At 43.7% G+C, this 68,792-nt stretch overlaps 1 protein-coding gene and 1 long non-coding RNA gene across 6 annotated transcripts; one reads left to right on the forward strand and one right to left on the reverse strand.

Moving 5' to 3' along the window:
• The first annotated feature begins 4,118 nt into the window (after nt 1–4,118).
• LOC118153814 (nuclear pore-associated protein 1-like) lies at nt 4,119–33,909 on the forward strand. Of its 5 annotated transcripts, XR_013532710.1 has the most exons (6): nt 4,119–4,643; nt 6,069–6,219; nt 25,885–25,957; nt 27,037–27,185; nt 27,668–28,701; nt 30,854–33,908. XR_013532710.1 is itself a non-coding variant. In XM_035301059.3 (3 exons), the coding sequence occupies exons 1-3, from the start codon at nt 4,206–4,208 to the stop codon at nt 30,976–30,978; spliced, it is 714 nt and encodes a 237-aa protein (XP_035156950.2). In that variant the 5' UTR covers nt 4,119–4,205; the 3' UTR covers nt 30,979–33,906. The 5 variants fall into 5 exon arrangements, 2 of the variants coding, with proteins under 2 accessions (XP_035156950.2, XP_078222068.1); XR_013532708.1 differs by having other exon boundaries at nt 27,037–28,701; XR_013532705.1 differs by having other exon boundaries at nt 25,885–28,701; nt 30,854–33,909.
• LOC118153825 (uncharacterized) lies at nt 6,696–13,696 on the reverse strand. The gene is made up of 3 exons (XR_004743444.3): nt 13,517–13,696; nt 12,899–13,039; nt 6,696–7,369 (listed from the first exon to the last, which is right to left on the reverse strand). It is a non-coding gene; the product is annotated as an uncharacterized LOC118153825 (long non-coding RNA).
• Nucleotides 33,910–68,792: the final 34,883 nt, after the last annotated feature.

The following is a 68,792-nucleotide window of genomic DNA, read 5'->3' on the forward strand; positions in this document are numbered from 1 at the left end:
TGGTAAAATTCCACCAAGCTCAAAAATCATTACACAAAATAACATCCACTTAAGAGTCTCTGGAAATTGTCCTAACAGAAAATATTTTTGAAATGGCATCATATTCTGTTGGACCTAATTAAATCCTTTTCTCTCTTAGCAGAGTAAGGTCCCATAGTCCTTCCCTGGTGATACTTCTACTTAGCTTTCCCTTGTTCTCAGTTTTAGGTGCATCCTAAGAAGGTGCATCTCAGTTTTAGGTGCACCGTCAAGTTCTTACTGCTTCTGATCATGGGACTATAAGAAGCACCACTTCTTTTGCCTCAATAGGATATCACAGCCCATTGCTTCCATGCATCCCAGGAGCTGGGAGACACTTGGGCTTCTTTTGTCTGCCATTTTTTAAAAAAATTGCTAATCCCAGGCTATGGTCTGAGAATCAAGCAGCAAACATTTTTGCACTTCTATTTTCTTTTTTTTTTTTTAATTTTTTGTTGCATTTTAGGTTTGGGGGTACATGTGCAGAACATGCAAGACAGTTGCATAGGTACACACATGGCAGTGTGTTTTGCTTCCTTTCTCCCCTTCACCCACATTTGGTTGCACTTCTATTTTCTAATAAACTCTCTGCATTCCTCCGGAAAGTTGGAAGTGAGGTAGAGTTGAAATCTAATTTCACATAGGCGTGCTGATAAAAATAAAGCAAATCTTTACAGTATTTCAATATGTATAATTCCAAGTCACAATAAGCAAGGTATAACAATATGTCCCCTGTGTCTAGCTGTTTCTCCAGGATGCTCCAAAATGATGGAAGAAAATGTCAAATGTCTACTGGGGAAGACAACAGGAAAACGACGTGAAGTGCTTGACATGATGAGGGATGCAGAGTGTTCAGCACTTATCTACTGAGCAGCTCATCACTTGATTGGATGGTGTACAATGTGTGAGAATTTATAGAACAGGGAGCATATAAACACATAGAACAAGTAAACACATACAACGAATGAACACCCAGGTTTTTAACATTTATTACATGATAGAACATATGATAATTTATAGAGCAGTGAAAATACCACATTTTTGACATTTGTTTGGTGAAAGATTTATACATATTTGTATAAAAAATAAATAAGTGATAATTTCTGTGATCTTCCCAAAATACAGCATCCTTTTCATCTTTTGCCATTATGTAACTATAATATGGTATGATATAAATATAATATGCTGTGAAGTGATAGACATCATGATATATCAAAATGTATTATCCACATTATATATACATACATACTTATTGAAGTATAATTTATATACAAAATATACAAATTCCAAATATGAAAGTCAATGAGTTTTGACAAATGTCCACACCAATGTAACCACAGTCAATCAAGACACAGAATGTTTCCATCACTCCAGAGACTTCCCTTGTGTTCCTCTGCAGTCAACTCCCATCCTACCTCACCCCAGGTAACCACTGATGTGATGTCTATTGCTGTATCTTAGTTTTGCTTGTTCTGGAACTTCAGAACATACTCCGTACTGTCTAGATTTATTAATTCAACACAAAGTTTTTTTTTTTTTTTTTGAGACGGAGTTTCGCTCTTGTTACCTAGGCTGGAGTGCAATGGCGCGATCTCAGCTCACCGCAACCTCTGCCTCCTGGGTTCAGGCAATTCTCCTGCCTCAGCCTCCTGAGTAGCTGGGACTACAGGCACGTGCCACCATGCCCAGCTAATTTTTTGTATTTTTAGTAGAGACGGGGTTTCACCATGTTGACCAGGATAATCTCGATCTCTTGACCTCGTGATCCACCCGCCTCGACCTCCGAAAGTGCTGGGATTACAAGTGTGAACCACCGCGCCCGGCCTCTATTTTCTCTTTTTCTTAGGTAGTCCAGTTAAAAGTTTGTAACTTTGTTGGTCTTTAAAAAAATCTCATTCTTGGGCCGGGCGCGGTGGCTCACTCCCGTAATCCCAGCATTTTGGGAGGCCGAGGCAGGTGGATCACGAGGTCAAGAAATCGAGACCATCCTGGTCAACATGGTGAAACTCCGTCTCTACTAAAAATTAGCTGGGCATGGTGGCGCGTGCCTGTAATCCCAGCTACTCAGGAGGCTGAGGCAGGAGAATTGCCTGAACCCAGGAGCCGGAGGTTGCGGTGAGCCGAGATCGTGCCATTGCACTCCAGCCTGAGTAAGCAAGGGCGAAACCCCGGCTCAAGAAAAAAAAAAAAAAAAAGCTTTCTTTGGTTTTTATTTAGTTCTGAAATTGCAAGCAGCATTTTCCTCCTGGCACCAAAAGTACTTATTCCCAGCTCCTTCAGATCCTTATCTGTGCGAGCGAGGAATGTCTGAAGATCGATCCCTTGTTGCTGGAAGACATCTGTGTATTTACCCAGGCCCAGTTTGCAGAAGAGGTCAGGGAGGTCAGAGCCTTTGAAAGAGCTATTTGGGTTACAGGCATTGATTCCTGTCAGCGAGGAAATGCAGTCAATTAGTCCCTGTAATTGCTAGTCAATTACTCCGTGTAATTGCTACTGCTGAGATTCCCTGGATTTGCTTTGTTTACGCGTAGGGCTGCCAATAGAAGCTGCAAAGGTCTTTAGTTTTCTTTTCTTGTGGCTTTGGTTGTGGAATCAAGGTAATTTCGGCCTCATATGAGTTTGAGAGTGTTTCCTTTCTTTAATTCCTTGGAGACGGAGTTTCGCTCTTGTTACCTAGGCTGGAGTGCAATGGCGCGATCTCGGCTCACCGCAACCTCTGCCCCCGGGTTCAGCCTCCTGAGTAGCTGGGATTACAGGCACGCTCCACCATGCCCAGCTAATTTTTTGTATTTTTAGTAGAGACGCGGTTTCACCGTGTTGACCAGGATGGTCTTGGTCTCTTGACCTCGTGATCCACCCGCCTCGGCCTCCCAAAGTGCTGGGGTTACAGTGCCTGGCCAAAAATCTGTAACATTTCTACACACCAACAACATCCAAAGTGAAATACAAATCAAGAATGCAATCACATTTACAGTACTCACACAAAAAATCATCTAGGAATGCAGCTAACCAGGTACATGAAAAATATCTACAACAATAATTATGAAACATTGCTGCAAAATATCAGAGGACACAAATATAAAAATATTCTATGCTAATGGATAGGAAGAACCAACATTGTTAAAATGGCCATACTACCCAAGGCAATTACAGATTAAATACTATTTCTATTAAGCTTCCAAAGGCATTCTTCAGGGAACTAGAAAAAAACTTTTCTAAACTAAATTCTAAACTATTCTAAAATTCATATGGAACCAAAAGAGAGCCCAAGGCTCTTTGGCAGGAACCAAAAGAGAGCCCAAGGCTCTTTGGCAGGAACCAAAAGAGAGCCCAAGGCTCTTTGGCAAGAGTCTTGGCAAAGGCCAAGGCAATTCTAAGCAAAAAGAAAAAAGGTGGAAGAAATCACATTTCCCAACTTCAAACTATACTATGAGGCTAAAGTAATCAAAACAACTTGGTACTGGTACAGAAAAAAAACACATAGACTGATGTAGCAGAGTACAAAACCCAGAAATAAAGCAGCACATTTAAAACCATCTGATCTTCAACACAGCTGACAAAAACAAGCAATGGGGAAAATAATCCTTATTCAATAAATTGTGTTGGGATAAGTGGCTAGCCATATGCAGAAGATTGAAACTGGACTCCCCCCTTACATTATCTATATATAAAAAAAATCGGCCGAGCGCGGTGGCTCAAGCCTGTAATCCCAGCACTTTGGGAGGCCAAGGTGATCACGAGGTCAACAGATCAAGACCATCCTGGTCAACATGGTGAAACCCTGTCTCTACTAAAGATACAAAAAATTAGCTGGGTATGGTGGCACGTGCCTGTAATCCCAGCTACTCAGGAGGCTGAGGCAGGAGAATTGCCTGAACCCAGGGGGCAGAGGTTGCGGTGAGCCGAGATCGCGCCATTGCACTCCAGCCTGGGTAACAAAAGTGAAACTCGGTCTCAAAGAAAAAAAAAAAAAAAGCTACTTATTTTGTAGCATTTTGACCCCTCTGGTAGGTGCCCTGGGGTGGGGGGGCTCCCGCGCGCTTCGGGAGCCCTGGCTCGTTCACCAGCCCCTCTGGGACGTCACAAGCGCTCAGCTGCCTAGTGCGCGCGTGGCAGAAGAGAAGTTGGTGACTACCGAGCTCCGTCTCCGTTACTGACCGTTTTCTCGCCATTGTAGCTTGCTCTCAATGGGCAATTTATTAAGTATATTTCGCCCCCGGTCCCGCCGCAGGCCCCTGCCTGGCCGTGTCCCACGCGCTCCCATAGCCCGGGAGGCGTCCCAGCCTGGCCCGGCTCCCCCTGTGGCGCCCACGCTTACCCCCGGCCCTTACCGATTTCTCTTCAACGGTCAGCAGAGTCGGAAGCCTTCTCCAGGCAGCTTCTTCGGCGCCCCCAGGAGACCGCCAGACATGGGCGCCCCCGTGGCGGTCCCGCCTGCTGTGGACTGCAGGCTCCTCTTAAGGAGGAGAACCGTGTTGTCGGCTCGCAACTCCTTGGTGTTGAGACACCCCAGCTCTGTGAGGATCCCTCCTCCCAGCAGCACGTTCACCCTCCGACCACAGGAGGAGGTGGTCGGGGCTAGGAAGCGGATCCCGATCCCAGCCAGGCTCCCGAATCAGACCAAGGTGAGGATCCAAGGAAAGCCCAGAGGAGCGATAGAGGAGGAGGAGCAGGTAGTGACCCAGGGGCAGGAGGACAAGAAAAGCCCCCTCCTCTCCGCAGGATACCCACATCCAGGGCCCTGGAGGCCCGGGGAGACCTTAGTTCCGTCAGGGACAGTCCTGGGCCCCTAGAGGGAAATGTTTACCCCAATAGCCTGTGAGAAAATAACTTGACTGACAAGGCCCAGGTGTCTCCAGTGAGTTCCTGCTGGAAGGGCCATGTTGTCCCCAGCTCAGCCCTGCTGGAGAGGTCCTTTCCCTTAAGAATCCTGACCCAGGGCTGGGCGCAGTGGCTCACGCCTATAATCCAAGCACTTTGGGAGGCCGAGGCAGGTGGATCACGAGGTCAAGAGATAGAGACCATCCTGGTCAACATGGTGAAACCCCGTCTTTACTAAAAATACAAAAAAATTAGCTGGGCACGGTGGCGCGTGCCTGTAATCCCAGCTACTCAGGAGGCTGAGGCAGGAGAATTGCCTGAACCCAGGAGTCGGAGGTTGCAGTGAGCCGAGATCGTGCCGTTGCACTCCAGCCTGGGTAACAAGAGCGAAACTCCGTCTCAAAAAATAAATAAATAAAAATAAAGAATAAAAAGGAATGAAAAAACTCTGAGGAATATGGGATTATGTAAAAAGACCAAAATCTGTGACTCACTGGTGTCCCTGAAAGAGATGGAGAGAATGGAAACAATCTGGAAAACATATTTCAGGATATCACCCGTGAGAATGTCCCCAGCCCAGCTAGAGAAGCCAACAGAAAATTCAGGAAATGCAGAGAACCCTAGTAAGATACTTCACAGGAAGATCATCCCCAAGACACATAATCATCAGGTTCTCCAAGCTTGAAATGAAAGAAAAAAATGTCAAAACCAGCTAGAGAGAAGGGTCAGGTCACCTACAAAGGGAAGCCCATCAAACTAACAGTGGACCTCTCAGCAGAAACCCTACAAGCCAGAAGAGATTGGGGGCTTATGCTCAACATGCTTTTTCCCCCCATGAGTCATAGGGTATGATTAACATTCTTAAAGAAAAGAAACCCCAACCAAGACTTTCATATCTAGCCAAACTAAGCTACACTGGTAAAGGAGAATAAGATCCTTTGCAGAAAAGCTAATACGGAGGGAATTCATCACCACCAGACCCGTCATCTCTAGGAATTCTGATTTTATAGATCACATCTGGCATTGCACCAGGTGGAATTCATGAAAAATGTGAGGAAATATTACTGCTAATTAGGCAAGCCCGATGCTCTAACGATTGTCAAAAACAAAAATGAAAAAACAAAATGCTAAACCCCTGTAGCAGTGTTTCCTTATTCATTTCCTCCCTCCGTCCCCTCTGCCACGAGATTCCTGGGAACAGCCTGATACATATTCCTCTTCCCTTCCAGATGCAGAATTGGGTGTTCTTTGCCTGGGCTTTTGCCCTGCCCACACCCAGCAGGCGCACGGCTCAAAAAGTGGGAAAAGGAACGAAGGCAACCAAGGCAAAGGAGGCAGAACCTCCGCAGCCAGCAAAGAAGAGGCACTGTCTCCCAGCAGGTTAGGCAGCCCTAAGCCATGCACCCCAGTATTTGGGAGATGAAGGTTCTTCCCCACTTGCGTGTTTCTAAGCAGGGTCACGTTGTGGTTAAGGGTATGGGTTGGCAGCCAGAATGTTTGGGTTTGAATCCTGGCTCAGGCACTTACCTTGGATAAGTAATTGAACCCCTCTGTGCCTCATCTTCCCCCTCTGTACCTGCCTCCAAGAGTTGTTATGAGAAAAAAGGAATTAATGCATGTAAAGCACTTAAAACAGGGCTTACTACATATTAATCACCCAGTAAATGTTAGCTATTATTATCATCTTGAAACAGCTCCAACTCAGAATTATAATGAATATCATTATATTATACTGTCCTCTATTGCACCCCTTGAAACTACATTGCAGGCAAGAAATTACCAAGTCTTCTGGTAATTTCTTTCTTTTTTTTTTTTGTGTGAGACGGAGTTTTGCTCTTGTTACCCAGACTGAATCATCGAGAAAAGAAAATTCCATTTATTTCTGTCAGAAACGTAAATCAATATCTGGTCTTGGGAGATTAAGAGAGTCGGATCCCATTCTCACCCAAACGCCGTCATCAGAATTGATAAGCCAGTGGGTTTGGGCTGCCTTGTTAGGATCAGTTGGTGCTGCAGGAGGAAAGGGTGTAACTGGTTTGTCATCTTTTTGACAAGCAGGCATGGCTGCTCGGAAATGTTCTGCTTGACTCCCTCGATCTTCCAGTTTGACGGCTCTTGCTCTTTTCAGATTTTTCTGGCTTCCCGTCTCATTGAAGAATGTCCCAGCCACACTCTTCCTGGGGTTTCACTATTCTTCCTTGCTCACAGTCAATGTTCATCTACTTTAGGGGCTGATGGTGCTAACATTGTTGCAATCCTGGGTGACTGCTCCAGATTGCAGGTTGGATTCAAGTTGACTTCACATATGTTTCACTCTTTTTGGACCAGTGGCCAATAAGAATACATTCGTCTCCTGGTGGATTGCTGGACTTTAAACTGTCGGTTCCTCCAATCATAGTCCAGGCAGGATGCTTTCAACTTTCCTCACCCTCTGGTCTCACATCCTGATGTTCACAGTGGGGTTACTGAGAGTGAAGAAACTTACACATGGGTTTGTTTACATTTTCTTTCTTTTTTCTTCTTTTGGTGTCTTCCACATGTTACACATGAATGCACACAAGTTTATATAAAGAGAAAACATTAAGTCAGGAAACCAAAATATTTAAATACAGAATCTTTCAGAAGACACACAGTGAATTACCAGGAACTAAAGATAGAACTCACATTCCTAAACTCCTAGATTTTTAGCCCAAAATAACTCCACATAACAGAGAGAGGTGTTGCTACTCTTCAACTTACCTTTGCTCTGGAAAGAAGAGATGTGAGAAATCTCTCAGTTAAGTATAGATAGATAGATAGATAGATAGATAGATAGATAGATAGATAGGATGAAGGGATATAAGAATAAGTGGGTGGATGGATGGATGGATGGATGGGTGGATGGATAACTATAGATGGGTATAACTTGGGGGAGGAGAGCGAGGGCCTCTGAAGGTACAGGATACAATTTGGCCTTAACTAATCACAGCCATTCATTTTCACAACCTTGGGAATATGGTTGCTCCTTAGCCCACATAAGCTTATTAAGAGACTATTCTAAGAAATTTAGCTACAGTTTTAGCAGACAAAGCCCGGGAAAGCGTCACCAGAGAGTTCTCCAGCACAGCAGTGCTCTGTTAATTCCTGTCCTTAATTCAATAAACAAGGGAATTTTGCAAAGGTTTTAATGGAAAATAACTACAGCCCTGATTTGCCTCCTTCTGAATTCTTATTGTTTCCTAATATTAAAAAGAAACTTTTAAAGGGCACCCATTTTTCTTGAGCAAATAACATAAAAAAGACTGCCTTTGCAGGTTAAATTCCCAGGACCTTTAGAGTTGGACTAAATGACTGGTATATTGAGAAAAAAAAATTTGTATTTTATATTTTTATCTTTTAATTTTATTTGTTTCATGAACTCTTTGAAGTCCTCTTGTATAATTATTCCTTTGAAAAACAAATGCAACTGAGTGAGTGAATCTAGAGGTTGGGGCTTAAACAAGTGACTTCACAAAGGTTCTGGCCTGAGCTCTGAATTTTGCAAGTATGATTCCTAACTGTTTTATAGACAATTTCTCCTGGAACAACTTAAATGTAAATGTAAGTATTACCTTTAGAAGGTGCATTGCAGTGATAAAAGATACTGATTACTTATGAAAAAAGGCAGAGTCTACCGTTCTTATACTGGCCAGAGCTATGGACGGTGGCTCCAAGCTCATTCAGCAAGGCCCCCTGAAGCCACCACCAAACAGGACCTCATGGAGACAGCATTCTCCCTGCTACCCAGCTGGGCTTTCTTCACTCACCTCGGGGAATTTCTTTGTCTGCACATACACAGTGGTGGCCCTGTCAAAATACTTAGCATAGCCCTCATTCAGGCTGTAAATCTTTCTTTTCTTATTAATCTTGACAACTTTTTCCACCAGTAAAAATTCACCAAGAGTCTAGCGAGATGAAGAAAGATGCCAGGAAGAAGAGAAACGCCAGGAAACAGAAGCCCACACAATCATGAGAAGATGGGGCCTGCTGGCAGAGCTGGGGCTTGGCCGTGGTCACTCTGGAGCCTGCCCTTCCTGAGTGGTGGAAAGACAGCGATAATATGAAGCCCACACAAGAAGCTCAAGCAGTAACATAGCAAGAGGGAGGACAATTCAAAGGGAAGAGGCCCATGGTCTTCTTTCTCATTGTAACTTCTACTGTCAGGGAAGCCCCTTATTTATAAGGAACATAACTGTGTTTATCTCCCAAGTTCTCACCCCCAGATTAAAGTTTTCAGAAAGACTTAGGCCATCAACAGTTAGAGGAGAAGTTGTACTAATGTGTGAGGGATGCATTTTGGCCATTAATTTGCGGTCCAGTATTTTGTTTATGTTAATGATTCAGTCTCAGAAACCATTACAAGTTTCTGGTATCCCAACTACTCTTACCTGGGGAAAAGAGGAAGTTCTTTCAATTGGAAATTGTGTTCACCTGGCATAAGGAAAAAGTTGGTAAAATCTAAAGGAATCCTGAGACTTATTGATAAAATTGTGGTCAGTCCCTCTCTCCAGTCCCCTTATGCCCACCATAGCCCATAGCTGCAGGGCATCCCTCAGACGCCCCTTTATCTAGTTCTGGTGACAAAATGTGATCAGCTCGCAGCAGATACCACCTTAAATGCTGATGTCCCTCGAAGTCACTAGGGAGAAATCAGGGCCTGGAAACCAGATTCACTTTAATGGACATCAAATATTTTGAGAAAGTGAGAAACTCAAGAATGACAGCTCACAGCTGGCAGCTAACCCAGAGGTTCCCAAGGAACATCAGAGATATTCCCACAATACAGAGAGGAAAGGTCATGCCGTCCATGTCTGAAATAAGACAGTGACTAGGAGACTCAACAGCTATACATTCCTCTCTTCTCCTAACAAAAATGACAACTGCTTCTCTACCAACGACTTCATTTTAATCTCCCTGGCTCCTAAATAAAAATTATTAAGATAACCAATCATTAGTTGCACCCACTTCCAGGCAATATCCAATCCAGACCAGTCCTCTCTTCTTCAAACCCTCTTTAGACTGGCCAAGGACAATTCCATGGTTCCTTTGCAGTGCAATTCCCCTGCCCAATAAATTGAACTTCTTTTTCTTACAGATGTGCATGTGATTGTCTTTGTCTCATGAGCTTTAACTCGCTGTGGGCATGTGTTGCTTTGGAGCAGCCCAGCATTGAGTTCCACTTCTGAAAAGTGCCTTGACATCCCTTAAAGAGTTGGATGCCAGTCTAGAAGGATTCATATCTGGGCCTCTTCTAGTCCAAGGTCAGGCATGTGCCTTAGCTTAAAAAGTAGACACCCTCCCCGGGATTTGAAACCTGAGTGAGAGGCACAGCACCGGGTTTGGTGTCCAGGACAGACTGGCCGTGTTGCAACACCAGTGACGTGCTTCCTGCTTCCTGGTCCTCTAACCCTGCCCGGTCCTAGCCAAGGCCTCAACTTTCTCACTGAAACGGGAGAAGTTCCCTTATCCTCGTCGCAGGGCATGTGATGGGGTATGACTCGCTGTGTCCTTGCACTGTGGCTCAAACCTCTAGGGGGAGGCATGCAGTCAGGCAGTCTGTGGGGCTCCTACCCAACGGCAGCATCTAGCTGTGAATGTTTACAGCTGAAGCCCCAGTGGGTGGATGTTACAGTGTGCTCTTCCACTTTATCCGTGGGTCCACAGGCAGCCTGCATTAGAGCCCCTGCCTTATCTTCCACCATCCGCTGTTCAATGCTGGTGTGTTCTTCCATCAATATGTTCCTCTTGACATCCAGCTGCTTGTGTGTGTGGCTACCGGGGTCTCAGTGATTTTATAGGCACAGGATGGGGGTGTGGCAGGTCAAGGTGGTCTTGGGAAATACAACATTTGGGCACTGAAACAGAAATGCCTGTCCTCACCTAGGTCCGTGGACATAGGCCCAGGGGTGGAGCCCTCACCAGAGACCCTCCCAGCATTTCCCTGCCCCTCTTCTCGTATCACCATCAATGCAGTAACTCCTTTCACTTAATTGAGCCAGGTTCGATTTGTTCTTGCTTTTCAGTAGAAAGCGTGCAGATGCACAGCTGTCATCCAAACAGTGGTACTCACTCTCCACCTGAACGGAGGAGCTCATTCTGCATCAGGGTGGGTGAAAATGCCTTGGATTGATCCACTCCCGGGGCTGGGGCAGGGACTCTCAGGCCCCTGGAATGTTATTTCCATCATTTTATTAACCTGGAAAATACGTCCTTTTATTCTGATTGTGTGGTCACCAGCAACCGCTGATTTTTAATATGGGCTCTCATGCACTCTGATAAGAGGGTCCCTGATGATCAGGCACCAACTCCTTGTCACTGAGAAACAAGGGCTCCTGTTTGTCAACGAATGCCTTGACATTGAGCTTTATCCCACAAGGGGGAGTTGGTTAACAGGAGGTGGTTACTCTGTGCAGAACAATATGTGTGTTCTGACAAAATCAAATCACCAGCTCTGCAAACCCACAGATCTCACAGGCTGGGTTTGAGCCACTAAAGAATGCTGCCTCCATCACTGCTGGCTGCCCTCCATGGCATTCCTATCTGTGACAACTGCCACCAGCTACGTCCGCTGGACGTCAACATCCCAAACAGACACTAAGCTTTGTGCAGAGTCTTCGCTCAAATGTTCTTTATACTAGGGTGACTTGATCCAAAGGGATTTCAGGATAATACACGGAGATCAGGAAAGATTATGCTATGGTTCACTTCTTCCTTTTGTCATGGTGACAAGCTCTGGTGCCCACCTATGTCTGGACTGGGCCCTGCTGTCATGTTTCAGGGTAGAAAGCAGGCTCTGTCTGTGCCTGGGAATCCTCGAGTTAGTTCCCAGAGTCAAAGCACCTCCCATTGCCTTTAGAACTGCTCAGAATGTTCTTGGAAATATTTTACTTGTACTCAAGAGCATTTGTTTTTGAAATTGGGTCTGGTATACTAGTTAAAGCACAGAGTGCCAGAGTGTGACACCTGACACCACCCGTCACTAGCTTGACCTTAGGCAACTTACCTCTCTGTGCCTCCCTTTCCCCATCTGAAAATATAAATAATGGTAGGACCTACCTCACAGGGCTGCTGTCATGTTTAAATGCATTAATAGATGTGAATTCCCTAGGACAGGTACCTACATTCCTTCAACTCATTAAGAATTATGTGTTAGCTGTTATTCTATAATTGCCCGAGAGTAATATGTGTAAGCCATAGATTTCTCAGGGTTTTCTGGCTTCTTTGAAAATAAAGGGAAACTGTGGCATTGGGAAATTGGCACAGCAATGGGCCTTGGTCTAATGGGTTTATAGGTGAAAAGATTCTATTTGAAAAGTTTCTCGATTTCCATACTGTAAATGCTGTTTTGTTAGTTAACTGTTCCATTTTGAAACTTGCAATCCCCCTCTCTCCACATATATAAACTGACATGTGAACTCCACAAAGGCTGCCATGTGTCAACCCTGTATCTCCACTGCCTGAAATGGTGCTTTGGGACACAGCACCTGCCCAGTAACATCTGTACATCTAAATTAAATTTAAATACTGACCTTTCATCTAAGTGAACACAAGAGGTTTTGAAGTGGTCATTGGTCAACATTATCTGAGTTTTCACAAGACCTCAGTATACTTGGCAAAGCATTTCACAAGTGATAGACAAGGCATCCACTTTAAAAGCAAAATTCACAGAGCATTCTACTGGATGGGGCTGCTCTAAAGAATTCATGCCTCTGTCTGGAAACTCGCAGTGTGGCGATTCTTAAATCATGGAGTTCTCATAAGCCAAAGGGATTGAGTGCATTTTTGAAAAATGAACTCGAGGACACGGCCTGAGTTGAGGCAACCTGCTCTGCAGGACACTCCTACCCCCGGTGCCCTCACTAGAAAAGAGGCCCTTCATGGCTTCTGATGATGGTGCTAGCTCCCAAAACCAGGCTTCCAGGCTCTCTGACCCCCAAAACAAGTATTAGGAATGACCAGGAAATCACCCCAGGGGACTCGCACTGAAGCACAGAGGCCCATCAAGTCCCCAAGCCCAGATGCTGCCATATTCTGTACATACCGGGTCAGGCATGAAGAGGTCCACCCCTTGCCCTGTGGAGAGCGCCACCAGCGTTGTGCCACCCTCTAGGGCATAATCTGTGGCCACATTGTTGTGGCCAGGCTGCAGGGTGTCCCTTTCAGAAGGCTTATCCTCTGAGGTCTGTGGAAGAGAGGAGAGAAACATCGTATGTTATTTTCTTAGGAGAGAACCCTTAGTCAGAGGCCTGGGATTCAGATATCCTTGAACAACTGAAGGAAGTGCAGTTCTTAGAATTTTAAGCTGCCACAAATCTATCCAGAGGAAATGAGTTGCTATGTTACTGACAATTCTAGCTGAGTCATGGCAAAGGCCATTTTGGGACTTCTTCCTTCATATTTTCCAAACGCATGTGTCTGCAGCCTGCCAAGAAAAGCACTCCCAGATAAAATCACAGCCCTTCTTCGTCATAAGCCGCACTCCTAAGTCAGTATAGTCACACCTCACGTATCACTGAGCTGAGGGTGCAGCGTCTTATTCTGCACACTCAACATCCTCTGAAGTATGTAGGACTGTCACCTCCGTGGCTCAGAGGGAGAACTCTGAGAACAAAACAATCTGAAATTAGCAATCTGCAGCTGGAGCAGCTGCACAACTCACTCAGCAGCAGGAAGCCCTGACTCTGGCTTTCTCTCTGACTCTGTGGATGCTCCTCATTTGCTTCTCTTCCCCACAGCTCCTCTTCCTCTGGTTCTTTAAATCTTGGTGTTCTTCCTAGTTTTTACTGTAGCCCTTGGTGCATCCAGCCAGTGCAAATGGTTCTTCCTCGCCTCCTTATTCAAAATTAGGACTCTTGGCTGCTATGTTTATATTGAGTCATGCCACCACCCACCACACACACACACACACACACACACACACACACACACACACTCTCTCTTGATGGTGTAGGAGATAGAGTCCTGACCCAGAGTGACCCAATCAGTCTATCTCCTCCAGAAAGGTAGAATTAGAGGACATTCTGGTGATGTAGAGTTAGAAGCCTTGTAAACCGGAATGGTCTCACCCTCCATGCTCTGACCTCATGGTTTGGTCTTCCAGGTGCTTGATGCAATGAGCATCAGCGGCTTCTTTGAAGTCCCCAACACATTTTCATTCATGGGTTTAGTGTCTGACTTCCCAGCTATACTGTAAGCAACCTGAGGGAGATACCCACTCCGTCTTATTCGTAACACAATCTGGGCCATGATAGTTACATTTAATTAACACATACGCACACACAGATTCATATATATGTAAGTTTACACACACACACATAAATATATACATGCATACCTGTAGTGGTTTTCAGCATAAGAATCCTACACTTGATTTTTAGAGTTATACTATTCAATTTTTTTTTTTTTTGAGATGGAGTCGCGCTTTGTCACTCAGGCTGAAGTGGAATGGCACGATCTCTACTCACTGCAACCTCTGTCCCCTGGGTTCAAGGAATTCTCCTGCCTCAGCCTCTCAAGTAGCTGGGACTACAGGCATGTGCCACCACATCTGGCTAATTTTGTATGTTCAGTAGAGATAAAGTTTCTCCATGTTGGTCAGGCTGGTCTCAAACCCCTGATCTCAGGTGATCCACCTGCCTCAGCCTCCCAAAGTGCTGGGATTACAGGCATGAGTCACCTTGCTTGGCCCTCCAATTTTTTTTTTAACTGATTGTTAATAGTACATATTTTAAAATTTAATTATTATTATGAACGAGTTTATTGCTAATATATAGAAATCCAGTTGGTTTTGTATTTTGGTCTTGTATCCTGTGACCTTGCTGAACTCACTCGTTCTAGGGAGTGTTTTGGGTTTTTGTTTGTGACTTCGTTGGGATTTTCTACATAGATTATCACCCCATCTGCAAAGAAGGACAATGTTACTGCTTTCCAATCTGTTTCCTTTTCGTTATTTTTCTTGCTTTATTGTGCTGACTACAACTTCCAGGACTAAGTATGCTGAGTAAAAGTGTGAGGGAGGATATCCTTGCCTTGCTCCTGTTCTTAGAGGATAAGCATTCACTTTTTCACCATTAAATATAATGCTAGCTATAGATTTTTGTAGATGTACCTGATAGAGTTGAGGGGAGCTCCTCCTCTATTTCTTGTTTGCTAAGACTGTTTTTTTTTTCAGAGACAGGGTTTTACTCTGTTGCTCAGCCTGGAATGCAGTGTTGGGAACACGGCTCACTATACCCTCCAACTCCTAGGCTCAAGCTATCCTCCCATCTCAGCCTCCCAAGTAGCTGGGACCACAGGCATGTACCACCATCCATCTCTCTGACTAATTTGTTTTTTTTTTTTTTTTGAGATGGTGTCACATTATGTTGCCCAGGCCGGTCTCAAATTTCTGGCCTCAAGTGGTCCTCCCACCTCAGCGATTTTCTTTTTCAAGTCATGAGTGATTTTTGAATTTGTTCAAGTGATTTTTCTCCATCAGTTGATGTAATTATATGATTTTTCTTCTTTAGCCTGTCGATATGGTGAATTACACTGACTGATTTTGAATACTGGACCAGCCTTCCATTACCAGACTAAACTCCACTCAGTCACGGTGTATAATTTGTTTTATGCGTTGTTGAATTCTAGTTGCCAATATTTTGCTTAGGGATTTTGCATTTACTGATTTTTTTAACCATTGTTACCCAAACACCAGGGGTTTGGTCTAGGTCTTGCTGCTTATGAGACAAAAAGGTAGTCACTGAGACAGCAAGTATTGCAAAGGAAGAAGGCTTTAATCAGGTGCTGCAGCCAAGAGGATGGGAGCTCAGTTTCAAATCCATCTCCCCGACAGACTAAAACTAGGGGTTTATATAACAGAGAAGAAATGTGACAATGTGTAAGAATATAGGAACTAGAAAGTGGCAAGGAAGAGTCATGAGGAGTGAGGGCTTCAGGTTTCTCATTGTCAGGATGGGGTGATCTGGTGAGCTTCAGTTCTCTATACTCTTTTTGTGAGGTCTGAATGTCCTTTTCTGAGAAAAGAACTCAGATAAAACAAATGTAAGCTTCAAGCTTTAAGAACAAAAAGGTCGTTTTCTGTGTTTCTCCAAAAGAACCATCTATGATATTATTGGGTCAGTTTTACTATCACTGTCTGGTTTTTGCATCAGGGTAATGCTGGCTTTATAAAATGAACTGGAAAGGGTTCCTTTCTCTTCTTTTTTTCTGGAAGAGATTGAATAAACTTCGAACATTTAGTATAATTTTCTCGTGAAACATCTGGGCCTGGAGACTTCTTATTTGAATTCTGTTGTTTAATGGTTGAGCCCTGAAACTAGCCTTTCACATTATCTATTTGATACTGGGTGAGTTAGAGTACTGTGCTTTTTGAGAAGTTGGTCCATTTCATCTGAGTTGTCAAATTTATGTGTGTAGAGTTGTTTGTAATATTCCCTTCATATCCTTTTGATGGCTCCTAACTTTTTGAAAAACAAAACAACCTGAGATTTACAATCAGTGATAAGAGGGTTATTTTAATTTATCCTGACAAACACCAGATAGTATTGTCTTTCCCACTTCATTATTTGATTGGTGGGGGAAAATATGACACCTCTTTTCTTTTAATTTCTATCGTTATAAGTGAGGTAAATTTTTTATGTGTTTATTGATCATTTTTATTTTTGAACCTCCCATGTTCAAGCAATTCTCCTGCCTCTGCCTCTTGAGTATCTAGGCCTACAGCACATGCCATCATGCCTGGCTAATTTTTTGTGTTTTTAGTAGAGATGGGGTTTCACTGTGTTAGCCAGGATAATCTCTATCTCTTGACCTCGTAATCTGCCCATCTCAGCCTCCCATGAAGTGCTAGGATTACAGGCGTGAGCCACTGTGCCTGGCCTTTACTTCCAGAATTTATTCAAACCCTTCAGGCCTAAGGACTATTGTGGAAGAAATGGGCATGTGAGATTGCAAGGGCTGGTCTTGAGGAATCAAATTAATTCAGAGCCTCCAAATCCAGGAGAAGTACACAGATGGCTCAATAGCTGAACAGCATGCTTGTTTTGTACAGCTGAGTCCTACAAACCAAGCTCACAGTAGCTTAATGTATAGATTTGTAGGTAAGTCAATTTTGTAACCTTGCCTTTTGACTTTTGGTCTTTGGCTCTTACATTGCTTAAAAGGAGTTTTAAAGTTAATGAGTGCCTGCCCACTTTCATTCCCATCTAGCCGGGACCATTTAATTGGCTTTCAGTCTTTTGATTCTAAGTCCCTGGGCCATAGGGGTCCCACCAAAAGACATTATGGACCTGGGGCAGGCAGCCACAGCCTGGATGTGGGAACAAAGTAAAAGCTTGGCCATCAATATTGCTTCTGGCATACCTTGACCAAAAAAAAAAAAAAAAACACCAAGCCTTCAAGCCGACTGAATGGACCCACCTCTTAGCCAAAGGAAATCCCCACCCCAGAAACTGAAAAACTACACTTTGGGAGGCCGAGGCGGGTGGATCACAAGGTCAAGAGAGAGAGAGACCATCCTGGTCAACATGGTGAAACCCCATCTCTACTAAAAATACAAAAATTAGCTGGGCATGGTGGTGCGCACCTGTAGTCTCAGCTACTCGGGAGGCTGAGGCAGGAGAATTGCTTGAACCCAGGAGGCGGAGGTTGCAGTGAGCCGAGATCTCGCCATTGTACTCCAGCCTGTGTAACAAGAGCGAAACTCCGTCTCAAAAAAAAAAAAAAAGAAAAACTAGTTCAGGGCCTGAACTAAATGCTATGCTGTGGGGGAGGCGGGGACCCTTTTTAGTGCACCTGGGCACCTACCGCAAACCCACATACCATACCCACATCATCCTGCCCGCCGTGACTTGCTAGGCCTTCCCTCCAGGGAACCAGAGCTTCCTCTGCCGCAGGGCCATCAGGGGAGGGTCCCGCAGGGCCGTGGAGACCCTCCAGACAGGAGGTCTCACTGTGGACACTGTTCTTAGAGATGTGACTGCGCCACATCCCTCAGTTTAAGTTTGTCAAGCCCTGCCCAGCTGCGTCTGGGCATAGGATGCCGGGTCCAGTTACTCCCTAAGAGCATTTATCTGCATTTTCAAGACGAAGAAACATTTTTTCCTACGTATTGCCTTACGAAAGACCCAGACAAGCCGCTATTGAAGATGTCCGCAGCCTTCCGCAGTGCAAGCTGGGGCCCCTGAAATGTGCCGCCCCCTCTGTGGAGTCCCTCCGTGAGCCGCGGGCCCCTCTGCCTTTCCCCAAGACGGCTGCCTCCGCGGTCCTCCTGGCCCTTCCTCAGGTCCCTCCGTGTCCCTCCTCAGGTTCCTGCGAACACCTCCTCGCTCTCCCGCTTTGATGACTGATGTTCAATTTTTTTTTTTTTTTAGACAGAGTTTCGCTCTTGTTACCCAGGCTGGAGTGCAATGGCACGATCTCGGCTCACCGCAACCTCCACCTCCTGGGTTCAGGCAATTCTCCTGCCTCAGCCTCCTGAGTAGCTGGGATTACAGGCACGCGCCACCCTGCCCAGCTAATTTTTTGTATTTTTAGTAGAGACGGGGTTTCACCATGTTGACCAGGATGGTCTCGGTCTCTTGACCTCGTGATCCACCCGCCTCAGCCTTCCAAAGTGCGGGATTACAGGCTTGAGCCACCGCGCACGGCCAAAATGAAAGGTTTTTAATGAATGGCTGCAATCTGGAGTTTCTCTCCACAAGTGTTCTTACATGTGCTGATTCTAACTGGGGATAGAAAAACAAGCCCTTGACTTCCTCCCCAACCCCCTGATTTGTGCTTATCTGTTGCTTTTCTCTGTACTTATTTCCTCTGATGGTTTTTATAGCAACAATGTTAAAAGGCTGATTGGCTGGAGAAGTATGGCAGATTGAGTGAATTTTAATGGACAGAGTCAGTAACAAGACACTTTACAAGGCCGGGCGCGGTGACTCACGCCTGTAATCCCAGCACTTTGGGAGGCTGAGGCGGGTGGATCATGAGGTCAAGAAATCGAGACTATCCTGGTCAACATGGTAAAAATCCGTCTCAACTAAAAACACAAAAAATTAGCTGGGCATGGTGGCTCGTGCCTGTAATCCCAGCTACTCGGGAGGCTGAGGCAGGAAAATTGCCTGAACCCAGGAGGCTGAGGTTGCGGTGAGCTGAGATCGCACCATCGCACTCCAGCCTGGGTAACCAGAGCAAAACTCCGTCTCAAAAAAAAAAAAAAAAAAAAGATATCAAGGTAAACAAGATGTATCTAAGTTAATATATGCTTTCATCTTTTAAAATTGGATTTGGTTCATGGGAGGGGCCAAATATTTCTTACTAGCCCTGATGATTAAGCTGAGAAACCTGGTTTCAGCCACACCCATACACAAAGACCTGATGTAAGGTAGCGCAGACTAGGCTGCCCACCGCTTTTAAAATCAGGAGGAAGGGCGCAGTGAGAGAAAAGTAACTTTGTTTCCAAAGCTAGCAGCAGCGAAGCAGCTGGCTTACATCTTAGCCCTCCAGAAACCACTTCAATGGCACGATCTCGGCTCACCGCAACCTCCGCCTCCTGGGTTCAAGCAATTCTCCTGCCTCAGCTTCCCGAGTAGCTGGGAAGCCACCGCGCCTGGCCCGATGTTCAATTTTTTTTCTTATGCTTGGCCAGTTGTTTGTTTTCTCTTGAAAAATTTCGCCGGGCGCGGTGGCTCAAGCTTGTAATCCCAGCACTTTGGGAGGCCAAGGCGGGTGTATCACGAGGTCAAGATATCGAGACCATCCTGGTCAACATGGTGAAACCCCGTCTCTACTAAAAATACAAAAAATTAGCTAGGCATGGTGGTGCGTGCCTATAATCCCAGCTACTCAGGAGGCTGAGGCAGGAGAATTGCCTGAACCCAGGAGGCGGAGGTTGTGGTGAGCCGAGATAACGCCATTGCTCTCCAGCCTGGGTAAGGAGCGAAACTCTGTCTCAAAAAAAAAAAAAAAAGAAAAGAAAAGAAAAAAAGAAACAAAGATTTTTATTCATGTCCTTAGTCCACTTTTTAATGGCATGATTTGGAATGTTTTGTTGCATTTATTGTAAATTCTGGTTATTTGTCATCTGTTGAATACACAGTTTGCAAATATTTTCTCTCATTTTACAGATCGTCTGTTCACTCTAGTCAATATTTCTTTCTCTGTGCAGAAGCTTTTTAGTTTAATTAGATCTAATTTGTCTATTTTTGTTTTTGTTGTCTGTGCTTGTAAAGTGCTAGTCATGAATTCTTTGTCTATATCAATGTCTAGAAGAGTTTTCTCTAGGTTTTCTTTAAGTATTTTTGTAGTTTCATATCTTACATTTAAATCTTTAATCCATCTTGTGATTTTTGTATATGGTGAGAGATAGGGGTCCAGTTTCATTCTTCTGCATATGGATATTCAATTTTTCCAGCACCATTTATTAAAAAGGGTGTTCTTTTTCCAGCATATATTGTTATTGACTTTGTCAAAGATCAGTTGGCTGTAGATATGTGGCTTTACTTCTGGGTTCTCTATTCTGTTCACTGATTTATGTGTCTGTTTTTATACGAGTGCCATGTTGTTTTGGTTACTATAGCCTTGTAGTATAGTTTTATGTCAGGCAATGTGATACGTCTGGCTTTGTTCTTTTTGCTTAGGGTTGCTTTGCCTATTCTGATTATTTTATGCTTTCATATGAAATTTAGAATTTTGTTTTCTAATTCTGTGAAAAATGATGTTGGTATTTTGACAGAGATTGTATTGAACCTGCAGATTGCTTTGGGCAATCTGGTCATTTAATGATATTAGTTCTTCCCATCTGTGAGCACAGAATGTTTTTCCATTTGTTTGCGTCATCTAGGATATATTTCATCAGTATTTTATAGTTTTTCCTGTGGAGATTTTTCACCTCCATGGTTAAATATATTTCTAGGTATTTTATGTTTTTAGTTATTGTAAATGGGATTGCCTTTTTGATTTGGTCCTTGGCTAGATTGTCATTTGTTTTTAGAAGTGGCACTTATTTCTGTACACTAATTTTGTAACCTGAAACTTAACTGGATTCATTTATCAATAGTAAGAGTTTTTGGTGGAAACATCAAGGTTTTCAAGATAGATTATATCATATGAAGGTCATATCAGCATCACACAGGGAGAATTCAATTTCCTCTTTCCAGTTTGGATAACTTTATCTCATTTGCCTGATTGCTCTGGCAAGAACTACCAGTGTTTACAAGCTATTGAAATCGTTCCCATTCTTTGACTTCTACCGAGCTTATGACGTCTAGTATGTGCAGTGCACTCACAGCTCATCCTTACTTGCCGTGTTTCAGGCTGAGTTTCAGCCAGGGGAGGGGTTGCTACCTTCCTAGATGGTCCAGCAGCCACGCTTCTTCCCCACCTTCCCTAAGTGGTTCCATCATTCCCTCCGTCAGAACCACCCTTGACCACCAGTGCTCCCTTGCTGCCACTGTCCTGCTCTGCTCTATCTTCAGCCAGGGTGACCTGAACAAGTCTCTTCTTCCTGTCCCCCCTTTCTCCTTTTTTCTTCCCCTCTCCTGCACCCTCCGCCATCTGTCTTCCACTCCATGTTGCCTTCAGTAGAGTCCCCAGTCACCTCCTGGTAGCTTTTTTAAATAATTCCAAACTTTAAAAAAAAATTTATTTATTGTACTTTGAGTTCCGGGGTACATGTGCAGATCTTGCAGGTTCGTTACATAGGTATACATGTGCCATGCTGGTGGTTTGCTGCATTCATTGCCCTGTCATCCACATTAGATATTTCTCTTAATGCTATCCCTCCCCAGTACCCCTAACCCCCTGCTATTCCTCCCTTAGCCCCCCACCCTTCAGGCCCCGGTGTATGATGTTCCCCTCCCTGTGTCCATGTGTTATCATTGTGAGAATATATGGTGTCTTCCAAACTTTTTTATGATAAAACAAAGCAGAGATGGGAAAAAAAGCACATGAACAGGTAAAGCTTAGTGAAGTACAATGAGACAAACACTCTTGAATTCCACACAGGTCAAGAAATAGAGCTTTATAAAACCATTTAAAATAACCACAAATAAAATTAAATAGCCAGAAATTAACCAAAGAAGTGAAAGATCTCTACAATGAAAGCTATAAAAAAACTGATGAAAGACATCGAAGAGGACACAAACAAATGAAAAGACATGCTATGATCATGGAACCAAAAACCAATATTGTTAAAATGATCATACTACCCAAAGCAATCTACAGATTCAATGCAATTCCTGTCGAAATACCTATGTTAATTTGGTCACATACACATACGTTAGACATTTCCCCCCCACACACACATACATAATTTATACTTTTATTGCCTTAATTTGGAACTTTTTATATTGCGTCTTCCTTAAAAATGAATTTTAAATAAAGTTAGTGTTGATTATTTTGATTTTTACCTTTAATAGTGTTTTCCCATTGTAGTAATGAAGTATTCTCGATTTAATTATGAATTTACCTCGTCAGTAAGGTTTGAAGTTTCCTGTGTGTTCATGGTAGTAGTTACTGTCCTTTTGGTCCTGATTAAAGAACGACTTTACACTTTTCTTAGAAGGCTGATACAGGAGTGATGAATTCCCTCAGCCTATCCTTGCTTGGGAAATAATAATTCTTTATTTCTGATGAATAGTTTTGCTGTGTATAATCTTGATTGGCAGAACTTTCTTTTCTTCAGCAACTTGAATACATTCTTCCAATATCACCCAGCCTGCAAGGTTTCTGCCAAGAAATCTGTTCAGAATCTAATGGAGATTCCCTTATAGGGGACTTGACACTTTTGCTTCTTTTAGAATTCTCTCTTTGTCTTTTGATGAATCCATTATAATATGCCTCAGAAAGAAACTGTTTGGGTTGAATTTGTATGGGAAACTTTAAACTTCACGGATCTGTATCTTCACATCTTTTCCAAGAATTAGACATTTTTCGGCTATTATTTAGTTAAATAAGTTTCTGTGTCTTTTCCCATCTCTTCTTCCTTTGTAACTAACTCATATAACACCAAACCTTGTTCTCTTAATGCTGTTGCGTAGGCCCCATAGTCTTTCTTACTTTTTAAAACTCTTTTTTCTCTTTTTTTCCTTAGACTTCATTATTTCAAAAGACTTGTGTTCAACTTCAGAAATTTATTTTTCTGCTTGCATTCACCGAATTCTTCAGTTCCAAGATTTCTATTTGGTTCTCTTTATGATAGCTATCTCTCTTTTAAATTTCTCAATCAGGTCTTAGATCGTGTTTCTTACTTCATTGATTTCCCTGTGTATATTTTCTTGCATCTTGCTAAGTGGTCTCAAGATCATTATGTTGAGGCTGGGAGCGGTGGCTCACACCTGTAATCCCAGCACATTGGGAGGCCAAGGTGGGTGGATCACCTGAGGTCAGGAGTTTGAGACTAGCCTGACCAACATGGAGAGACCCCATTTCTACTAAAAATACCAAAAATTAGCCAGGCGTGGTGGTGTATGTTTGTAATCCCAGCTACTTGGGAGGCTGAGGCAGGAGAATCGCTTCAACCTGCGGGGGTAGAGCTTGCAGTGAGCCTAGATTGCTCCATAGCATGCCAGCCTAGGCAACAAGAGTGAAACTCCATCAAAAAAAAAAAATTACTATTTTGAGGGTTTTTTTTTCCAGGGAATTCATAAATTTCCATTTATTTGGTGCAAGTTTCTGAGAACTTATTCTGCATCTTTTGTGATGTCATGTTTCCCGTGTCCCTGTTTGAAATCTGTGCAACTAGTGAAATGTCCCTTTTGCAAGATGAAGTGATGAAATGAGACCTTTGCAAGGCCACCAAAAGTTTCCTTGACTTCTAACAGCCTTTTGGGCAAGTAAGAGCCTGACTTCTTCATGGAAAAACCTGGTGAGATTGATTCAATACTGAGGAGGCTACTGCTTTTCTCATAGATCTGAGAACAGTTTTCACATTTCAGATAAACTGTTCTGGGTGTTGGTGCATCTTAGTCTTAGGATATGTAGGTACTTTAAATCATCTACAAGAAATATGGAGCCAGGTTGTTTTGGTAAGTATTCCTTTGAGAGGGCCTGGACACAAACTGTGGTGACACCATCCTGTGAGCCCTGGAGTTGGGTCTCTGTGCTTCCCTCTTGGTTTGACTCTGGTTTCAGGGAAATGCTTCATAGTAGGAGACAGTGAGAGGTGGCTTCGTGGGCATGTTTTTATCCTATTGCTCTGGGAAAAAGAGGGTAGAGTAGACAAACAGGGAGATGGTGGGTGATGAGGAGTTGTCAAGGGCAAGACAAACCATTTTGATTACATCATTACCTCGTTACAGGAGAAAGAATTTGACTATTGTCAGTGTAAAAAAAATTAAGAAACCATTATTTGAAGCTAAATTTTACTTTCCCCATTTCTGAAAAAGATTTTTCTCATGATTTATTTCTAACTCAAATTTTCCAGCACCGTAATAACTTTAGTCGGTTGATCTATCATGTGAGCTATTAACAAACAACAAGAAAGAGTGAAATCCTAAAGAAGCCTCAACATGAAATATTTCTGCAAGGCACAAAGAAATTCACATTCTTGTACCAGGGAGCTGCAGCATTGTCTAGACCTCTCATGGGCACAAAGACACCAACCCTGATATTTCAGTTAACTATGAAACCAAACACTGAACTGCCATTCCACCATTATGCCTCGTCTTTTTATTTTATTTTTTTCTGAGATGGAGTCTAACACTGTCACCCAGGCTAGAGTGCAGCGGTGCAATCTTGGCTCACTGCAACTTCTGCCTCCCGGTTTCAAGTGATTCTCCTGCCTCAGCCTCCTGAGTAGCTGGGATTACAGGTGCCTGCCACCATGCCCAGCAGTTTTTATTTTTTTTGAATGGAGTTTTGCTCTTTTTGCCCAGACTGGAGTGCAATAACATGATCTTGGTTCACTTCAACCTCTGCCTTTTGGGTTCAAGTGATTCTCCTGCCTCAGCCTCCCGAATAGTTGGGATTACAGGCATGCACCACCATGTCCAGCTAATGTTGTATTTTCAGTAAAGACGCAGTTTCACCATGTTGGCCATGCTAGTCTTGAACTCCTGGCCTCAGGTGAACCTCCTGCCTCAGCCTCCCAAAGTGCTGGGATTACAGGTGTGAGCCACCGCACCTGGCCCACCTCCAATCTTTAGGTCTTAAAGAGAGATAGTATTCATTTATTCTACAAATATTTATTTAGGACCTACTATTTATTAGGTAAGTAGTGAGTACAATAGCTGACTGGAAGACACAAATAATAACTAAGTAAACAAAGTGTAATGAAAGCTGCTGATTTAGGAATTAAATAGTTTCAGATTCAAATCACAATCTGTTTCTTAACTCCCATGTAACATTGGGAAAGACACTTAAACTTGGAGACCCTCCATTTCTATAGTTGTAAAAGAAGAATTAAAAATGCCTGGCTCTGTGGTTGTTGTGAGGAATAAAGGGGTAAGTTAAGTAGTATTCAGCATGCTGGCTCCAGTGTAATACTACTGTTATTTCTCTTCAAAATGTTTTGGAACCTAAGCATGTGCTTAAATCATTGAAACACCCTTGTTAGGGTCTTATCTTAAGATGGATCAGTGAAGATATAGATAAAATTGCCAGAAAACACAGGAAAGTAACAGACCATGTTTCAAGTCCTTGAAGCCTAAGAAGGGCTGGTCACCTGAGGTTTTAGGACAAAGCAGAGATGGACAGATTAGGGACACAGTGCCATAAACATGACCTGGAGCCATGTCAATATGCTGCCTCTGCAGTGCTCTCTTCTGCGGTTTGATGCAGAGTTAAAGAACTCCTGGGCCCTTGGGATTTTTTAGTCAAATGAGCATCAATCGCCATTGCTCTTTTTCCTGTTTTTCCTGGGTTGCTCAACCCCACGTATGTGAGATAAACTAAAATAGGTCATGGTGGGTAAAATCTCTGCTTAAAATGAAATCTTGCCAGACTGCAGCACATCTGGGAAGCTTCTGTTCTTTCTCTTCTTGTAAATATTCTCAGAAACACAACAAACACATCAAAAACCACTTTCTTCACTTCTAGTGGACTGACCATTTATTGTATTTTCCCGGAAACTGGATTTGGAGCTGACATGAGTGAACACTGGACTTCAAATGTGAGTAACTGAAAGGTAGCCTTGGAGCAGTGCCGACGATCAGTAGCTGACCCTGCTTTTGTCAGTCATGAAGAATGTTTCCTTCTCTAGATAGAGGAATAGAAACCGATGTGTCCAACCCAAGTTTACCTGAACAGTCACTGGGATACTCATCACACCATCATGTCCCATCTAATCCCTTTTGTTACCTTCAAATATAGTCCCATTTCCTCAGGACCAGAACTCCCTTATGTGGGAAGCAGGACCATCCTTGAGTTACTCCTCATTGGCTGGGATACATGCCAATATTTTCAGCAAAGCATGAATCTGATAAAATTTGCCTGAACTGGTTCCTGGTTTCAGAATGAGCTACCACCACCCAGGGCCTCTATTTAGGGCAATCTGGTAGAGTCAGGAGCTGAAAGCCGTCTTGTACTGTTACACTGATAATAATATCAAAGTATTTAGTAAATATGAGTGACATTGATTCTCCTATCAGTAAATCATAGTCACATCTAAAGGTGACTGATTTTCACTGTCTTAAGTTATTTCTGACTTTCTGGCAACCCTCAGCTTCTGTGTCTTCTTTTCTCTTTTGAATTCTGTCCTTTCTCCTGAGTTGGGAGGTTGTCTGGACAGTGTCCCTTTCATCTGTGTTGCTCCTCTCCCCACCAAACCACTTGTATTTGTTCCCTCTGTTCATATAGGACATTTCCCCCAGGACACTGTGGCCAGACTGACCAGGCATCTTCACCTCTGCCACTTCCCTTTCCTCTGAATGTTAATCTGTGTTTTCGTAAACCTGTGAACTTTGAGTGAATGCTGCATACAAAGAGCTTCTCAAAATTGGGCCTCATGTTCTAAACGGGACCTAGAGTTGGGATTCCAGGGAAGGCCAGCTGGCTCCCATATCTAGAAGCACCTTGCTGTGTAAGACATTGTCTACGGAATATCAAGGTCACCTGGGACCTTGAAAACATTCAGAAAAAGATTACTACATCTGAATTTCTGAAGACAGTTTTAGTAGGGATGAATTCAATGTAATCCATGGATTGTTCATTACTTTGTAGAAAGGTTAAGTTAATTAACGTTTCTTTTAGCCCTTTGGGATAGGACCTCTGAATCAATAAGAGGCATAAATGAGAGATGTCAGGGAGGACTGAAGGATGCTGATGGAGGTGGGAACGCCTGAAGTGACCCACTTGTGCTGGACTAAAAGTGATTCGGGCTCCACCCAAATGCAGGAGGAGTGAGTATTCCAGTGACTGCTTTTGGGTAAATGTGGGCTGGCATGTGGGTTTGGGTTCCTCTATCTAGAAAGGAAATGCTCCTCATGACTGACAAAAGCAGGAATAGGTTTTATCAACAGCTCTACTCCAAGGCTCTCCAGTTACTGGAGTGATCTCTAGAAGACAGCATCATCAGAAGCTTCATTAGCAACTAACTCGCTTCTGTGGTGCTGTGTTGTTGCTAATAGTTTTAGTTACAGCAACTGCACCAGGGAACCTGATCCAAAAAAGGTACAAACCCTAGCCTGTGCTCCTAAGGAGATTATGGGAAATGAAACCACCACAACTGGCCTCTCTTTGGGAGGAAACTGGAAATGGCAAGAGGGACCGCTCATGGGCCGGACCCCAACACTTGGGTCATGACTCACCCTGGACGGGTCACGTGTGGGCCCCACTGCTTCAGGCCTGATTGTGGATCACGCCCTGGATTCTTCTCCTCCAGGTGCAGTTCAGTTGCCATGATGCCCCTTGAGTCAATGAGCTCTTTGGACTGCTCCTCTGCTCAAGCATAAGATGATCTGCGCATCACTTTTGAGAAGCTGACAAGAACACTGGCTTCTTTAGGCAGGTGGTGGAACATGGGTGTATCCTGCAAGGGCCCATAGTATTGTCCTTGCCTCAGGTGACAGAGGCTTGGAGTTTTTCAGCTCTCTACCTAAAATTCCTGAATGATTGTTTTCAAATTTCTTCACAAATACTAGGATGAACTTGCCACCCCTGTCAGGGGGAATGGGGTTCCTGAGAGCTGAGGGGCAGAGTTCAGATCCTGATCCTCTTCACTTTGTAGAGCAAAGGCGGTAACTCTCTTTCTCTGTCTCTCTCTATATCTCTCTCTCTCCCTCCCCAGCTTCCCTTTAAGGAAATCCCCAGGATTAGGTGAGATCTCAGATCTAATGGAGAATCTGAGCTGTTCCAAGGAACACCTGGGGATCCCGCAATCTGAAAAGGTAGAACCAAGGCAAAGGCAGGCGGAAATACCCAGAAGCTGGGTACTGAGCATGTTAGGGGGAATTTTTTTCGGGGGAGGGAAGTCAATAATGAAGTGTAGACAGCAGCGAGAATGAGAAGCCAAATTGTAGACTGCAAAATCAAACAGCATCTGCCCTTTCTCCCTTGTCAGGGAGAGTATGATAGGAAGTCTCCAATATAGAAAGCCTGCTGTGTCCTTCACTTTCCCCCACAGTCTCAGAACAGGCTTGATTCTGAAATGTCTGTTATCTTTAGGCTCTGGCCTGATTTTCTGGATCATAAGGCCAAGGGGAGCTGGAAAGTTCCCCAGGGCAGGACTCCTGGTGGAGAGAGAATGGTCTGGAGGATTCAGGCCTCTGCACACTGTGTCTGGGTCCCTCCTAAAAGATTGATAAAGACAAGTAAAGAGCTTGAAGCAGCCTGGAGTCCAGTCAGAAACCTTTGACAGCCTTAAAGGAGATGGTCACAACGCTTTTCAGAATATTGGCAAAGGCCTCCTGCGGCCAGGTTTGTTCTAGGATGACATAATTTAATAATGTAACCTCTTGTATCTTTGCTTTTGATATATATCTGCTTCCCCATCACAATGACATCATGGTTAATTTCACCAATTTGGTAACCTGGCTTATGGGAAATAGGAAAATCAGTCAGGGCCGGGCTGTAATCCCAGCACTGTGGGTGGCTGAGGCAGGGGGATCATTTGAGCCCAGGAGTTTAAGACCAGCCTGGGCACCATGACAAAACCCCATCTCTACAAAATATGCAAAAATCAACTAGATGTGGTAGTACATGGCTGTAATCCCAGCTACTCAGAGGTTGAGACAGGAGAATCTCTTGAGTCTAGGAGGCAGAAGTTGCTATGAGCCAAGATCATGCCACTGCACTCCAGCCTGGGCAATGAAGTGAGACCCCATCTCAAAAAAAAAAAAAAAAAAAAGAGAGAGGGAAAGAAATTGAGGGTTTCCTGTGAATCAAATCCTTGAATGAATGTTTTCTTTTTTATTTTTTGAGACAGAGTCTCACTCTGTAGCCCAGGCTGTAGTGCAGTGGCACAATCTTGGCTCGCTACAACCTCTGCCTCCCAGGTTCAAGTGTTTCTCCTGCCTCAGCCTCCCGAGTAGCTGTGACTATAGGCGTGTGCCACCATGTCCAGATAGTTTTTGTATTTTTAGTAGAGATGGGGTTTCACCATATTGGCCAGGCTGGTCTCAAACTCCTGACCTCGTGCTCTGCCTGTCTCAGCCTCCCAAAGTGCTGGGATTATAGACATGAGCCACTGTGCCCAGCCTGGATGTTTTCTTAACTAACCAAGACTTCTGTAAGAATTCTGTCTTTGATTCCACAACAAAGTGGTGTGAAATTACTATAAGCAAATGTTTACACATCTCATTTAATCTTCACAACAATCCTGTGAAGAAAGTAGAATTGTGTTCCTCATTTTCTGAGTGAAGAAACGGAGGCTCAGGGGAGGTGTGTGACCTGCCCAAGTCCCCATGGCTGGAAACCACGGAATGGCTGCCCCCTCCCAGCACTGCCTCTGCCACAGCCTCCCCTGCCTTGTCCCTGTGCTCTGGGTGCCTGCAGTGCTTAAGGGCAGATGTGAAGAGAGAGCACGGGAGAGCTTTGACAGAGATGTTTCGGGATGAAGAGGCAGGGCCATCTGCCTAGAGGTGGGGAATGATGTTTCTAAGTAGAGCAAAATCAGAGGGGCAAATTCATTATCTACAGTTACATTCTTCTTGACTTGAATGGCTATATTTGTCTAAATAGTTGAAATAGTGCTTAGCTTCCCCACTGCTGGATATGGCCCCTCCATCTTTGTCTCAAGGTGAGAAACCTCTTACAGTTGCAACTCCCACCTAGGGTCCAACAAGTCTCATTTATTATAATTTCAAATGAATATAGCTTATCGTAGACGTTTTTCAAATAATAAAAAAGCATGAAGCATGTTGTTGAATGGAGAAAAATGAAGTTCCAAGCAGGATATAATGTGCTAACTTTTGTGGAAAAGGAGAGAATGAGAATCTCTTCCTGTATTTTTTCTTAGAAGCATAAAAAATTTTTAAATGATCCAAGAAAATGGATCATAGGTGACGTGGGTGGGCTGGGGGCGGAGGAAGGTAACAAGCTTTCACTGGACTCCTTGCTGTATTTGAGAGAGAGATGTTTGAATATTGTGCCTTTATTCTCTATTTTGAAAATTTTGTTCAAATTAAAAAATGGAATCACAAAAAGAACATAAATTAAAAGTTATTATCTCTGAAATATTCCCCATTTCTTCTTATTGCCAAAGATAACTGTTAATAGTCTGATACATATTTCTGTAGGCTTTCTCTATGCATAAGCCTATGTCTATTTTTCAAAATACACAGAAACAATTATTTTATTTTACTGTGGCTTTCAATAAGACTATACTATGCATGTTGTTCTGGAATTTCCTTTTTGCTTTCAGTGGTATGTGCTGGACACATTTCCATGTTTATACCCATGGAACCATAATTAAATATTCCACTGTTGGTAAACATTTAGAATTATTTAAAAATCTGTGAATCTGTGAAATATGTAATATCTATACTTATGTGACTATTTTTGTAAGATATAAGTGGATTTACTGAAGCCAAGAATGTGTTCCCTAAAAAAAAAAAATGAATAATTCCAGGTCCCTGGACAAAAACACTGCATCACGTTACAACAGCAAAGAAGTGGACCCATTCCTCCACCCTGTCAATCACCCTAAATATCAGCAACTTCCACACCTCTGCAAAACTGAATGGTTTGAGATAGAAAGAGATCTTGTTTGGCCTCACATCTCCTGGGCCATGAGAGGGCTCAGCTTCTGCTCCTCATGTGCATCTCCTGTGCTCATGTCTGGAAACAAGGCAGGGCAGTAGCTGGACTCAATGGAAGGAACGTGGCTTCCCCTCCTCAGTCCTTGACTCAGAAGATTTCATCACATCACAGGAGGAGCCATGAGACGTCAGTGTCATGTAAGACAGAGGTGGAAAATGGAAATGCTGTGGGGGGCCTGCAAGAAAGTGCCCATAAATGCTGATGGGGTCTGGAGAGGCAGTGAGGACTTTCCTAACTAAAAAGTGCACTCTTTACCTAATGGAATTTACATTTAAAAACTTGGTAACATTGGTGCAGAACAAAAATCACCTGTCTATGGGACAGATTTGGCCACCAGCTACACCCTTGATCTAACACAGTGGAGTCACATGGCCCAGAGAAATACATTTAAGTATCAGAATTTTGCTTCTTTTTTTTCCCTTCACCAAGTTTAATCTAATGGTAATATTTCACATAACTACAACTTAATCTCAAGAACCAGGAAATTGTCATTGTTACAATCCATAAGCCTTTTTTAGATTTTACCATTTCCACATGTATTTGTGTGTATGTATAATTATACGCAATTTTATCATGTGTAGATTGGTATAGCCACTTTAACAGTCTATAGTTCTTTATACAGAACTACTCCATCACCTCAGGGCTCCCTATGTTACCACTTTATAGCTGCATGCACCCTTCCAGCAACCACTAATCTGTTCTGCATCTCTGTAATTTTGCCGTTTTGAGAATGTTATATAAGTGGAATCATACAGAATGTAACTTTGGCTTTTTCTTTTACCATAATTCCTTTGAGAGTCATCCAAATTGTTACATGCATTAGTAGTTCATTTCTTTTTACTATTGAGTACTAGTCCATAGAATGGCTGAGCCACACAATTTGTTTAACCATTTACTTGTTGAAGGACATACCAGAAGGGTGGTTTCCAGTTTTTTGGCTATTACAAATAAAGCTGCTATAAACATTCAAGTATATACATGTTTTTATGTGAATATAAAGTTTTCATTTTGGGGGAATAAATGTCCAAATGTTTGGATCATCTGGTAAGCGCATTTTTGTTTTTCTTTAAAGATGGGGTTTCACCATGTTGGTCAGGCTGGTCTTGAACTCCTGACCTCAGGTGATCCATCCACCTTGGCCTCCAAAGTGCTAGGATTACAGGTGTGAGCCACCAAGCCTGGCCACATTTTTGGTGTTTAGACAAACTGCTGAACTATTTATTTTGTAGAATGACTATATCCTCTTATATTCCCATCAACAATGTATGAGTTATCCAGTTTCTCTGCATCCTTTGCTAGCATTTAGTGTCAGCACTTTTTTATCTGACCGATTCTAATATGTGTAGTGATAACCTGTTGTGCCTAATCATATTAACGAATAAAAATAGCCTTATCTAATTTTAACTTTTTTTTTTAAGAAATTTTTTTTTTTTTTGGAAAAAAGAGAAAAAAAGAAAAAGAAAGAGAGAAAGAAAGGAAGAAAAAAAAGAATGAAAGAGAGAAAGAAAGAGGAAGAGAAAGAGGGAGAGAGAACGGGAGTCTTGCTTTATTGCCCAGGCTAGAATGCAGTCTAAAAATGGGTAATTGAAAACTTCTTTTATGCCAATAATTGTGCTTAACAATGGAGACAGGAAGGACTTTGGGAGGCCGAGGAAGGCAGGTCATCTGAGGTCAGGAGTTCAAGACCAGCCTGGCCAACATGGTGAAACCCTGTCTCTAGTAAAAACACAAAAATTAGCTGGGTGTGGTGGCACATGCCTATAATCCCAGCTACTCAGGAGGCTGAGGCAGGAGAATTGCTTGAACCCGGGAGGTTGCAGTGAGCTGATATCGCACCACTGCCCTCCAGCCTGTGCGACAGAGTGAGACTCTACCTCAAAAAAAAAAAAAAAAAAAGCATTTAGATCTTGTGACCAGCTATATAGATACACGCTTAATTATTTGTTCCTTGTCTTCCCCAACAGGATGTGAGTTCCCTGGACCACAGGGTTTTTCTTGTTGTTGCTGTTTACCAGTTCTGTTTGCCAGCTGTTACCCTGATCACTGGTATAGAGTAGGTGCTCAGTAAACATGGTTTGTATAGAAGAAGGAAGGAGTGAGAAAAAAAGGTAAAATGCTTAGCACAGGGCCTCGTACCAAAGAATGCACAACGATCAGTAGGAATGACAGTGACTTAGGTGACTGATAAAGGCTCAGCCCTTGGGAGCTCCCCATGGCTGGGTGTGCAGGAGACTGGCAGGCAGAACTAATGGCAGGCAACACCTGCCCTGTGTGACCTGCACAGGAAGTTGCGGGTTGCAGGGCCAGAGACCCTGCAGCTGCTGAGAGGCGAAGCTGAGCAAGGCCTTTTTTTTTTGAGATGGAATCTCGCTGTTGCCAGGCTGGAGTGCAGTGGTATGATCTCAGCTCACTGCAACCTCCACCTCCTGGGTTCAAGCGATTCTCCTGCCTCAGCCTCCCAAGTAGCTATCACTACAGGTGTGTGCCACCACACCCAGCTAATTTTTTTTTAATTTTAATTTTTAGTAGAGATGGAGCTTCACCATGTTGGTCAGGCTGGTCTCAAACTCCTGATCTCAGGTAATCCACCCGCCTTGGCCTTCCAGAGTGCTTGGATTACAGGTGTGACTCACCACATCTGGCCTATTTTTATTTTTTATTTTCTGAGACAGGGTCTTGCTCTGCTGCCCAGGCTGGAATGCAGTGGTGCAGTTATAGCTCACTGCAGCTTCAATGTCCAGTACTCAAGCAATCCTCCTGCCTCAGCCTCCCAAGTAGCTGGGACCACAGGTAAATGCCACCATGCCCAGCTAATTTTCTAATTTTTTTTTTTTTTTGTAGAGACAGAGGTGGTGGGGGGAGTGAGAGGTGGGAGGTCGAGAGGTTCGGTGAGGGCGGGGGGGTTACTATCTTTCCCAGGCTGGTCTAGAACTCCTGGGATCAGGTGATCCTCCTGCCTCCCACAGTGCTGGGATTCCAGGTGTGAGCCACCAGGTCCAGCCTGCATCTTACACTTTTATTGGCTAAATTTGGCCACCCTAAGATTGAGCAAAGAGGATATGGAGGGAGATGATAGAGCATGTGGAGTGGGCAAAAAGTTGGGCAGGAGCCTCAGTTCCTCCTGGATCCCACACACACAGCCAAAAAGACAGGATGCTCTTGGAGGATTTTTGCAGGAGGGTTTGTTTTTTTGTTGTTTTTTGAGATGGAGTCCTGCTCTTGTTGCCCAGGCTGGAGTGCAATGGTGTGATCTCGACTCACTGCAACCTCTGCCTCCTGGGTTCAAGCGATTCTCCTGCCTCAGCCTCCGAAGTAGCTGGGATTACAGGCATGCGCCACCATGCTTGGCTAATTTTGTATTTTTAGTGCAGACAGGGTTTCTCCATGTTGGGCAGGCTGGTCTCGAACTCCTGACCTCAGGTGATCTGCCCTCCTTGGCCTCCCAAAGTGCTGGGATTACAGGCGTGAGCCACTGCCCCCTGCTAGGGGCTTCTGTTATATGGGTTCCCTCCTTGGGTAGGAGACCCCACTCCCAGCCCCTTCCTTCCTCCAGACTTTGAGGCTTCTTTTCAGCAAATTTTAAAAATGGCAATATTTTGATTTTATTTCAGGTGAGAAAGCAACACACTCATTGCTACAAATGTAGCATATTTCCCACTCTATTCCTGTGCCTCAATTTCCTTATCTGTTAAGTGGGGCTAAAGATTCCATTTTTTTTTTTTTTTTTTTTTTGAGACAGAGTTTTGCTCTGTTGTCCAGGCTGGAGTGCAATGGCGCCATCTCAGCTCACTGCAATCTCTGCCTCCCAGGTTCAAGTGATTCTCCTGCCACAGTCTCTCTAGTAGCTAGGATTATAGGTGCCTGTCACCATGCCCAGCTAGTTTTTTGTGTTTTTGTAGAGAGGGGGTTTCACTATGTTGGCCAGGCTGGTCTTGAACTCCAGACCTCATGTGATCCACCAGCTTCAGCCTTCTAAAGTGCTGGGATTACAAGCCAGCCCCACAACACCCGACTAAGATCCCACTTTAAATATAAATGGTGACAATTAGATAAGATCAAGTAGTTAGGCTGAGCATCAGTTCATGCCTATAGCCCAGCACTTTGGGAGGCGAAGGTGGGAGGATCTCTTGAGGCCAGGAGTTGGAGACCAGCCTGGTCAACGTATTGAGACCTAGTCTTTACACAAAATTTTAAAACAAGCTGGGTGTGGTGGTACATGTCTGTAGTCCCAGCTACTCAGGAGACTGAGGCAGAAGAATCGCTTGAACCAGGAATACAAGGTTATCGTGTGCTTTGCCATTGTATTCCAGCCTCCGCAACAGAGAGACCGTTTCTAAAACAAAACGAAAGATCATGTAGGTAAAGTAGATTTAGAGAGGGTCTGGCGTAGAGGGCAGGAAGCAACCCAAATGTCCAATAATAGGGAATTCAATTACTTTTTTTTTTTTTTTTTTGAGATGGAGTTTCACTCTTGCTGTCCAGGCTGGAGTGCAATGGTGCAATCTCGGCTCTGTGCAACCTCCACATCCCAGGTTCAAGCAATTCTCTACTCCAGCCTCCCAAGTAGCTGGGATTACAGGCATGTGCTGGGATTACAGTGTGATCACCACTGGCTAATTTTCATATTTAAGTAGAGCTGGGAGGCCAGGCCAGTCTTGAACTCCTGATCTCAAGTCATCTGCCTGCCTCAGCCTCCCAATTTACTGGGATTACAGGTGTGATCACGCCTGGCTAATTTTTTTGTATTTTCAGTGGAGACAGGATTTCTCCATGTTGGTTATGCTGGTCTCTAACTCCCAACCTCAGGTGATCCACCCACCTCAGCCTTCCAAAGTGCTGGGATTACAGGCGTGAGCCACCATACCCAGCCACTTTTTTTTTTTTTTTTTTTTTTTTTTTTGAGACAGGGTTTGGCTCTGTCACCCAGGCTAGAGTGCAGTGGTTGATCTTAGTTCACTGCAACCTTCACATATCCCCCTCCCCCACTGGCTCAATTGATCCTCCCACCTCAGTCTCCTGAGTAGTTGGCATTACAAGCATGAGCCATCACGCCTGGCTAATTTTCATATTAGAGCTGGGGTTTCACTATGTTGGCCAGGCCAGTCTTGAACTCCTGATCTCAAGTGATCTGCCTGCCTCAGCCTCCCAATTTACCGGGATTACAGGTGTGAGCCACTGTGCCTGCCCAAGTTCACTACGATACATCAGTAATATTATATATAAAAAGCAATAGTTACAATAAACATTAAAATAGTACTTTCTAATGATGAATATTTGCACATATATACCTTTATCTATGTCTTCTTTTTCCCTAAGAAAAGCAACACTAGTCTTTCTTCTTCTTTAAGATCAGTTCCAGCTGGGTGCAGTAGCTCATGCCTGGAATCCCAACACTTTGGGAGGCCAAGGCAGGCCTGGCCAACATGGGGAAGTCCTGTTTCTACTAAAAATAACAAAAATTAGCCAGTCATGGTGGCAGTCACCCAGGAGTTGCTTGAACCCCGGAAGCTATCCTCCTGCCTCAGCCTCCCAAAGTGCTGGGATTGCAGGCATGAGCCACCGTGCGGGCTTTTTTCTCCACAATCTTATTCACTGGATGCCAGCCTTCTTGCTGCCTATAATCCCATCACTCTGGGAGGCCTAGCGGGGGTGGATCAACTGTGGTCAGGAGTTCAAGACCAGCCTGGCCTACATGGCAAAATCCTCGTCTCTACTAAAAATACAAAAAAATTAGCCGGGCATGGTGGTGGATGCCTGCAATTCCAGCTATTCTCGAGGCTGAGGCAGGAGAATCTCTTGAACCCCGGGAGGTGGAGGTTGCAGTAAGCTGAGATGGTGACATTGCCCTCAAGCCTGGGCAACAAGAGCAAAACTCTGTCTCAAAAATAATAATACTAAAGAAAAATAAAAGGAAAGAATTCTAAAAATAGGATGTCTGGTGTTTGTTTCCAACATTTTGACTAGCTACTTTTTAAAAACTAATTTAAAAATTAAAGATCAAACAGTATTAGGTTCCCAGGCTCAGATAGACCAGCATTACCTTCTTTTTATGATGCCAAGCCCCCTATTTCACCCTCTGAACCTCAGTTTATCTGTAAAATGGGTATTAATGACATTAAACCAGAGGGTTGTGTATGCAGTGAGAAAAATGCAAATAGTGCTTAAGAACTATTTCTGGCCATTATTAACCCGTTATTTTCTCCCAGCCCCTAACTCCTTTTAGGGGGAAGTTGGGAAATCGGTATCACACGAAAACAGTCATTCCCCCCCCCCTTTTTTTTTTTTTGAGATCGAGTTTTGCTCTTGTTACCCAGGCTGGAGTGCAATGGCACTATCTCGGCTCACCGCAACCTCCGCCTCCTGGGTTCAGGCAATTCTCCTGCCTCAGCCTCCTGAGTAGCTGGGATTATAGGCACGCACCACCATGCCCAGCTAATTTTTTGTATTTTTAGTAGAGACGGGGTTTCACCATGTTGACCAGGATGACCAGGATGGTTTCGATCTCTTGACCTCATGATCTACCCGCCTCGGCCTCCCAAAGTGCTGGGATTATAGGCTTGACCCACCGCTCTGGGCCAACAGTCATTTCCCCTTTAAGGACCTCAGTGGGCCGGGAGCCAGCCTTCCCGCACTTTTTCAAAATTTCCAATCCGCGCTTGGCATTTTCTGCCCGAATGTCTTCGATTGGATGCTCTGCACCAATAGGAGGCTGGAGTGGGCTTGGCGAAGGAGCCCGGCTCCGCCCCGCTCTGGTCCTGCCCACTGCCGGTCAGCTTGGTTACTATGGGGACTGGTGGGCGGTGGGGGGGGCAGCCCCAGATAGTCTTTGGGGATTCAACATGGCGGCACCAGTAACCGCGGTGGCGGCGGCGTAAGAGAGCAGAAGGAGTCTCGAGGGCGCGGAGTTCCAGGCCGAGCATCTAGACCGCCAGCGACTGCGGCGCCGAGCCGATAGGATAAGGGGTCCAGCCAGGGGCTTGTAGTGGGCCGGGTGCTGGCAGCGGGACGGCATTTCCTCGAGGAGGGGGCGGGGCCGCCGGGGTCAAAGTTCACTGATGGAGGGAAGGGTCTCTTCCGAGGGGTCCACTGACTGGGGGGAGGGGTAGTGGAGCTCGGAGGTCACCCTGCCTGCATGGTAGCCTTGCTCTGCAAAGAGCAGTTAAATAAATACATAAAGTATAAAAGGAAGAAGTCAAACAGCCAAAAAAGCCCAGTGTGGCGTCAGAGGTGTGGAGGCTGTGGCAGCTACAGCAGGGCCAGGCAGAGCCAGGTGGGGCGTGGGGATTCCATTCTGTGCATAATGGGAGGTCATCAGAGGCTTTAGCGACATCTGGTTTTCCTTTTATAAAGACTGCTCAGGCTGCTGTGTGGGGGACGGATCGTGGTGGTGGGGTGACAGCGAGGCTGCTGTGGCAGTACGGGCAGAAGAGGTTGTAGAAGATGAGGGGCAGTGATGGAGGAGCATCCTCATGCCCGCTGAGGTCGTCAGCACTTTACCCGGGTTACCTCACTTGAAATTCACAGCAGCCTGTGAAGTAGGTGCTAGTATTTATTTAACTGCTCTTTGCAGAGCAAGGCTACCATGCAGGCAGGGTGCACCCGGTAGCCCACACCAGCCTGTTAGATGATTCTCAAACATCCGCGGTCACTCCAACCTCAGGGCCTTGGCACTTCTGTACCCATGACCTGTTACATCTCTCTTATTCTGGAGATGAGAAACCGGAGACCCAGAGAGGTACCAGGACTTGCCTAAGGTCACACAGCAGACAAGTGGCAGAGGTAGGATTTGAACCCCAGGCCTCGGGGCTTCAGCATGACTGCCCACCGGGGCTGCCCTCCCATGATTTCAAACGGGCCCAACTCCTGTCCAGTAGGTTCTGACCCAGGCTCCTTTGTAGACAGAAGCTCCGTGGGGACCTGTCCCCACTGGGTAGTTTCTGGGCGCTGGGTTCCTACCTCCCTCAGGGCTTCCCTTTCCTTTCTTGCCTACTTTTCATCCTGGTGGCTCATGGCGAACCAGACTTCCTGGCTAGACACTGTTTAGGGGTGTCCCCAGCTGCTGTTTCCTCCATCACCCAGCCCAGCCTCTCAGATGCTGCCAGCAGGAAGCAGCCTCCTTCCAAGTCAAGGCCAGGGAAGTGGGGCCCTTCCCGCCTAGTCACCCATCGGGGGCCACGGCTTCTTGTCTTCCAGCTGCCTGAGCCCACAGGAAGGTTTGGGGGGGGTGGTGGTGGTCAGGGAGGGTGAGAAGGGGAACACGTTAGCCCAATGCTTGGCATATGGTAAAGGATGTATGAGGCGAGCACATCTCTTCCCCAGTGCTTGGTAAATGCTGAACTTGGTGCTATATATATCTATTTTTTTTTTTTTTCTTGAGACAGAGTCTCACTTTGTTGCTGGAGTGCAGTGACACAATCTCAGCTCACTATAACCTCCACCTCCTGGGTTCAAGCAATTCTCCTGCCCCAGCCTCCTGAGTAGCTAGGATTACAGACGCCTGCCACTAAGCCCAGCTAATTTTTTATGTTTTTAGTAGAAATGGGATTTCACCATGTTGGCCAGGCTGGTCTTGAACTTCTGACCTCATGATTCACCTCGCCCTCCCAAAGTGCTGGGATTACAGGCATGAGCCACTGAGCCTGGCCCGAACTTGGTACTTTTGACAGTGTTCATCTCCTTGCACCCTGTTTCCCCTCTGGGTTCTCATCCCATAGTTAGCATAATAACCCCAGACTGCGGTGTCCCAGCTCTGTGTGCCGAGGCACAAGTGTGCTGTAAATCTGTGAGCACGGTTGTGTAGCTGTACCCAGAGACCCTGAGGAGGAGGTGTTATTAACTTCATTTCTCTTCTCCTGTGTTTTAATTTTAAGAAAGCACGTTTTTGATCCTTGTGCATGTATTACCTATTCCCCTAAATAATCACTGAAAAACTGCACACAGCACGAAAGGATGTACAAGGCGAGCCCATCTCTTTCCCAGCCGCCTGCCAGGCCCCTTCCCAGAGATAGCATCATCACTCCTGGTTTATTTTCTTTCTTTCTTGGAATATTTGTTCCCCCAAGTGCCTGCCCCTCCCTTTTGTTTTTACTCAGATGCAGCGGACCTCCCATGTTTATATTCTTTCCTGCGCCTTGCGTTTCCTGCTCCGAAGCTCGCTCTCAGGACAGAGTGCTGCCTCGAGTGTCCCATGCACATGCATGCCCCCGTGGATGGTTGTCTTTCTGTGCTGTGAACAGGGCTGTGCCCGCCTGAGTGTGACTGTGCGCACGTCTCTGATGTCACTGTGAGCTTGTGGCCTCGTGGTCTGTGATAGGTGTCGCGTTAGCTTTGCCAGTAGTGTTTCACCCTGCCAGGGAGGTTGTCCAACTCACACTCTCACCCCCAGTGCCTGATGGCACCGGGGTTTCCTCACTCCCCTGCTGGAATAAATGAGTGTCACCTGTTCAAAAGATACTGAGATATTCCATGTAATTAAAGGAAGAATTGAACAACTTGACTGCAGAAAGTGTGATGTGCAGCTAGAACAGATGGAACCAGGACTTGAAGGCCAGCAGAACACCCATACCCTCTTTCTCTCCCTCTCTTTCAATCTCTTTTTCTTTCTTTTAGTCTTACCTCTATTTCTCTCTACCCATCAGCTTCATTCTCCATACAAAGTGGATTCCTCCACACAGCCGAAGACAAAGCCAGAGACAGCTTGCCAGATTCTAGACTGCAAGCTCTCACTACCAGAGAAAAGCAACCCCTTTCCCCAGAGTCAATTCGAATAATTCCAGGCAAGGACTCTGATTGGCTAGCTGGGGCCATGAGCCTTTCTGAACTGTTGAGCTTCATGGTAACATTGAAAGAGGGGTTTACTTGCAGAAAACACTCTTCAGAAGTTTCCTTTGGATTTAAGCACATTCTTTGCAATTTATTATTGCTCTAGTTCTTACAGAACTTTTCATTCTGTTTATAAATATATCAATTGTGAACAGTCACTTTTTATGGAATATTTAAATATTTTTTGGTCTGTTTAAAGACTCAGTTAATTAAATTGCTTCAATACATCAAACATAATCAATTTAATATATTTTATAGTCTTCTTAAATATTTTAATTGCTCAAAAAAACAAAAAAATTTCCTGAGCACTTAAATAGCTAGTATAAATACAATGAATTAACTTTATAAATAAGGGGAATCTGAATTTCTCTTAGATGTTCTAATATTGTGAATGTACTTGGTAGGATTTCAACACAGCACCCTAAGTCTAACTTAATAATTCAATTGTGTATTTCTAATCAGAATTAAAAGACTGTTACTCTACTAGGTTAAACTCTCTTCAATATTACAAATACATAGGATTCCAAATATGTAGAGTGTTTCCAAACACCAAAATATTAATATCATGGTTTTGATTCCCTTAAGCCTTTTAATACCTAATTTTCAATATTCCCAAAATTAAAATCCATATCCACTAAGGAATGCTAGTAGAGTTCCAGAGATTTCAGAAGACTTGATTCTAAATTTTCCTAGGGTTAAAAGATGCTCACCCATCAATGTAATTTTATTTATCCTATGATGCACCTTATTTTTCTCTCACATTTTTATACCTCTGAAATAGGGATACATCTTGACCTCTTTCAGTCACAGCTGGAGGTGGAGTGACTGGGATTCAGGGCACCAGGTCCCAAGATTGTACAAAGCAGCTGGGCTCTGGGCCTGACCCATGAAACCATTTTTCCCTCCTAGGTCTCCAGGCCTGTGATGGGAGGGGTTGCTGCAAAAGTCTCTTAAATGCTCTGGAGGCTTTTTCCTTGCTTGTCTTGGCTATTAACATTTGGCTCTTCTTTATGGATGCAAATTTCTGCAGCCTTGAATTCCTCCCCAGAAAATGGATTTTTCTTTTCTCCTGCATGGTCAGTCTGCAAATTTTCCAAAGTTTTATGCTCTGCTTCACTTTTACAGTAAGTTCTAATATCAGGTCATTTCTTTGTGCAAATGAACGTAGGCTTTTAGAAGCATCCAGGCAACATCTTAAACACTTTGTTGCTTAGAAATTTCTCCTACCAGTTAACCTAAATCACATCTCTCAAGTTCAGAGTTCCACAGATTTCTACAGGAGGGACACAATGCTGCAGTCTCTTTGTTAAAGCATAGCAAGAGTGACCTTTACTCCAGCTCACAGTAAGTTCCTCATCTCTGTCTATGACCTCTTCAGCCTGGACTTCACTATATCACTATCAGCATTTTGGTCACAACCATTCATCAAGTCTCTAGGAAGTTCCACACTTTCCCTTATCTTCCTGTCTTCTTCTCATCCCTCCAAGCTGTTCCAACCTCTGCCCATTTACCCAGTTCCAAAGTCACTTCCACATTTTCAGGTATATTTATTGCAATGCCCCACTTTTCTGGTACCAATTTTCTGTATTAGTCTGTTCTCACAGTGCTATAAGGAACTACCTGAGAGTGGGTAATTTAGAAAGAAAAGAGGTTTATTTGATTCACAGTTCTACAGACAGTACAGGAGGCATGGCTGGGGAGGCCTCAGGAAACTTAGAATCGTGTTGGAAAGGGGAAGGGGAAGCAAGCCCATCTTCACATGGTGGCAGGAGAGAGAGAGAGAGAAGCCGGAGGGGGAGAAGTGCTACACACTTTTAAACAATCAGATTGCATGAGAACGAACTCACCATCACAAGAATATCAAGGAGGAAATCCATCCCCATGATACAGTCACCTCTCACCAGGCCCCTCCTCCAATACTGAAGATTATAATTCAACGTGAGATTTTTGTGGGGACACAAAGCCCAACCATATCAAGTGGGATTACTTAAATCTGGAAATAAAGGCTGAATCTGGAAATAAAGGCTGGGTGTGAGACCCAGAGCTAATAGACATCCAGGCATTGACACCACAGAACTGTTGATATTGCCTTCTTTGGTGCTGTGATAGGCTTCAAAACTTAAGAAAGAAATGTGGATTATGTAGACAACTAGCTGGATTCAGTTTATCCAATACTTGAGTCACCGCTTACTCATGAAATCTGCAAGTCCCCCCTCAAGTGGTCACTTGGTTGGTTTTGTACTTGCATGACTATTTAAAAAAAAATTTTTTTTTTTGAGATGGAGTTTCGCTCTTGTTACCCAGGCTGGAGTGCAATGGGGCGATCTCAGCTCACCGCAACCTCCGCCTCCTTGGTTCAGGCAGTTCTGCCTCAGCCTCCCGAGTAGCTGAGATTACAGGCACGCACCACCGTGCCCAGCTAATTTTTTTGTATTTGTAGTAGAGATGGGGTTTCACCATATTGACCAGGATGGTCTCGATCTCTTGACCTGGTGATCCACCCGCCTTGGCCTCCCAAAGTGCTGGAATTACAGGCTTGAGCCACTGTGCCCGGCCTATTTAAAATTTTTTTTTGAGACAGCTTATTGACCAGGCTGGGATGCAGTGGTGTGATCATAGTTCACTGTAGACTCAAAACTCCTGGGATTAATGGATCCTTCTTCCTCAACTCCTAAATAGCTATTACTACAGGCACAAGCCACCAAGCCCACATACTTTAAGAATTTTTTTTTTTTTTTTTTGGTAGAGATGGGGTCTTTCTGTGTTGCCTAGGCTAGTCTCAAACTTCTGGTCCCAAGGGATCCTCCTGCCTCTGTGACTTTTATTTTACATAAATGTCTTTTTTCTCATATCCAACTTTGAAATTGTTAGAAACCTATGATACTTAAATATGCTTTTTGTTTAACCTTAAAGATATTTAAATTTGATGGATTCTTCTATTTATTTATGTTTTGAATATTTAGTGCTATTGTACTTATTTCCCTAGGCATAAGTCATATATTTGAAGCTATGGTAATTATTCTTCTTTCAAATATTTGTCATTTCTTAGCTCAAAAGCCTAGAAAAATATTTAAAGTGATGATAACAGACAATAAACTTCTAAATTTAATGAAAATTGTTTCGTATGTTCTTAAAGATGATTTGAGATCAATAATAACACTAGGAAGTTATGTCATTTGTTTTATTAAAAAAAATTTTTAATTAGAAATTTATTTTGAACAGCTTTGTTGAGATATAATTCACATACTATACAACTGACCTATTTAAATCTACCAGTCAATGGTTTTTAGTATATTCACAGATTCTTGCAACCATCACTATAGTCAATTTTGGAACATTTTAATCACCTGAGAAGAAACCCTATACCCTTTACCAATATCCTGTTCCCTTAGTCCTAAGCCCAGTCGTATACTTTCTGTCTCTATAAAATTCACATTTTCTGGACATTTCATATAAATAGAATAATATCATATGTAATTTTTTCATGACTGGCTTTTTTTCATTTAGAGGAATGGATGTAGAATTTGATTTCAAAACCTTTCTAGGAAATATGAAGAGAGATGTCCTACTTTTTGATCTGAACATCTCTCACAGATTTGTCTGATTTGAGTTCAGAATTATGAGATCATTCTATTGCCATGAACCTACCTCTTATGGCCCACAAGAGAGGTGCTAACAGGCCTTCTCGGGTCAGGTGCCTGCCCCTAGATCCAATCTCTAGACAGAGAGGCAAAGTCAGTCAGGAACATGGCAGCATTGACCAGGACATGGTTGGGGCAGAGCAAAGAGTAATCCCTGGAAAGGAACAAACAGACAGAATTGAAGATGTCTTCTTTAATTAAACCGTTCAAGGGCCCCCTGCCATGCTTTCTTGAATCATGATGAAATTGTAAGCAAAATATTGCTGTGATATACGGGGAAAGGAACTGAATTAAAAGTCAGAAAGCCTAGGTTTTTGCTTTGGTTTTGCAGTTTGACTTTAAGAAAGTCACTTTGTCACACCTTTAATCCCAGCAATTTGGGAGGCTGGGGTGGGTGGATTAACGCATCCCAGGAGTTGGAGACCAGCCTGAGTGACATGGCAAAACCTCATCTCTACAAAAAAAAAAAAGCAAAAATTAGCCTGTCATGGTGGCATGCACCTGTAGCCCTGCCCACTTGGGAGGCTGAGGTGGGAGGATTGTTTAAGCCTTAGGAAGTCGAGGCTGCAGTGAGCCATGATCATGCCACTGCGCTCCAGTCTGTGTGACAGAGTGAGACTCTGTCTTAAAAAAGAAAAAAGTCACTTTGTATCACTGAACCTCAAGTTCTTCACCTTTACATGGTTAAAAATTAATTGACTGCTATGGTTGTTGTTGGTGTTAGATGAGATGATGTGCCTGAAGTCATATAAGACATTAACATTGCCGAGGCGGGTGGATCACGGGGTCAAGAGATCGAGACCATCCTGGTCAACGTGGTGAAACCCCGTCTCTACTAAAAATACAAAAAATTAGCTGGGCATGGTGGCGCGCGCCTGTAATCCCAGCTACTCGGAAGGCTGAGGCAGGAGAATTGCCTGAACTCAGGAGGCGGAGGTTGCGGTGAGCCGAGATCGCGCCATTGCACTCCAGCCTGGGTAACAGTAGCAAAACTCCGTCTCAAAAAGAAAAAAAAAAAAAAAAAAAAAGACATAAGTGTCCAGTAACTAGCTTCTCACTCCCTCTGATTCTTTAATCTGTGTGGTTGCTCCACAGGCCACTGCTTTCTAAAGCAGCTTCAGATTTAACTCGTGGTTAAGTCCACTCAGCATTTTTACCCTTCCATTTTGTGCTGTCACTGGCGTCTCTGCTTACAAGGTCTATGGCTAATGGCCTTATTTTAAAATCTCATTCCCCAGCATCTTCAGAGGTTTTCCCCAGACTGCATCCTTCCGCCACTTCCAAGAAGCTGAAAACCATGCACCCCTCCCCACCCTGCCCCCACCCCCACCTTAAGCTTCCACTCACCCTCCCCATCCCAGCAAACATGGTTTGATTGGTAGTTACATTGATCCCTTCAGAGGTCTTTTATTGTCAAGCTTATCCTTACTTATATCCTAAGCTGCAAAGCCCTTAAACTGAGGGGACGTGGTCTCTGCTCTCTGGGGTTAGAGTTCTGAGGCTGACAGGTAATATAGCCTCTGTGAATGGGACACCTGATATTCCAGTGGCGGGTAGCCTGACACCAGGGCTTTGGGGCCCTGAGTTCCCTTTCAGCTTCACTTACACACACACACACACACACACACACACCCCTTTCTTTGTGCTTTCTTATGGTGATGATTCATAATCAGGATATTCCTATTCAGAGAAGACCAAAGAATCATTGAATGACATCAAGAAGACAGCCAAGGTCTAAATATTCCTGGCATTTAGAAGTATATGTTGGAGCTGGAGAGACCTTGGACATAATTCAGGATAAACCTCTCCTTACCCTCTCCCCACCATACCTCCATTGATGGAAAAAACTGAAGCTTGGAGAGGTGGTGTGACTTGTCTAAGACCTCTAAATAAGAAAAAAGGCAAAGACCATCCATTCATTTATTCATTCAGTAAAAGTTTATTGATTCCTATTTATCAGACACCACCCTATGAGATGAGAATATCAGATTATTCAGCACAAAGTCCCTGTCCTCATGGAGCTTACATTTGTCATACTGTCATGAGAATATGATAAATAACCTAATGTCAGATGGTGATACTTACTAGGAAGAAATCCAGAATGAAGGGATAGGGAGTAAAAAGGAGAAGAAGTTACAGATTTGAGAAGGAGGTCAGAAAATGTTTCTCTGTGAAATAAATGGAGTGAAGGCGTAAGACACATATCCTGGGGAAAAGCACTCCCAGATAGAGAAAACAGCCAATACAAAGGCCCTGGTGCAGCAATGTAATCAATCTGACCAAAAGGTCTAGATTCTCCATGCAGAGCTCCTTCATCAAACCACACACTCTTTAAGTCATTATGGTGCCCCAAGGGACTTCATGTCACATGCAGCATCTAGGTTTGACAGTGACTGTGAGAGCTCAGAAGGCACCATCCTGCCCAGATTGGAACAAGCTGTGTCCCCTTCATGTATGACATCGACTCAGAACCTCAGTGTAGTGAAATAGAGACAACTCTGACCTGGGGATCCAGAGACCTGAGGCCCTGGTCTCTGGGGTATATTGTGGGGATATCAAAGAAGACTTCTTGAGCAAAATGAGCTCAATCTGTAATGTAGGGATGAGTAGGGCTTCCCTGGGGAAAGGTGTGGATAGGTGTTGGGGACCAAGGGGCTAGGCACAGAACAATGCTCTTAACAGATGGAACAGTAAGTTTAAGTGCCCCAAAGAAAAAAGGCACCTGGCACAAAAGACTAATTTATGTCAGGATGCCAATTTATTAAATGAGAACAAGGTGAAAGGCTTTCTACTGCACAGAACTCACATCTGCTACCAAGGGCAGCCCATATCTTGGATCAGAGTAGCTGGGAGGGAGATTTCGTATCAGAAAATCACTTGGAAAATGTATTAGTCTGTTCTCGAATTGCTATAAAGAACCGTCCGAGACTGGGTAGTTTATATTAAAAAAAAAGAGGTTTAATTGGCCCATGGTTTCCCAGACTGTACAAGAAACCTGATGTGGAGGCTTCAGGAAACTTTCAATCATGGCAGAAGGTGAAGGAAAAGCAGCTGGTCTTACATGGCTGGAGCAGGTGAAAGAGAAGCGGGAGGTGCTACATACTTCTAAACCAGATCTCGTGGGAACTCACTATCACGAGGGCAAGGGGAAGTCTTCCCCATGATCAAATCATCTCCCACCAGGCCCCTTCTCTGACACTGGGCATCACAATTTGACATGAGATTTGGGTGAGGACACAAGTCCAAACCATATCAGAGAGAAATCTTTTTTTCTGATATCCTAGGGGGTTGTTGAGAAAGGCAGATAGACTGTGGGTGCAAGAAACAAAAAGGTAAATAAATTTCCCTCTGTTCCTTTCTCTTCTTTTCTGGCCTAATTGAAACAAAGACCTATTTGATAGAGCTGTTGCATTAGAAATAATGTATACAAAGCCTGGATATGGCAGGCAGTGAAAATCAGTAGGTAGGATTAGCAGAAGGCCCAGGCTGTTTCTACATCCTCAGCTCCACTTTCCTCAGTTCTCATTTCCTTTCCTGGGAATAACCACTGCTAGGCGGGTTAACAGCAGTTATACCCTCTCTCTAGGGACATCCCACTTCTCTCTCCCTGGGTGACTCTGTGACTAAAATATTTTAAAGTCAGTAAATTTGTACATTTTCCACAGTTAGAGTTTGTCAATCCTAAAAAAGCCTAGCATCTTACAGGTTCATCCACGGCTCAGTCTACACGGGCTGTACAGAACCCAAGACAAGTCCCTCTTATGGTCTCTCCTCCGGCTTGACTGGCAGCTTGGGGGCTGAGGTCCTCTCTTTCATGAATAGTTGCCAGAAAGAAGAAACACACACACACACACACACACACACACACACACACACACACACACACACTCCTATCTGGGAAAGGGGTACTGGTCTCTGAGACATGGCTTTAGAGCACTGTGCATCTCAAACCTTAGGGGAGATGTTGCCAAAATATCTGTCCAGACTTCACCCCACTGCAGGCCTTATGCATCACTATATCTGCAACTGGAGGCTTAGACTTTGTATTTAGCTTTTGAAGTTTCCCTGGTGAGTCTGACAAGCACCTTAGACAAAGAGTTCCTTCGTTTGGAATGGGCAGCTCTGCTCAAACTATTACAAGACAAGCTCTGTTGTTAACACACAGCAGTCTCCTAAACATCTGTTTCAGGGGGTCTGAGCTTCACATTTGATTAATTAAAAGTCCGGTTCAAGAGATTTCTGCAGAACAAAGAAACAGCCTCCATTGCTGAATGACAGCTTTGACTTCTACAGAAACTTCAAATTCCAGGAAGCTCTGATATAAGGTTACCCGTAGATACACACACACACACACACACACACACACACATTCGCATATTTGTAAGACACACTTTATTGTGTGTGTGTGTGTGTATATAGCTTATCTACTCTAGAAATTAGACACGAATAATTTTTTTATTGCATTTTAAGTTTTGGTGCACATGTGAAGAACATGCAAAAGGGTTGCATAGGTACACACGTGGCAGTGTGATTTGCTGCCTTCCTTTTCTTCACCTATATCTGACATTTGTCCCCATGCTATCTATCCCCAACTCCCTACCCGCCACTGTCCCTCCCCTATTCCCCCTTACAGACCAGTGTGTAGTGCTCCCTTCCCTGTGTCCATGTGTTCTCATTGTTCAACACTTGCCTATGAGTGAGAACATGTGGTATTTCATTTTCTGTCTTTGTGTCAGTTTGCTGAGAATGATGTTCTCCAGGTTCATCTATGTCCCTACAAAGGACACGAACTCATCGTTTCTGATTGCTGCATAATATTCCATGGTGTATATGTGCCACATTTTCCCTGTCCAGTCTATCATCAATGGGCATTTGGGTTGGTTCCAGGTCTTTGCTATTGTAAACTGTGCTGCAGTGAACATTCGTGTTCTACCTTATAGTAGAACGATTTATAGTCCTTTGGATACATACCCAGTAATGGGATTGCTGGGTCAAATGGAATTTCTATTTCTAGGTCCTTGAGGAATCGCCACACTGTCTTCCACAATGGTTGAACTAATTTACACCAGACATGAATAATTTTTAAAGCAGCTGGATTGAATTGTCTTATTGTGGGATTTGCATGATAAGAAGTTTTCAGTATTTAATTTGAACAATGAGAAAAATATGGCTGCAGCTCGTCTGTTTGATGAAGAAGTCTGTCTCGGGGCCAGAAGCATTAGGAATCCTTAACAACCAGTCTGCACCATTATTTCAGGAAAATCTGGTGCCTGATTTCCCAGTTCTACTCAGGATTTCTTTCTTTCTTTTATTCTTCCTCTCTCTCTTAATTAAGAAAAACCTCACATAGCCCTTTCTCTGCTAAGTAAAATGTTATAATTGCTCTTATCACTCATCGATTTCCCTTGCATGACTTCTCCCACAACATAGTACCTCGGGGAAAAACTTAAGACCACAGAACCTGAGGCCTTAAGGTTTAGAAAAGTGAGTTTGGGTTTTTGTTGGGGGATTTTGACTCTACACATTTATTCTACACCCAAATCTACCTGCGTTTCTTTGTCCTTGTTCTCTTGCTGGCCATCTGAGAAATCATGGCGATGAGAATGGCTGAACTTCAAAATTGCAGGCCTAGAGGTATCCAAATGATTGCATAGCCCAACCTTTGGCAGATGAAGTCTCACAAACCCGTATCTTGAAGCAATTGAGGCCAGGAGGCTCCTGACGGGCTCAAGGGCACAGAGTGGAGGAGAAGCTACAACCCAGTGTCTGGTTTCTCCTGCAGTGCCCTTCCCATTGGAATCCGGTAGTCTTAACTCCTTCCTGTGCATAAAGATCACCTGGGCAGTGGAGCTCCGCTGGGGGCCAGCAAAGTCCTCCCACTAACATATTACATGTATGTTTGCTTTCAACCCAAATTCCCATATAAGCATTCCCGTATAAAAATTCTGGAATCTACATAGTACCATCTGCTAATGTTTCTTTATGTTTGTTACAATGCAGGTTCTAAGCCTTCAGTCCAGAGTATCTAATGCCACAGGTGTGTGGGGAAGTGAATGAATCTGACATTCCCCTTCCCCGCCCTGGCATGGTCCTGTGGTCTGTGGAGCACACTTTGAGAAGCTGCTCCAGCCATCATATTAACTGAGACTTCTAGAGTCTGCTATGCCTTAATTCAGAGAAGCACTTCTTTTTTTTTTTTGCAAAATATAAGACCTGGAAGATCTTACCAGGGACGAGGTTTTGAGAAAAGAGTTTCTTCAGCAGCTCTCACTCTGATGTGGAACAGCCTCCTTTAATTAGCTGACAGGTGGGGTCTTCTGAGAAGTGTAGAAGGAACTGAGGAGTTTTTTTTTTTGAGACAGAGTTTCGCTCTTGTTAACCAGGCTGGAGTGCAATGGCACTATCTTGGCTCACCACAACCTCCGCCTCCTGGGTTCAGGCAATTCTCCTGCCTCAGCCTCCCGAGTAGCTGGGATTACAGGCACGTGCCACCATGCCCAGCTAATTTTTTTGTATTTTTAGTAGAGACGGGGTTTCACCATGTTGACCAGGATGGTCTTGATCTCTTGACTTTGTGATCCACCCGCCTTGGCCTCCCAAAGTGCTGGGATTACAGGCTTGAGCCACCGTGCCTGGACTGAGGAGTTTGTTTAAAGGTTTTCTTGGGGGATCACGAGGTCAGGAGTTTGAGACCAGCCTGACCAACATGGTGAAACCCCGTCTTACTAAAAATACAAAAATTAGCCAAGAGTGGTGGCGTGTGCCTATAATCCCAGCTACTCAGGAAACTGAGGCGGGAGAATCGCTTGAACCCAGTGTCCAAGAAATCTGGGCAAAAAGCCTGAACTCCTCAGTGGAGGAGGCTCCTAGTGCAAGAAGTGGAAAATGAGGGACAGTGAGGGGAAGCACTGGTGGAAGGTGTACAGAACCTGCTTGGAGCTCAGCTTTGATCTTGAGGAAAACTGGCAGCTGGGTTCTACCAAACAACTCACTACAGCTATTGTTTCCTTGAACTTTGGCCTACATTAATGAAGAATCTGGGGCAAATTTTTCACAGGTTCTTCTTCACTTTATTTATTTTTAAATTTTTTGATGATAGCTTTATTGAGATATAATTCACATACTCTACATACAATTCACCCATTAAAGTGTAAATTCACTGGTTTTTAGTACATTCACAGAGTTGTACAGTCATCACTATAATCAATTTTAGAAGATTTTTACCACCTTAAAAAGAACCTACATATCCTTTAGCCACCATCCCCTTGCAATCTCCCCATTTCCCCAGCCCTAAGCAGCAGGTAAGCTACTTTCTGTCTCTACAAATTTCTCCCTTCTGGACAACAAACGGAATCATATAATTTGTGGTCATTTGTGACTGGCTTTTTCACTTAACATAATGTCTAAAAATGTTTTATTATTATGAATACATAATAGTTGTGCATATTTATGGGGTACATGTGATATTTTGAAACTTAGTATAATGTTTGGAAGGTTTCTACATGTAGCATAGATAAGCACCTCATTCCTCTTTTCCTGATGAATATATTTCATTGGCTGCATATTCCATGTTTTGATTATCCGTTCATCCAGTTGATTGACACTTGGGTTGCTTCACCTTTTGGCTGTTGTGAATAATGCTGCTATTTGTGCACTAGGTTTTCTGTGATTATGTTAATTTTCTTGGATATATACCTAGGAGTGAAATTAGTAGGTTAAATAACATCACTATACTTGACTCCTTGAGAAATTGCCAGGCTGTTTTAGAAAGTCTTGACTTTTTTTTTTAATTAAGACAAATGGAAATCAATAGCTCTGAATCATCCTATAAGAGTTTAGTTACATACAGCTTGCTCGGGTCTAACTAAAGATTTATTGTAAGCAGTGTTTGGGAGATGCAAAGAATCGAGCTTGTTTACAAAATCCCAAGCCCAAATACTTGAGCTTTTTATTGGCATAATTTTAAAGGTTGGGGTAGTGTTACATAGATTTGTGTTTATAACCAGAAAAAGAAACTCAGTTATAAATGTGGCCAATAACAACAACAAAAAAATGACTATACGACATCCCTTAATTAGTAGCTTCGTAAAAGGTTAGTCACATTATGAGTAAAGCCTCTAAGATGATAAAATCATCAATTTCAATTATTTTTGCTATCATTTGTTTCTGCATGGGGAAAAGGGCTTTAAAAATGTTAAGAATAAAATACTTGGAAATACTTTAAAGTATTTAAGTATAAAATATACACAGAGACACACACAAATCATAAGTGTAACTCCATGAATTTTCACAAAATGAACCTTATTCATGTAATTAGTACCTACATCAAGAAATAAATAGTCACCAGCACTCCTTGAAACCTGCTTTCCAGTCATAATCATGTCCCTCCGCAAGGGCCAGAGGATACCCTGACTTCTAACAGCAACATTCTTAGACACACATAATACATTTTTAATAGTAAGTTTCAGGTGTCAAGAACTGGCCAATGAAATAGATTTGTTTAGCTGAGAGAATTTCTTAAGACTCAGTCAGACTTACTATATTGCATGGTGTAATACATTGTTAAAAATTAAATACTGTTAAGCTTGTATAGAAAATAGAGCATAACCTCAGCTCTAAGAAGCTTTTGATTTAACATCAGCTGCAATTTCAGAGCATATACTGTAAGGCATTTTTTGAAAGTGCATGTATCAACAGACTTTAAACACTTATTTTGAAAGGCATCTCAGTTTTCCTCCAGAATTTGAATTTATTCATGGGAGCAGTCTCTAAAGGAAGTCGTAGGCACCATTAATGACATGTGCTTTAATAATTTAAGAAATGTATACGTAAATTTGGGCACATTGATAGTATATCAGATTGTGGGTTAAAGTAACAAGAAATATAAATACAGCTTCCACAAACAGAGCATAAAAACTGACACACGCTTTTCTTGTTTTATCGGGTAGGAGGATGTTAATACCCTAACCTTACAATAAGATAAGCTTTTTAAGACCGTAACTGACTAACTGCAAAGAATACTGCTCTGGTTCTTATCAGGAAAAAAAAAATCCATTATAATCATTTTAGGCATGAAACTTTCTATGCATTATAATTATTCTGAGGTAAAAAGGTATGCTATTAAGAAAATTCATTTTGCAAAGAGGAATAATTTTTTTTAAGCTCTAAACATTTCTCATAAATTAGCAATGTAGCTTAGGATTCTATTAGGATATTTCCTCGGAAGTTTGGGGGTTCAGTGTTCTACCAGGTGATGCCTGATAGATGCCTGATATAGCTCATGAGTCAATGAGAGGACAGAGAATAGTAACCCTTGCCATGCGCTCCGGGCTGCCCCGGGTACTTTCTTTTACGGATGCTGGATGCTTCCAAGATAACCCAGTCCTTTCGTTACCGCCCCTACCGAGGTGCCAAGAAAGCACCCCTGCACCTATGCGGGCCAGGCAAGTCCTGCGCCCGGCAAGCGGTAACTGAGCTCGGCGTCGTCCTTCCCGAAGTCCTTGGCTTACACCTCTTCCTGTCGAGTCGCCCCCAAAGTCCCTCCTCCAGACATCCCCTTCCTTATGGGGCAAAAGTTTAACGGCTGGCTCCCGTCTCATTAAAGTGGGCTGGGGTCTCTCTCGTGGCTGGACCTGGACCGTAAAGCGGCCCTAGTGTCCACGGCGCTCTGTTTGCTCTCCTCTAGCCCCAGCTCGGCGGGTGGGGACAGACGCTGACACTGTTGGTGGCCGGCGCTGACGCGTCCTGGCCCTGGGGTGCCTCCTAGCTTGAGGGATTTATTTAAATATTTGGGGCAGGGCACCCTCCCAGGACCCCAGGAAGCCGGCGCAGGTTCGGCGGGGACCCGGCGCAGCGTGACCACGGGGTGCGCGATGGTGCGAGTGAGGGTGCGTCCGGGGGCCAGAGGGAGGCGGACCCGCCAGGCGGCAGGTGGGTGCGGCCGGCTGGAGCCAGCGCAGTGCGGCGGCGGCTGCGGCAGCAAGTGGTTGGGCCGTGCGCATTTCCTTCCCTCCCCCTCGGCCTCGGAGCCCGCCCGCGGCGCCCTGCGTGCGGCACCCTCGGCTCGGCTCCGCGTTCCCTCCCAGCGGCCGCCGGCCTCTCCCTTCTCCGTCCGTCCGTGTCCCTGCCCCTTGTGCTCCCAGGCTCCTGGTGCCCCGTGGCTGGGCTTTCGGGTGGGCCGCAGGCCGGTGGCCCGGGAGCTGCCGCCGCCGCTGCTCCCGCTGCGGCCGCGCTGGCCCCGGAGCGCGCTGCAGCTCCCGGCGCGGCCTCGCTGCGCGGCCACAGCTGCCGCCGGGATGCTGGCCGCGCCGCCCGCGCTCTTTTCCCGCCGGGCAGCCGCCGCCGCCTGCCCGCTCGCCCGCTGCTGTCACTCGGGCTGCTGCAGCTGATCCTGGGCTGCTGCATGGTGGCGCTCAGTTTCGGGGCGCTGTCGCTGAGCAGCTCTCCGCAGGTGAAGAACTCGTGCCCGTTCTGGGCTCGCGCAGCTCACCGGCCCACTCCGGGTATAGGGGGCCCTGGTCGATCCCCTCCATTGCCCCTTAGTTGTTCTCCAGGGCTGCAACTGGGGGAGCCTCACGTCACCTGAAGTTTTTGGAAGTTGGAGAAAGATGTTCCGCCACAGTCGAGTTCAGGGGTGAATTGGGTTGTACCTGGGTAGTGTCTGTGGCGCGCAGGCTAAAGGATTTTATTATCCCTGTCAAGCTAATAGAATTAAACAAAGACACCCAGCTTTTTGGGAGATTGAAAGGCCAGGATGTGGGTGGCAGGAAAGTGGGAGGAAAATGATTAAACTTCTTTTGGTCATTGAGTAATTACTGCACTGACAACATCTGTGCTGGCAGGCTAGGGATTTTGATCATTTTTGTCCACTGATGTATCAAGAATGCCTGGCACATAGTAGGTGTATTTGTGGTATGGGACAGGTTGACTGGGGTACATCGCTTGTTTTATTCTGCATTAAGACACACGTACTTGTGAGATGTGTAGGGTGGCTCGACCACCAGACAAATTCAGGAGGTAAGGAGAGGGTGTGTGTGAACTGGCACTTACTTGTACCTGGTCATTAAAGGAGGGCCTTAACCCTAGTGGGTTCCTGGAGCCATGCAGGCTGCTGTGCAGAATTCAGTTTGTGAGAACTGGGACCTGTCATTACGGATGAGCTGGCCAAGGCTCCTGGAGCCCCTGACAGCTAGCTAGAGAGATGTCTGCTCTCCAGGACCCACTCCCTCCTCCAACCGGGAACGCTGGGCCAAAAAGTGCCCAACTTCAGAGAAAAGCTGCTGCCAGCTAGTATCTATGGACACTGGGTGGCCACTCCCCCCTGCCTCCTAACAATCTCACAACTTCCAAGGCATCCAACCCCTTGAAGTTTGCCGAGTGTGGAGAGACTTGGAAACACATCCTTGTGGAATATATGTGGAAGATGAGCACAGCAAAGTAAATAACCTTTCTTTATATATCTTTTTTTAAAAATTCATTTGGTTTTTATTTTTAAGGGACAGGATTTCCCCATGTTGCTGAGGCTATTTTCCATCTCCAAGTGATCCTCCTGCCTCAGCCTCCCAAAGTGTGGAGATTATAGATGTGAGCCACCACACCAGGCTGTAAATAACCTTTCTATGAACTCACTGTGTAAATCTGAGTCTGGCAATGCTAGTAGTTTTAGTTTTCATAAGATCTGTAATCAGTGCATGTCCTGAATGGTAAGAACTGCTTTTACACTTCCACACATACCCCAATTCAAGACCAAATTGAAAAAAAGGATTCGAAGAACTCATTGAACCCAAAGTAATTGTTTGAATAAAAACGCTAAGAACATTAGGTTCCTTGAGACTCGCCTGAAGTTGTATACTTCATCCAGTGCCAATTTGCTTTCCTTTTGAAATACTTTCATATTGCATGATCTTATTGAGGTACATGCTGTGTTGTGGTGAGCAAAGGCCACAATTTGTGCCTCATGTAGAAAAAAAATCCCACCCTGGTGGCGCTGCCTGTGGGCTCTGCCACTAGCCTCTTTGAGTGTTCTGGGAAACTCCAGAAGGATGGATATTCCAGACAGGCTAGGAATTAGACCTATTATGCTACTTACTGTGCTTGTCTGACTAAATTCAGCCAAATGGTGGATGCATTTCACTTCTCTAAATACTATGGGCCAGTAATAATCCTGCATATATTTTAAGGAATTTGCTCTTTGTAAAATCATACTCTATTGTCTTCTCAAACATAGCTTTTTTTGTCTTCTCAAATTAAAGGCTGAAACCAGTTTACTGTTTTGAATCATTTCAGAGGTAAATACAGTTAGATATCAGTCAAGCCACAGTTGTATTTGATGAAGTCCCCCCAAAAATTATATATATATAAAACAACAGGCCTTCAACCAGAGGGTGAAGGTTAATACTCCTGGTCTGCTGGCTGGGTATGCCCTTGTCTCCAAGTCTGAGCACACCAGAGCAGAGAAAGAAATCAGTGATTTGGAACTGATAAGTTCTCTGCTATATGTCTTTTTTCCATACTTCCCCATACCCTCCAAACCCAGGTCTATATGCAGCTTTGTAACTGTTAGTTATTCCTACTTTCTGTGACTTATTCTTGAGGTTGGCCTCAGAATTTGCAAAGTGACAACAGAAGCAAGAGATACTGTATTTATAGAACAATTAAATAGAATTTTAAGAGGATGGCATTAGGCACCATGACTCTCTTGGTTCTTTAGGAAAAAAAAGCCTTGTATCGTATGGTTTGAATTAATGTATGTGACAGAGTTTTTTTGTTTTTTTTTAAACCTCATGTTATGGAAAGCTTACATGTATGCACTATCTAATCTGAGTTCATGATCATCTCTGAGTCCATGATTCTTCCAAGATTCACTTTCATATAAAGAGACAGACATTGGTAAACTTTAGGGTAAACTTTTTTAAAAAAATTGCAGTGACTACACATAATGAAAAATCAATGGATCAAAGGAAAAAACGAACATAAGATTATGGTTACTACCAGTTAAACGATAGTAAGTATTTTTTATTATACTAATCAAATACTACTTTAGTATTTAAGGGATATTTAAAATATAATTTTTGGGATGAGTTTATTGGTTTCTTTGGTCCTTCATTTTGCGTATCAGCAGAGTCACATTTATAAGTTCTGTGCCTCTCGGCCTTGGTTACTCATGGGTAAAATGGGTGGGATGCTTCTTCTTCAAGATTGATTTTGTGAGGGTATAACTCAAGTATATATAGGAGAGTGCATCACTGCTGGACCCAAGCACCAGACCTGGCATACATGGGAACCTCGATCAGTGGTTTTTAAATGTTGAGGTAATATTTAATCAACGTAAAGTGAATAGGCTAGTATTTTTGTAGAACATTATAGTTATTATCATGTTTTCATTAGAAATATTCAGTTGCCCAGTTTCTCAATTTGTTTTTTATTTTGATGAGCTATGCTAGACAGGGAAGAAACATACACACACACACATACATTTTTTTAATTGCCAGTGTAAGAGCTATAGGCAGTGTAGCTTGTTGAGAAGTTTGACAAATTATTTTCTGCTTATTTACTAAGTAACATGGGGCATTTACAACATGGCTCTTTTTTAATCTCTGTGTTTATATGCAGCAGCTTTTGATATTCAAAACATTTTTGCTCTAACACATGTTAATGGATGAGCAAAGGGAAATGGGGCAGTAGAATTATAAGCTTCTGATCTTAACGATTTGATTTTTAAGTTGGAAAGTGAAAGCACATTAACCATTTATGGTGGGTAACAATGACTCTCCCCTGGGGTATCTCATACTCTTTCTTTGCAGTACCAGAAAAAAGGAAAGGCCTCTGCTTTTTCCTGTAAGCTGCAAGAAATGGGTTAAAAGTGAGCATAACAAAAACTGTAATAAATCTCATTATAATAATATAGAGATTGTTTGATGTTGGAAAATAGGTTCTTACCTGTTCATTCAGAGCAAGTTCCATCTTGTGCTGGATGGAAAGAATGCTGTTGGAGTTGCTTTTTATTGCTGCTGTACTTTTTTAGGAAGCACAGGGGATGAAAAATCTGTTTAGGCTTACATAGTTATCTTCAGGCAAGATCATCTCCTGCTTCTAGTCTCCATTTATTCATTCACTCATTGACTCTTGTCATAACTAAGTGAGTGCTTTCTGGGAGGCTTCGGTGGTGTGTGAGTGAGTACGCACAGGTCCAACACCGTTAAACATGTAATAGCATTGTGGCATAATGGGAGCCATGAAAGGACATTGTTAAGGGACCTTCTTGACTCCTTTCTGATGGAGCTCCAGCTACTGCTGCCACTGAGGGAGGTGGAAGCATTGAATACGCTGCCTCTTTCTCTTCTTTTCCCAACCCCTTTCCCCATCCATGAGTTCTACCTCCCCTTCAGATGAAATGTAAGCATCATTTCTTTAGTTTTAAGCTCTTAAAAAATGTATCCCCAACTGCAGCACCTCTGTTCCCATTACCATTCCAGAGGCTTCTAACCATGCAGCCCTACTTCCTCTATTTGCCTTTCTCCCCATCACTACTCACAGGGTTCCCCAAGTGCCTCAAGGCTTCATTGGGCTTGAAGAGAGGGAGAAGCTGAATAAAACTAGGTGTGTGCCTTTTTTGCGGGGTTCAGGAATGAAAAGTTGCAAATACAGCTCCAGCTTGGAGCTGGAATGTAGTTTCTCAAAACATTATAAACAGCGGTGGCTTACAAGAATCCTATTGGGATTTAACTTGAATATGTGCTGAGTCTATAAAACAATTTAAATGGAAATGACATTCTTAGTTTGTCTTCAATCCATAGACTTGATATATACCTTGGCTTACTTGGCTGTTCATTTAACATTGTGCAATAAACTTTGTATTTCTCCCCACTGAGGACTTAAAGATGTTTCTCATATACATTTTGAGATTATTGATGTTTCTCATTTGTCATATACATTTTGTACATACTTTTAAAATTACGTTTTCTATAGTCTGTTGCTACCATATGCAAACAAAATACCACCCCTCCAAAGGAGGAAATAAAGATAGCTTAGTTCTTTGGTTTCAGAGATACCTCATTTGAAATGACAGTTGAATCTGTCATGATCTATTAAAATAAAAAGATAGAAGTACCTTTCAACTTAGAAACTTCACTCATGGGACTTCTTTCTGCTGAAATAAAAGCACTTGTTTTTAAAGATATATGTTCATAGATGTTTACTACAGCATTGTTTGTGAGAGCAAAACACTAGAAATAGAATGAATGCCCATGAATATAGAAATGCTAAATACATTAAGTACAGCCACACAATGGAATGTTATGTAGCCATTAAAGTGAAATGAATTAGAGCTATTCCAAAGGACATGAAGAGGTTTCTATGAAGTATTTATTGAGAGAGAAAAGGAAGAGGCAGGGAAAGTGTATCTTTTATGATTTTTTTTGAAAAATCACATCCTTGAGTGTATATATATACAAGTAGACATATGTGTATAGTAATAAGAATTTAGAGAAGAATATAATCATATGTAAAATCTGTACACATGCTAGATTGTTAACATGGAGGAGGGTGGGGTGATGTGGCTAGGTAGGGGAGATAGGAAGAATAGTTTAGGCATATCTCTATTTTATCTCTATTATATGGGCTTTTATGGCCTGGGCTGGACACTTCCTTTTAATAATATTGTTTTTTGTTTGTATTTGAAACGAAGTCTTGCTCTGTCACTCAGGCTGGAGTGCAGTGGCATGATCTTGGCTCGCTGCAACCTCCACCTCCTGGGCTCAAGCGATTCTTTTGCCTCAGCCTCCTGAGCAGCTGGGATTACAGGTGTGCACCACCATGCCCAGCTAATTTTTGTATTTTTAGTAGAGACGGGGGTCTCACCATGTTGGCCAGGCTGGTCTCAAACTCCTGACCACCGTGCCCAGCCAATAATATTGTTTTCATGGAAAAAATAATATTCCAGAAAGCTGAACCACAGTATTCTGTATTAATGGAGACCAGTAGCATTAATGTTAAACACTAATTAATAATTCAAATAATATTTTTTACTGAATTAGGAGATTCATGTTTCCCTTAAGTGCAGTCAAATATTAAGTTATGTTTTCACAAAACAGCTCGCATTTCCTCAGCTAAGTCCAGTAGGCACCAGAGTGGGCATGTGGGATACACACACACGGGGACACACACATGCAAGCACAGGCACATGCACACACATACCCAAGCACACATGCTTGCACCCTGGGGCACGGATTTCTGAGGAATTACTGTCATTACTATAAGGTAAGTCTTTTGAGTTAGAAGAGACTAAGAAATGGCTTCCTTTTCCCTTACAGCATTTCTTTTTTTTTTTTTTTTTAATTTTTTATTGGATTATAGGTTTTGGGGTACATGAGCAGAGCATGCAAGACAGTTGCGTAGGTACACACATGCAGTGTGCTTTGCTTTTCTTCTCCCCTTCACCCACATTTGGCATTTCTCCCCAGGCTATCCCTCCCCACCTCCCCCTCCCACTGGCCCTCCCCTTTTCCCCCCAATAGACCCCAGTGTTTAGTACTCCCCTTTCTGTGTCCATGTGTTCTCATTTTTCATCACCCACCTATGAGTGAGAATATGCGGTGTTTCATTTTCTGTTCTTGTGTCAGTTTGCTGAGGATGATGTTTTCCAGATTCATCCATGTCCCTACAAACGACACGAACTCATCATTTCTGATTGCTGCATAATATTCCATGGTGTATATGTGCCACATTTTTCCAATCCAGTCTATTATCAATGGGCATTTGGGTTGATTCCAGGTCTTTGCTATTGTAAACAGTGCTGCAATGAACATTCGTGTACATGTGTCCTTATAGTAGAACGATTTATAGTCTTTTGGATATATACTCAGTAATGGGATTGCTGGGTCTAATGGAATTTCTATTTCTAAGGCCTTGAGGAATCGCCACACTGTCTTCCACAATGGTTGAACTAATTTACACTCCCACCAACAGTGTAAAAGTGTTCCTTTTTCTCCACATCCTCTCCAGCATCTGTTGTCTCCAGATTTTTTAATGATCGCCATTCTAACTGGCGTGAGATGGTATCTCAATGTGGTTTTGATTTGCATCTCTCTGATGACCAGTGACGATGAGCATTTTTTCATATGATTGTTGGCCTCATATATGTCTTCTTTCGTAAAGTATCTGTTCATATCCTTTGCCCACTTTTGAATGGGCTTGTTTGTTTTTTTCCTGTAAATCTGCTTGAGTTGTTTGTAAATTCTGGATATCAGCCCTTTGTCAGATGGGTAGACTGCGAAAATTTTTTCCCATTCTGTTGGTTGCCGATCCACTCTAGTGACTGTTTCTTTTGCCGTGCAGAAGCCCATTTGTCTATTTTGGCTTTTGTTGCCAATGCTCTTGGTGTTTTGTTCATGAAGTCCTTGCCTACTCCTATGTCCTGGATAGTTTTGCCTAGATTTCCTTCTAGGGTTTTTATGGTGCCAGGTCTTATGTTTAAGTCTTTAATCCATCTGGAGTTAATTTTAGTGTAGGGTGTCAGGAAGGGGTCCAGTTTCTGCTTTCTGCACATGGCTAGCCAGTTTTCCCAACACCATTTGTTAAACATGGAATCCTTGCCCCATTGCTTGTTTTTGTCAGGTTTATCAAAGATTGTATAGTTGTATGTATGTTGTGTTGCCTCCGGTGCCTCTGTTTTGTTCCATTGGTCTATATCTCTGTTTTGGTACCAGTACCATGCTGTTTTGATTACTGTAGCCTTGTAGTATAGTTTGAAATCCGGTAGTGTGATGCCCCCCGCTGTGTTCTTTTTGCTTAGAATTGACTTGGCTATGCGGGCTCTCTTTTGGTTCCATATGAAGTTCATGGTGGTTTTTTCCAGTTCTGTGAAGAAAGTCAATGGTAGCTTGATGGGGATAGCGTTGATTCTGTAAATTACTTTGGGCAGTATAGCCATTTTCACGATATTAATTCTTCCTAACCATGAACATGGAATGTTTCTCCATCTGTTTGTGTCCTCTCTGATTTCGTTGAGCAGTGGTTTGTAGTTCTCCTTGAAGAGGTCCCTTACGTTCCTTGTGAGTTGTATTCCAAGGTATTTTATTCTTTTTGTAGCAATTGCGAATGGCAGTTCGCTCTTGATTTGGCTTTCTTTAAGTCTGTTATTGGTGTAGACGAATGCTTGTGATTTTTGCACATTGATTTTATATCCTGAGACTTTGCTGAAGTTGTTTATCAGTTTCAGGAGTTTTTGGGCTGAGGCGATGGGGTCTTCTAGGTATACTATCATGTCGTCTGCAAATAGAGACAATTTGGCTTCCACCTTTCCTATTTGAATACCCTTTATTTCTTTTTCTTGCCTGATTGCTCTGGCTAGAACTTCCAGTACTATATTGAATAGGAGTGGTGAGAGAGGGCATCCTTGTCTAGTACCAGATTTCAAAGGGAATGCTTCCAGTTTTTGCCCATTCAGTATGATATTGGCTGTTGGTTTGTCATAAATAGCTTTTATTACTTTGAGATACGTTCCATCGATACCGAGTTTATTGAGGGTTTTTAGCATAAAGGGCTGTTGAATTTTGTCAAATGCCTTCTCTGCGTCAATTGAGATAATCATGTGGTTTTTGTTTTTGGTTCTGTTTATGTGGTGAATTACGTTGATAGACTTGCGTATGTTGAACCAGCCTTGCATCCCTGGGATGAATCCTACTTGATCATGATGAATAAGTTTTTTGATTTGCTGTTGCAATCAGCTTGCCAATATTTTATTGAAGAGTTTTGCATCTATGTTCATCATGGATATTGGCCTGAAGTTTTCTTTTCTCGTTGGGTCTCTGCCGGGTTTTGGTATCAGGATGATGTTGGTCTCATAAAATGATTTGGGAAGGATTCCCTCTTTTTGGATTGTTTGAAATAGTTTTAGAAGGAATGGTACCAGCTCCTCCTTGTGTGTCTGGTAGAATTCGGCTGTGAACCCATCTGGACCTGGGCTTTTTTTGTGAGGTAGGCTCTTAATTGCTGCCTCAACTTCAGACCTTGTTATTGGTCTATTCATAGTTTCAGCTTCCTCCTGGTTTAGGCTTGGGAGGACACAGGAGTCCAGGAATTTATCCATTTCTTCCAGGTTTACTAGTTTATGTGCATAGAGTTGTTTGTAATATTCTCTGATGATGGTTTGAATTTCTGTGGAGTCTGTGGTGATTTCCCCTTTATCATTTTTTATTGCATCTATTTGGTTGTTCTCTCTGTTATTTTTAATCAATCTGGCTAGTGGTCTGTCTATTTTGTTGATCTTTTCAAAAAACCAGCTCTTGGATTTATTGATTTTTTGAAGGGTTTTTCGTGTCTCAATCTCCTTCAGCTCAGCTCTGATCTTAGTAATTTCTTGTCTTCTGCTGGGTTTTGAGTTTTTTTGATCTTGCTCCTCTAGCTCTTTCAATTTTGACGATAGGGTGTCAATTTTGGATCTCTCCATTCTCCTCATATGGGCACTTATTGCTATATACTTTCCTCTAGAGACTGCTTTAAATGTGTCCCAGAGGTTCTGGCATGTTGTGTCTTCGTTCTCATTGGTTTCGAAGAACTTCTTTATTTCTGCCTTCATTTCGTTGTTTACCCAGTCAACATTCAAGAGCCAGTTGTTCAGTTTCCATGAAGCTGTGCGGTTCTGGGTCGGTTTCTGAATTCTGAGTTCTAACTTGATTGCACTATGGTCTGAGAGGCTGTTTGTTATGATTTCAGTTGTTTTGCATTTGTTGAGCAGTGCTTTACTTCCAATTATGTGGTCAATTTTAGAGTAGGTGTGATGTGGTGCTGAGAAGAATGTGTATTCTGTGGATTTGGGGTGGAGAGTTCTGTAAATGTCCACCAGGTTTGCTTGCTCCAGGTCTGAGTTCAAGCCCTGGGTATCCTTGTTGATTTTCTGTCTGGTTGATCTGTCTAGTATTGACAGTGGAGTGTTAAAGTCTCCCACTATTATTGTGTGGGAGTCTAAGTCCTTCTGTAAGTCATTAAGAACTTGCCTTATGTATCTGGGTGCTCCTGTGTTGGGTCCATATATGTTTAGGATCGTTAGCTCTTCTTGTTGTATCGATCCTTTTACCATTATGTAATGGCCTTCTTTGTCTCTTTTGATCTTTGTTGCTTTAAAGTCTATTTTATCAGAGATGAGAATTGCAACTCCTGCTTTTTTTTGCTTTCCATTAGCTTGGTAAATCTTCCTCCATCCCTTTATTTTGAGCCTTTGTGTATCCTTGCATGTGAGATGGGTTTCCTGGATACAGCACACTGATGGGTTTTGGATTTTTATCCAATTTGCCAGTCTGTGTCTTTTGATTGGTGCATTTAGTCCATTTACATTTAGGGTTAATATTGTTATGTGTGAATTTGATACTGCCATTTTGATTCTAAGTGGCTGTTTTGCCTGTTAGTTGTTGTAGATTCTTCATTATGTTGAAGCTCTTTAGCATTCAGTGTGATTTTGGAATGGCTGGTACTGATTGATCCTTTCTATGTGTAGTGCCTCTTTTAGGAGCTCTTGTAAAGCAGGCCTGGTGGTGACAAAATCTCTGAGTACTTGCTTGTTCGCAAAGGATTTTATTCTTCCTTCACTTCTGAAGCTCAGTTTGGCTGGATATGAAATTCTGGGTTGAAAGTTCTTTTCTTTAAGAATGTTGAATATTGGCCCCCACTCTCTTCTGGCTTGTAGTGTTTCTGCCGAGAGATCTGCTGTGAGTCTGATGGGCTTCCCTTTGTGGGTGACCCGACCTTTCTCTCTGGCTGCCCTTAGTATTCTCTCCTTTATTTCAACCCTGTTGAATCTGACGATTATGTGCCTTGGGGTTGCTCTTCTTGCGGAATATCTTTGTGGTGTTCTCTGTATTTCCTGCAATTGAGTGTTGGCTTGTCTTGCTAGGTGGGGGAAATTTTCCTGGATGATGTCCTGAAGAGTATTTTCCAGCTGGGATTCATTCTCTTCGTCCCCTTCTGGTACACCTATCAAACGTAGGTTAGGTCTTTTCACATAGTCCCACATTTCTTGGAGACTTTGTTCATTCCTTTTTGCGCTTTTTTCTCTGATCTTGGTTTCTCGTTTTATTTCATTGAGTTGGTCTTCGACTTCAGATATTCTTTCTTCTGCTTGGTCAATTCGGCTATTGAAACTTGCGTTTGCTTCGCGAAGTTCTCGTATTGTGTTTTTCAGCTCCTTTTATTCATTCATATTCCTCTCTAAGGTATCCATTCTTGTTATCATTTCCTCGAATCTTTTTTCAAATCTTTTTTCAAGGTTCTTAGTTTCTTTGCATTGATTTAATACATGATCTTTTAGCTCACAAAAGTTTCTCATTATCCATCTTCTGAAGTCTAATTCCGTCATTTCGTCACAGTCATTCTCCGTCCAGCTTTGTTCCCTTGCTGGTGAGGAGTTTTGGTCCTTTCTAGGAGGCGATGTGTTCTGGTTTCGGGTGTTTTCCTCCTTTTTGCGCTGGTTTCTTCCCATCTTTGTGGATTTGTCCGCTGGTCGTCTGCGTAGTTGCTGACTTTTCGTTTGGGTCTCTGAGTGGACACCCAGAATGTTGATGATGAAGTATTTCTGTTACTTGGTTTTCCTTCTACCAGTCTAGCCCCTTCGCTGTATGACTGTTGAGGTCCGCTCCAGACCCTGCTTGTCTGGGGTGCACCTCTAGTAGCCGTGGCACAGCGAGGGATGCTACCAGTTTCTTTTTCTGCTCTCTTTGTCCCAGGATGATGCCTGCCTAATGACAGTCTTTTGGATATAGAGGGGTCAGGGAGCTGCTTGAGGAGACAGTTTGTACTTTATAGGGGTTTAATTGCTGAGCTGTGCACTCTGTTGTTCATTCAGGGCTGTTAGGCTGCTATGTTTGATTCTGCTGCAACACAGCTCATTAAACAACCCTTTTTTTTTTTCTCAAATGCTCTGTGTTGAGGGGTTTGGGCTTTATTTTTGGATGTCCGATCAGGTGTCCTGCCCAGCTCAAAGGCAGACTAGCCACTGTTTGGCTGCCGAGGCTCCGCCCTGCTGTTGTGTGATTCGCGCTGTTCCTGCCGGCTCTGCTGTGGTCTCCGCCACGCCCTGCGGCGGAGTCTCTTCGTTGTAGCGTGTTGTCTCAGCAACGGCAGGCTGCGTCAGCAGTGGGCGTGTATCTCAGTAGGGACGGGTTGCCTCGGCAACGGCTGGCTGCGTCAGCAGTGGGCATGTATCTCAGTTGGGGCGGGTTGCCTCGGCAACGGCTGGCTGCCTCAGCAGTGGGCGTGTATCTCAGTTGGGGCAGGTTGCCTCCGTAGTGGTGGACGCCCCTCCCCCACAGAGCGTCTCGGACCGTCTGCCCGGGATAGTTTGAAATCGCGGTTTTGTTCGTCCCACTGGGTATCCCAAGCGATCTGTCCCTGCAATCCCCTGGGCTGGGCTACTGTGCAAGTCTCGTTCAGTCTCAAGTCCAGCCCTCTCAAGTCTCAGGTTGCCGGTTCAACAAGGCACCCGGACAAGCGCGCCCTGTGGGGATTGCTGGGTAGGGCCGGCCGCCGCCGCCCCGGCTGCCGGCTTCGCCAGGCAGACCTACTGCCTGGCGTCCCGTGTCTTTTTATACTTGGGAGTTTCCCCGTTCTGTGGGCAACAAAGATCAGTCTGGAAATGCAGCACTGACTCACCGTTTGCGAATTCAACGCGGGCTCCAATCCTGGGTTGTTCTCACAGCGCCATCTTGAGTCCCCTCCCGCCCCTTACAGCATTTCTAAGGAAATAAGTGAGGACCCGACAAGTGAAATGACTTGGCTGAGGTCTCATAGTTAAGTCTTTAGAAGCTGAGTGGGGGCCTGGAACCCAGGATCTCATGGATTCCAGTCCCAATTTGTAAAGTGGGTGTAACTTATACACTCTGAGCCACACATGCCCTGCCCTGTGTCTCCAGGCAGAAATTGTTTAGGGTAAGGAAATATCCTATTGGATTTTAAAGGGATTGCAAGGTTATAGTGCCTGGTAGGCAGGCAGGTAGTAGTACCTTTAGACATAGATGGCACACAGAGAAATTGCCGCCTATCTGCCTGTACATGGTTTTTGATTCTTGATATAAGAGGGTAGACTTGTCCTCTGCTGGTCTGATGCTGCAAAATAATTACTCTCAGCTAGTGAGAATGGAGAATATTGCAAGCAGGCCTGTGTTTTGAATTTGAAGGGACACTGTCCAATCCTTACTGATTCATAGTTGATAAACAGTGATTGTAAATTGAAGCATTTGAGCGATTTGAATAAGCATAATGTGCTTGTAGAGGAAAACCTTCATTGCTGCATCCAGCAGACACACTTTATCATACAAAGCTGAAAGTGCTCAAGTGGCATCAGCATATCCCAGACCGAATGATCACTTTAATCATCCTTTCTCAATTGTTTATCAAACTGTGTTATCCAGCGGGCTGACCTTGGTTTCCAGTTATGTTTTTTTAAAATACTGGCCTCCTTTCCCTTCCCTGGCTCCCTCCCTGGCTCCCTCTCTTCCTGCCTCCCTCCTTCCCTCCCAGGCTGGAGTGCAGTGGCACAATCTCAGCTCACTGCAACCTCTGTCTCCTGGGTTCAAGCAATTTTTATGCCTGAGCCTCCCAAGTAACCTGGCTAATTTTTTGTATTTCAGTGGAGACGAGGTTTCACCATGTTGCCCAGGCTGGTCTTGAACTTCTGAGCTCAGGCTATCTGCCTGCCTTGGCCTCCCAAAGTGCTAGGATTACAGGTGTGAGCCACTGCGCTCAGCCTGGTTTTTCCTTATTGATTTTTTTTAGCTCGGTTTTAATTGAAGTGTCATTTTGCAACATGAGCTCCTTCTCACAGTAGTTCCCCCCACTTTGTGGAATAAATGCCCTAGAACATATATTAATTGCCAACAATTAGGACGCAATTCTGGGAACATTAGAACCACAAGACAGAAATTTACAGTTAGTAGGTAATACAAATACAAATTCCTAAATTATTACAATAGAGTTATTGGAAAAAATTAAGTATGTACAGACAGCTTCCACGAGTGTGGAGTGGTGGAATCAGTGAGGGCTTCTCAGAGCAAGTGACTATGAAATGGAGCCTTGCAGGATGGGTAAAAGTTCTCAGGCAGCTAGGAGGGAAGCTGGGAGGACAGAACACTTCAGCAAAGAGAAAGAAGCAAATAGCCCAGGAATGCCTGGAGCCTGGCTGCCTACGGGAGGGCAGTCTGGGGTATGTAAAAACCAGGCTTGAGAGTGGGCAAGAAAAGATCCTGAAAGGCCTCATTTCCCATTTCGAAGACTTTACCTGTCCTGTAAGGGATGGGT

Source organism: Callithrix jacchus, chromosome 1 (genome assembly GCF_049354715.1).
Source record: "Callithrix jacchus isolate 240 chromosome 1, calJac240_pri, whole genome shotgun sequence".
Classification (NCBI taxonomy): Eukaryota; Metazoa; Chordata; class Mammalia; order Primates; family Cebidae; genus Callithrix; species Callithrix jacchus.

Excerpts from the sequence above, each read along its gene's own strand:
- LOC118153814 (XM_035301059.3), top strand. The coding sequence starts at position 4,206 with ATGGGCAATTTATTAAGTATATTTCGCCCCCGGTCCCGCCGCAGGCCC. Across the intron at positions 4,644-6,068 it reads GGCTCCCGAATCAGACCAAG|ATGCAGAATTGGGTGTTCTT; the intron begins GTGAGGATCCAA and ends CTTCCCTTCCAG. Across the intron at positions 6,220-30,853 it reads GAGGCACTGTCTCCCAGCAG|GTCCCTGGACAAAAACACTG; the intron begins GTTAGGCAGCCC and ends GAATAATTCCAG.